This window comes from Diplotaxodon limnothrissa, linkage group LG15 (genome assembly GCF_057381915.1).
Source record: "Diplotaxodon limnothrissa isolate DT_005_m linkage group LG15, D_limnothrissa_male_GT1.1, whole genome shotgun sequence".
NCBI classification, from domain to species: Eukaryota; Metazoa; Chordata; class Actinopteri; order Cichliformes; family Cichlidae; genus Diplotaxodon; species Diplotaxodon limnothrissa.
The window spans coordinates 14,189,343-14,261,431 of NC_140610.1; the positions used below are offsets into that span (position 1 = coordinate 14,189,343).

The 72,089-nt window shown below is 39.9% G+C and overlaps 3 protein-coding genes across 4 annotated transcripts; 2 read left to right on the forward strand and 1 right to left on the reverse strand.

The window, feature by feature from the left end:
* Positions 1-10,689: 10,689 nt before the first annotated feature.
* On the forward strand, positions 10,690-14,101 carry LOC146617241 (melanocortin-2 receptor accessory protein 2A-like). Its single transcript, XM_085373181.1, has 3 exons — positions 10,690-10,807; positions 11,300-11,399; positions 13,612-14,101. Exons 1-3 carry the CDS (start codon positions 10,690-10,692, stop codon positions 14,099-14,101), a joined length of 708 nt encoding a protein of 235 aa, XP_085229307.1.
* Positions 14,102-23,793: 9,692 nt separating this feature from the next.
* On the forward strand, positions 23,794-49,604 carry LOC146617242 (uncharacterized). Of its 2 annotated transcripts, XM_085372279.1 has the most exons (24): positions 23,794-23,876; positions 24,156-25,513; positions 26,024-26,992; positions 27,071-27,594; positions 27,673-29,540; positions 29,816-29,995; positions 31,519-31,557; positions 32,359-32,477; positions 33,563-33,719; positions 33,962-34,101; positions 35,423-35,549; positions 38,130-38,165; positions 38,665-38,816; positions 39,007-39,127; positions 40,521-40,666; positions 41,916-42,042; positions 43,559-43,588; positions 43,718-43,830; positions 44,362-44,494; positions 45,398-45,537; positions 46,617-46,740; positions 46,951-47,109; positions 47,395-47,557; positions 49,255-49,604. In XM_085372279.1, the coding sequence occupies exons 1-24, from the start codon at positions 23,829-23,831 to the stop codon at positions 49,341-49,343; spliced, it is 7,062 nt and encodes a 2,353-aa protein (XP_085228405.1). In that variant the 5' UTR covers positions 23,794-23,828; the 3' UTR covers positions 49,344-49,604. The 2 variants fall into 2 exon arrangements, with proteins under 2 accessions (XP_085228405.1, XP_085228404.1); XM_085372278.1 differs by having other exon boundaries at positions 26,024-29,540.
* LOC146617243 (NAD(P)H oxidoreductase RTN4IP1, mitochondrial-like) lies at positions 49,158-58,922 on the reverse strand. The gene is made up of 9 exons (XM_085372280.1): positions 58,330-58,922; positions 58,096-58,247; positions 55,919-55,987; positions 55,328-55,452; positions 54,813-54,861; positions 54,554-54,690; positions 53,861-54,044; positions 51,993-52,088; positions 49,158-50,914 (listed from the first exon to the last, which is right to left on the reverse strand). Exons 1-9 carry the CDS (start codon positions 58,625-58,627, stop codon positions 50,720-50,722), a joined length of 1,305 nt encoding a protein of 434 aa, XP_085228406.1. The 5' UTR covers positions 58,628-58,922; the 3' UTR covers positions 49,158-50,719.
* Positions 58,923-72,089: the final 13,167 nt, after the last annotated feature.

Below are 72,089 nucleotides of genomic sequence, written 5' to 3' on the forward strand. Positions count from 1 at the left end.
CTCACACAGCGCCTAAGCTACGACCTTGGCTCCCTGTTTATCTGCTCCTGCTGAAATGGGGCAGAAAACTCCAGCACACTCTGTTCTCTTCTACTCAGACAAATTAGACAATAACCTTCTGCGAACAGTATTTCTTATAACTCAGCAATATAATGCATCATAAAACAATATCATTCATTCACAACAAGTCAGCAATTTAATGTAATGCAAATCAGTTTAACTAATGCAATAGTTATCAGCTTCTTCTAATTCAGGAGAATAATGCAAACTAAAACTACATAATAATTCACAATCTTTAATTAGGGGTATAACATGGCATAAAATAATATCATAATTTTACAATATCTACAATAGACTGAAATTATCAGAGAGGCAGAATACATGTCATAGACAGGGTACAACAGGAAATTCAAGGAGCCTAGGAGGATGAAGAGCAAGACAAAGAGTAATGATTTCTCATGTAATTCAAGCTACTATAACAGACAATGGTCTTGTTCATGGAATGACTATAAGGAACAGGACAAAGAGTGCAACCCAACATGAGCAGATTCTTTGTGTCCACCAAAATTCATAGATCAAGACAAGAGAACAGGTACAGCACCACTGTGTTTAGTCACTGTCTTTATATCAGCACTGTATAATTTATGCAGTTTTAGTTTTAGTAACCAAGGTCATCAGAGTTAATACTGTACTGCATTAATATTTTTGTAACTGCACATCTATCTTTATGGACTTGCAAGATTGCCACACAAGGGTGGAAATTCACTCAGCAGCAAAAGGCCATTATACCTGACAAGCTGTTTCAAAACAGCTCCATAAAACTGCAGGAAATATAGCAACAAGTTACTGAAGGCAGTCCAGACTTTGTAGGATTCAACACCGTCAGCCTTTCCACCAGCGACTCTGTCTCCAGCGACAACAGGGTGCACATGAAGAAAATGCACTTTGAGTGCAACTCAGAAAGGGTCAAAGAGCTGCATTTTTAGCATGTGCAAGTAAGTGCACATTCAGACAAAGTATAGATATGGCAGGCTCAAGCTCAGTGAAATCACATCAGTATGTCCGGTGTAAGTCGATATTGCACATATTATACTCTACAGCACAATGCCGTCTTTCTGTAGCACTTAGAAAATTATATCTATTTCAACATATAGAACATGTTTGATGTAGGATACCTGTTCAGTCATGGTAATTTGACACTGTGCTGCCATAAGCAAATCATATGGTTCCCCACTATTATGTGACTCAAAGGCCAAATAATACAGAGCATCTTCTTGGGTCTTGCATTGCTGTTCAGAATGGTTACAATTATGGGCAATTATTGCCAAGCACCATCCACCTCCCTTTCCTCAACCTAATATGGGAGTTTTTCTTGTATGGTAGTGGAAGAGATATGTGTGTCAAGGCTGGATATACCAGACGGTTCTGTCCCCATTGGCTGGTGTGGGGGAGTATGCAGCGTTGATGAAGTGCTGCGGCCTGACCCAGCCCAAAGACACGATAAAGCCAAATGACAGTCCAATTTACGGTGCATTGTAGGCTTTTCACTGCAAGGAACTTGCCATTTCTATTTTCCACTATGTTTTTTAATGTACATACAGTAAATTTAAAACCCACTATCATTTTTTTTTCTATAATGCAATGCAAAATGCACTTGCTGGACTGTAAACAGCAAACATTTCTCCTGCAGCTATATACCTTGAACATTCTTCTTTTCATCTACTCATCTTTTCTTTATATAGTTTGAAATGACTGCTCAGTTGTGCTTTTATTGTGACTGTCCTGTTTATGATCTGTTGCCATTGTTGCCTTTGAACAAGGTTTTAAGGCGAGTGTTTGATTTTGCGAGAAATGCCGGAGCTTTTTTATAACGCCGTTTGAAAACGTTGTTTTGTATTAGTAGTGGAAGGTTTCAAGAAAAGTGTTTTAGCAGTTCAGAAAAAAATGTAACTGTAACAGAATAAAACATATAGCAAATGTTTATGTTTTATATGTATTGTATATTTTGTAGGATTTATATATCTCACACTATAACTCATGAAAGAGACCAATTTCACTTCTTTTTTTTTCATATAACATAATTTTAAAAAGTAAACATAATACGCTGTGGGAAAATATGAGATAGTTTCAGCAATAATGAGTCATTTCTTTTCGGATAGTTTATCATTTGTAGAAGAAAATCTCTACAAAAAACACCTTTCTTTATCTTACTCTTCCTCCGCTGCCTCTTCATTTTTTTCCCCATCCATCACTGGTAACAAGCTTCAACTTGCCCTTGCGTGCAACTCTGAACTTACCTTAAATTGCATCTGTAGCAACCAGTCTGACCAATTTTGAGTTATGCTCTAGAAATGAGTCTGCACTGTAGTTCAGTTTAACTTCTGTCTCCTGTGGTTAGCATTTATCAACACAAGTGTATCACTGTGAAAAAGTATTTAAGAGATAAGAATGTGTTCAGAGCTCTGACCAAAAAAAGCTTGTTGTACTGAGTGAAATTGTTTATTGTTTATTTATTTATTTATTTATTTATTTATTTATTTATTTATTTATTTATTTTGTCAAAACTGTGATGGAGAATTGGATGATATGAGAATAGCTGTAATTTATTATTCTAGAGTCAATAAAAAGGGGCAAAGCAAGCTTACATGGTTTGTTGACTATTTAAAGTTCTTTGATCCTTTAAGCCAAATAGAGGAATCGGCCCCCACATAGAGTATACATTGTGTAATACATGTTATGTAGGGTTGGTTCCAGCTACATACCAGTCCTTGAGTAAATACACCATTCAGAGAAAACTAATAAAGAATTTACAAGGAGGAGTTTTATATGCTAAGCCATGCTGCATACAACTCTGATCAGTGTCAGTTTAATCAAAGCTATCCGGTAGCTTCACGTGTAGCTTCCTGCACCTGCAAGCCAATAATCTAATGCTAGAAAATCATTTAAGATTCTCACGCTAATGTTATGTGTATTCTGTGAGCTCTAGGCTATGTTCTGAGAATGGCTATGTAGAAGGTCGAACTGATCCACTTCCCCACTTAATTGAAGTCCAGAGTGTTCCCTTGGAAACCATCTGATGGGGTAAAATGTACTGTAAAAAGACATGATTCAGAGAAAAATATGAGGGAAAACATAAAAATAAAATCAATCACAAGCAATAAATTTGTGCATCAGAACCTCAGATGTTATAAGGAAAAAAAGTGAGATTGTTCCTGTGTGGCTGTACTTATGTGGCTTTATATTAAAGTACTAGGGATAATAGGGGATAACACAGGGGTAATAAGTGTTTGCAAATGAAATTGTCTGTTTATCTACAGTTTGCGGTGTTTTAAATGCGCTAAAAGATTTAGAATCATCTTAACCTTTTTCGTGGTCTATCTGTTTTGCTAGTGTTACCCTTTTCTCTCTTTTCTGTCATCATTATTTCAGTTACTGACCCTCAATCACAGATGGAAAAATAAAAAACAAGGATAAATCACTGGGCAAGTGTGAAGATGAAGGTGCTCTGCTTGTCTTTCTGCTCTTCGCTGTGGTAAACTCTTGCAATACAACTCTTACAATAACGATTTAGAAAGACTCACCCATCGGAGCTGATGCACTCAAAAATACCCCTCATCAGAGACAATTTGGATGACAAAGGAGAAACTGACAATTTTTGAGGATGATTTTGGAGTCCCTAACCAACCTTAATGAGAAGTGTGAGTTTGAAAACGGGTTTGTGTTTGTACAACAAGCATGCCCCTATATCTCCAGTTGGTACCCCAGCCTTAGTCAATGCCACAAGTCTTGCAGAGCTTGAAACTGAGAATCAACCCAGACAGTGTGATGCAATAAAAAAAAAGTTGTGACTAAAGATAAGAGAGAAAGAGCTGAACTCGAAGAGCCTGGATAAGAACTCACTGCTGGTGAGTGAAAGGCATGAATTCATCTTAGCAACAGTAGCAGAGTTATGCATTGCACGTAGCGGCAATGCTGATACAAAGCCATGAATATTTCACAGTATCTGTTTAGGAGTCTTCAGTGTTCCTATTTCTGTGGATGGTTAATTGTAGTCATTACTGAATAGCTCATCATTAAACCAATCAATATACAAATCTGACCTCAGGATACCAATCTGATTGGTCTCTGAATACCAGCTGTTATTATATTAATATTATATTAATAGGCTATAGTTTTGGTAAAAATCCAACCACATCAGTAAAACTGTCACTGCAATTATAGCGAGGACTGCTATAATTGCTCTGGCTTTCTCCCACAGTCCGAAGACCTACATTTAGTGGGGTTAGGTTAACTGGTGATTCTAAATTGCCCTTATGTTGAATGTGAAGGTGAATAGTTGTCTGTCTCTCTGTGTTATTAATCCTGGCAACCTATAATGGTGTTCCCTGCATCTCACTCTAATGGCAGCTGGTATAGGCTCCATACGCTCCTCAGTCAGTCAGTTAGTCAGACAGACAGACAGACGGACAGTGGTACAATGAGTGTTCACACTATCAAACTAACTGACAGGTCCTTAAACGATTGCACTGCAAGCAACCACTGGACACACTTCCTTTGATCAAAGCCCTTCAGATGTTCCATGTGAAAACACCACAGCATAATATCTTCCATTGTTGCTGAAGGAGAACAAAGCAAGCTTTGAGAAACTGTCTGAAATATGTATTATTGATCCACAGATGAATACAAGACGAAAAGAAAAGAACGGTGGACATTAAGCTTTGATGTGTCTTTTTCACTGAACACGGCTTTTAAAAACCTTGGTACTGATTTATGTTATGGTTTAAGGTTCATCACAAATGACGACCCGATTGCAAACACAATAGAGGCAGACAAGCAGCTATAGCAAAAACAAAGGTGAGTTTTAATAGAAAGCTGTTTAAAACTCTCGAGTTACCATGAAAACATTCAACTCTGCGGTTATGAAGAGTAAAGTCTAAAAAAATAACACAGTGGTGAAGAACTCGGGCAGCCAAACAGGCAGATGAAGGACTGAGGAAAGAGGTAAAAAAAAATTAGACTGAAACAGACAATCAGAGGGGTGGGAGAAATAATTGAAACAACACAACCAAAAACAGACATCAAGATTTTGTTTCTTTTTTGTATTATTTAGTATTTAGTATTTATTTATTTATTGTCATTGTCAAGAACAATGAAATTGCGTTTGGGGCTTCCATACAACCCAAAAAAAAGAAGAAAATAATAAATACCCCTTAAAACCCAAGTGTACATATTTAACCCAGTGTGACTCCAATGCAATAAGACAATCCTTAGCAATAATGTTCGTAGAAATTCAGACAAAGACCTGAGAAACATGACAAAATACAACAATGCAACCCATTCAATATTATTGTACTGTGAGATATGATATCAGATATGATAGTTATCTATTTAAGAAAGGGGGGGGGGGGGGGCAGGAGGGGGAAGAGAATAAAGATATGATGCACCAATGCAGACCAGTTCATTGCTATTAAGAAGTTGGATATGGTTATTGTCCGTGAGAGGGGGGCAGAGAGTTCAGGAGCCTCACAGCCTGTGGATACAGGCTGTTGGCCAGTCTGGATGTTCTGGCCTGTATAGACCTGTACCTTCTCCCTGAGGGCAGCAGATGGAAAAGGTGGCGCGCAGGGTGATGTTGGTCCCGCAGGATACTGTGCACCCTCCTCAGACAGCGAGTGGGGAAGATATTACTGATCTCTGGCAGACTTGTTCCAATAATTCTGCCAGCTTCTTTCACCACCCGCTGGAGTGCTTGCTGATCGGCCTTGGTGCAGCTGGGGAACCACACTAGAAATCCATACGTCAGAACGCTGCTGATGGCACAGTTGTAGAAGTTCAACATCAGAGATCTGGGAATGTGTGCGCTCCGCAGTCTCCTCAGGTAGTAGAGGCGCTGTTGGGCCTTCCGTACAACTGAGGTGATATGGTTGCCCCAGGACAGGTCCTCGGTCACAGTTACCCCCAAGAATTTAAAACTGCTCACCCTCTCCACCGCCTCACTGCCAATGAAGAGAGGCAGATGGTTGTTATGACCCCTCTTCCGGAAATCTACAATGATCTCCTTGGTCTTTTTGGTGTTTAAGACCAAGTTATTGTCGTGGCACCATGACTCTAGTTGTTGCACCTCTGTCCTATAGTTTGTCTCATCATTGTTGGATATAAGTCCGAGCACTGTAGTGTCATCTGCAAACTTAACAATGAGATTGGACGCGCAGGAGGAAATACAGTCATGGGTGAAGAGAGTGTATAGCAGAGGGCTCAGAACACACCCCTGAGGGGCACCGGTGTTGACCACAAGGGTGGAAGAGGTGTTCTTACCCACTCTGACACTCTGTCTACGGTTAGTGAGGAAGTCCACAATCCAGTTGCACAGAGAGGAGTTAAGTCCCAGTTGGTGGAGTTTGGGACGTAGTTTGTATGGCCGGATGGTATTAAAAGCCGAGCTGTAGTCTACAAAGAGGAGCCGTGCATAGGTGTTCCTGTGTTCCAAGTGCTTCAGTAATGTGTGCAGCACTGTGGCGATCGCATCCTCGGTTGACCGGTTCTCCCTGTATGCAAACTGGTGCGAGTCCAGGGATGGTGGAAAAGCAGCTCTGATGTGTTTAATGACCAGTCTCTCCAGGCATTTGGCGGGAATGGGGGTGAGTGCCACAGGTCTGAAATCGTTCAGACATGTGACATTTGACTGTTTTGGGATGGGAACGATGGTTGCTGCTTTGAAACAGGATGGTACCAGTGAACAGGACAACGAGGTGTTATATATAGAGGTGAAGACGTCCGCCAGGTCCGCAGCACAGTCTTTTAGCACCCGGCCCAGCACTCCATCCGGCCCGGCCGCCTTCCTGGTGTTAATGCTCCGGAACACACGCCTCAGCTCATGAGTGCTCAGGACCGGAGCAGGGTCGGTTGAGGGGAGAGGGGACAGGACAGGGTCGGTGTTCTCCCTGTCAAAACGGGCATAAAAGAGATTTAGATCCTCAGCCAGAGTAGAACTGTCGGCTGAGGGTGATGGTGTTCTTCTTTTGTAGTCCGTGATAGCCCTGATGCCCTCCCAGACCTGCCTTGGGTTTGTGTTGTTCTCAAACCTGGCCTCGATACGCCTCCTGTGCTGCTGCTTGGCAGTCTTGATGCCTCTTCTCAGGTTGGCCCTGGCAGCACTGTATGCCTCCTGGTCCCCGGATTTGAAAGCGTTGTTCCTTGTTCGAATAAGTTGTTGAACTCCGTGTGTCATCCAGGGTGGATTATTAGGGAACACACGGAATCGTTTCCAAGTTGTTACATTGTCCACACAGAAACAGATGTAGTCCAAGACAGTGGAGGTGTAACTGTCCAATGCGACACGATTGTCAGTGTCCTGCACCTTGAATACATCCCAGTCTGTGCAGTGGAAACAGTCCTGAAGCATCGGAATAGCATCCTGCGGCCATGTTCTCACGGTTTTGGTTGTAATCCCAGTGCTCTTGATCTTTTGTGTGTATATTGGGCGTAGCAGAAGGGAGAGATGGTCTGACAGACCCAGGTGGGGATAAGCCTGGGCTCTGTACGCATTCGCCATGTTGGTGTACACCTGGTCCAACGTTCTATCTCCTCTGGTAGCACACTTCACATTACGGTGGAAATTGTGAAGTACAGATTTCAGGTCCGCGTGGTTAAAATCCCCAGCCGCAATAAAGACACTGTCCGGGTGTGCTACCAGGCTGTTATTGATACTGCTGCTCAATTGTGCTAACGCTAGCTTAGCATTAGCATCTGGTGGAATGTAAACAGCGCAGATGTAAACGGCGCAGTTTCAGTTCAGAGCATTTCCCTCATTCAGTGTAAAACAAATCTATAAAAATGCAAATTACTCCTTAACACCTCCACCATTTGCCTGCAGACTCAGGGCCCACCCTCTGTAACTGGAGGCATCAGTCACTCTGTAGGATCTCTTGGTATGTGCTGGGGGAAAACAATGGCACGTTAATACTTGGGAAGTGTGTCTTTGTTAATCAGGACACTAAAACCCAGTGTACAGTCTGTAAATGAGCAAACTATGCACTCAGTTTTGAACCAAACAAAACTGAATGTTTCTTCTTTACTTACCTGTTTTGCACCTGTTTTGTCCCTATTACATTAAATCATTAGTAAATGAATTAAACTCTGGTCCTCTCCCATGTGTGTTTTGTCTTATCTGCTCTGCTCCCTTAAGTTTCCCCTCACTGTCTCTCATGGCAGATGGCTGCCCCTCCCTGAGCCTGGTTCTGCAAGATGTTTCTTCCCATTAAAAGGGATTTTTTTCCCTTCCCACTGTCGCCAAGTACATGCTCATAGTGTGTCCTCTGATTGTTGGGGTTTCTCTCTAATATTATAGGGTCTTAACCCTACAATATAAAGTGGTTTGAGGTGACTGTTGTTGTTATTTAGTGCTATATAAATAGAAGTGAATTTAACTTTGAAATGAATTGAAAGTGCTGGGTTGTTGGAAATGAGAAAATACTTCAAACCTTGGGCCTGCACTGGCATAAAATTTTCAACAGAGTAAAGCAGACTGAGAACACTAATGGCACCAAGGTTTTAATATATATGCATTTGTGATCATTCTGGTGATTGTAATTTTCATAATGTGAACAATTCATTTTGGTGGACCACGAGGGCACGAAAGCTTACATAAACTGGTTGAAGTGCATCTGCTTAAGAGGTACTTCATAAATTAAAGTAATGTGGGACTAATGAAGAAGGTTGCCTGATTTATTTAAAGATGAAAAGAAGGATTTACATGAGGTTGCGTTTCGGGGTTTTAATAAACATTTTTTAACTCACTAAGTAACATCCTAACATTTTGAAATTTTCTTTGGTGCAATTAGGTTCTGAATCATTAATCACGGTGGCTCTGTTCACAGTCTTTCAGCAGTTCAACAACCCTTAATTAAACTAAAATGGATGCAAGTCGGATCGTGTATCCCATCAGTAGTCCCAGTGGGTGGGAGATTAATAAACTTGGCTAACATTTTTCATAAAACTTATCTTGGACTTTATCAATAATGGGTCAAAACAGATGAGAGCCATTTCTGAGTACTAAGACATGATGTTGAAGTACAGCAAAGATACTGGCTGATCAAATTACACTGGTGCATACATATATATATATATATATATATATATATATATATATATATATATATATATATATTCCCTTCCCTTCTTGGGGAAGGGAATATTGGGAATATTGGGAAGATGGCCCCAACTGACCGAGTGCTCAGTGAATACCTCAGGCAGCAGAAACCCATGAAAGAGGAGGGAGACGAGGAACCATCATGAAAGGACAGGCCCCTGCACGGTATGTACCACCGGTACATACCGTGCATATGTATATATATATATATATATATATATATCTATATATATATATATATATATATATATATATATATATATATATATATATATATATATATATATATATATAGATATATAGATATAGATATAGATAGATATAGATGCAGCATATTTTATCTGTTCTGCCTGTTTTAAACTTTGAAATTGGCATCACAGTTTGATTTGGACTATTTCCAATGAACGCCTTTAATGATTTTCTTTTGAGAAAAATCAATCAATTCAATTCTTGAATAACTTTTAAAACACTGTACTGCAATGTGGGCATGCCAAAGTACATAATTGTGAAGCATATTGAAAATTGGCACTTTGGTATAATTACTGAGCGAAAAGACAAGAACAAATCAGGGAACTGAATAAAATTAATATCTAGCCAGCATAATTAAATTCTACATTGTAATAACAGCTTATTTTAGTTCCTCGTGTTTGTGAGCCCACACACTGACCCCTAATGAATCATTCCAGATGAGCATTAACATGTAATTACCTTTTGTCTCATTAGACAAATTTTGTCCTATTCCAAAATGTTATGATGGATCATTATAGTATTACCAGGCTATTTAGCTGCGTTGGGCTTACATTGTAAATCTACTTCGTACTTTATTCAATTCATAACACCGTAAATTATTATTCTCCTCCAAACCATCAATTATACTTTATATAATGACTCTGGTTTGTCACGTTTAGGCTAAGGGAAATGTGCACCCGTTTTGCAGTATCTATCTAAATACACAACTTTGGTTTAAAATAAATACATAAATTAATTTATCCAAACGGTCAATCCTACTGGATCGACGTACACAGAAGAATTTCAGTCGGCAGTGTTGTACGTGTCTTCAGTACATTTAGTCAACCTACTGCAAATGCCTTGGCATGGGTTCGAGGACACGAGCATCTTGCAGCGTAGTCTCTTTATCTCCGGGAGTAAGTGAGACACTAGTACAGAGACTGTTGGGTAAGGGTGATGCGCACTGAGAAGCTCCCCAAAAGGCTGTTGCTTCGCTTACTGGACTCACACGAGGATGGATAGAGTTTTTGCGTAACGGTAACGCGGTGAATTTTTGTACTCTTTTTCCAAATTTTGGTCGCTTTGTAATTACGTTATTAACGGAAATAACGTTCAAGGAGTTGTTCGGGGGATTCCCCAAATGTCCAGCCTTTGAATTTATTTTCAACAACAGTAGAAAGATCTAACATTCCTGGAGATTGCCTGTTTGCAAACGTTTTGGATACTATAGCGTCTCACTCATATGGCGTTCTGACTGGATTGATTTGATTTGTCTTCTACTGTTATATCACGAAAAAAAAAATTTGGTTGAAATGTCCGACTTCCACAACCGGAGCCAAACAAGCGCACGTCGCAGTGACTACGTGTGGCAGTATGAATATTATGAGGACGAAGAGCCCGTGTCGTTCGAGGGACTCAAAGCGCACAGATGTAAGCCAAACACATTACTAAGACGTTTCCCATTGTTTCTGATCTCCTTCTAAATTGTGCAGTGTTTATGTCTATGGCTGTGTTATGTGTAGCCTATGTGTATGCCTTCCAGCGCACTTTTAATTAAATGATTCATCACCCTTTGGTCCCCCTTACTCCTTGCATTATTGCTTTAGCTGAACGCTGTCTGTTTCTCAGCAACATTGTGTAGCAGATTTAGTTCGTGGAGCACCTGTAGTGCCGTTTTATACTCCAGTGGAAGCCTAATAGTCAAGCCAATTAATGAGACCAAATTGTAATGCCAAACAATTCGGTTACTTTAATCAAATGTTAGACGAACGAAATTTCACTCTTTACAACACAATTAAGAATTCTGTCCTCAGAGTGAGGCTTCCAGTTGAGAATAAAAGTCACACACAGAAAATGAGAAGAGCAGAGATTAATGTAGTCATTAATTGTACTAATAAGATTCTTCCTTCTCTGACCTTTCAGACTCCATCGTCATCGGCTTTTGGGTTGGACTTGCTGTGTTCGTGATTTTCATGTTCTTTGTTCTCACTCTGCTCACAAAGACAGGAGCGCCACATCAAGAGTGGGTATAATAGCAGGCTGGAGCCCATGTTTATTTCCACTTTCACATTTCCCCCTACAAGGACATTTAAAGCACCGTGGAGAGCTCAAGGAAATAAGCACTTAGCACTTCTCATCTAAGTGGCTGTTTAAGAGTGAACTGATGAGTTTCAGGGATGCTGTTCTGACAGTAGACTGTGCAAAAGTCTTGAGCTACCCCCACATTATTTATTAGTTTTCTAGAAAAACTGGAAATAGTGTAAACATTTTTGAAACATGTGCGAAATAAATACAGTTTGTAATGCAGAAACAGTGTCTGTACAATTCTAATGAGCTTGAAAGTCATTTTGTTGGTATGTCCACCTTAATTCTTCACCACAGCCTGAACTCTCTTAAGCAAGCTTTGTGGTCATTTATTTAAGCAGTCTGCAGGAATAGCTCTCTGGGCTCCTTGAAGGGCATCCCAAAGCCTTTCTTTGGATGCTTGGTGCCTTTTGCACCATTCTTTCTCAAGATGATCCTACACTGTTTTAATAACATTGAAGTCCAGCAGTCCATAAGACTTGTTGCCATTTATTTTCAGCCCAGTTCATGTGTAATTTGGAATACTTTAGCATTTCCTCCTTGTTTCCCAATGAAAGGGTGGCTTCTCGACAGCCACCCTTCCACAGAGACCATGTCAAATGAGGCTTCAATTAATAGTAAATGGATCAGGTTAGATGTATCACTCGGCCCCTGTCTCAGTTCTTTGCCAGATTTCTTTCCTATTTTTTAAGACTATGACCATCAGATAGTGTTCATCTGCTGTAAATTGTTTTTTAGGCTTCCCACTTCTTCTTTTGTCCTCCACTTGTCCAGTTTCTTCTCCATGTTTTAGGGTCACACTGCAAACCATGCTAAGACATGCCTAGTTTTCTGCTAACAGCTCATTTGGATTTACCTTATTGGTGAAAAAGCCTTTATCTTTGGCATTTTTGAAAATGTAACTAAAGAAATGGGAACACATGTTGTGTGTTTGTGACAGGCTGCTAATAACAATTTGCCTAAAGGTACAATTTAAAATAGATTCTTTGCTAAACTGTATGTCAACACTGGCACATGTCTTGATTTAGGTCCTTCTAATGCTTCAATGAATCATAGGTCAGTTTTAAGTAGCTGAACAAAAAAACAGAAATCCTCAGGTACAAGGACCGGCCTGAAAATGACTGGAAAAACAGCTAATATCCAAAGAAATTAAAAAGTGCTCTTGAGCTATAGCGCTCCAGGCTTTCTGAATCAAAGACCTTCAGAAAGCCCAGAGAGCTATAGCTCAAGAGCACTTTAGAAAAATTACAAGAAGGTCTGTCTCTTTCAAAGCAAAATATAAAGAAATGAGAGATTACTGGGCATTTTGCACATTACTGTATGTTGTAAGACATTGTAATATAATTATGTCATGTTGAATACATATATAGATGAGTGACAAATAAAAAAAGGCCAATGTAAATTAACTTAAAGCGATTGGTCACCATCAATTCATCGCTCATTGACAATGATTCCTCTAGTTTTGAGAATGCTGCTGCAGGGATGGCCCACAACGGATCATCCATCCGTGATGGTGGTGGAGTGTTTTGTTATACATTTTGTTCCAAAATCTCCAAAACGTGTTTAACTACTTTACAATGTGATGACTGGAAAAACCGTAGCATATTATTCACATCACTTTCATACTCATCCGTCACCTCTTGTGTCGTTTGGATGGGAACAGTTAGCCTTAAGAAAAATACAGAATGAATACAAACCATTATGTGAATAAGTCTAGGGTTCATGTTTTGCCTGTAATTTTTCAACTGCCTCTTTACTGATTTTATATTGTGCTTTTTACAAAAGATATTTGAACTGGCGCTGAGCTTCGTATTGTCAAAGGCACATTTTCCATTTCAAAATAATAACCAGAACTGGAAATTGGTGAGAAGTCACTTATATAATGTCAGACTGAATACAGCTCTGTGGTTAAACCAAGGCGGAGTAAGTAGTTACCCCTGCTCAACCCTGTTCCTTTTTCAGCATGGGTGATTTTAAGAATCCATTTCCAGACACAGAAGCAAAAAAGCAATGGAGAACAAAAAAATCCTTAATTTTTTCTATTGAACTAATGTTACATTCAGGACAAAAATGACCAAAAAAAGCGCCTCATATTGTTAAAGCCTTCTCCTGCTGTAATCTCACTCTCATCTTTCTTTGTTTCATAACAGTAACCCAGACTCGGCTGAAAAGCGTCATCGACCGGGAAGCTGTCTGGTAGACATTGATGGTCACCAGGATGAAAACGACAAAGCCTTCTCACGTCCGTTGCTAGCAGGATCCCGTTCATATTTTAATTTCTACATCAATGAGGAAGACAAGGGTCACGGGAAGCAAAAAGTAGAAGAAAAGAGAGCTGGAAAGCACACCGGGGCCCGAGCCGAGCAGGGAACCTTCAACCGGAACAGAGGTGTCAGCTCCTCTGGGATGGACGAGATGGAAGAAGACATTGAGGAGGCTGGGGTCCACCAACAGCTTACTGGACTAATAGAACAGAGCAAGACAGACAGAGAGTGCACCTTTCTTTCTCACTTCAACATCCCTAACTTTGTCAACTTGGATCACAGTTCAACTCTTGGAGAGGATGATCTGCTATATGAGCCCTCAGTCATACTAGAGCGTCAGTCTAAATGTCACGATGCTCACTTTGACATCCACTAAGGCTCGTCCTGCAGATAAGCATGGTTATAGTGATACCGTAACACCATTTGCTTTTTCAAAGGGTCATTTATGAACTGACAATGAGAAATATACTCATCACTAAGCTTCTGTGTATGAAGTTTTGTTGTGTTTTTTTTACAGCCAACAACCAAGAGGGCACAAAACCTAGCTGACAGATCAATATTCAGTGCAACTCAAAGTTATAAGATGATAATTCTTCCTGAAGTTGAAATTGCCTCAGGCGAGATACCGGTTATTTTGAGTATAGGCTCTGGAAATGGACGCAGCTGTGCTGTACCTGGATGAGATGACATTTTCACACAGGAACAGATAAAAATGGAAGAGTGCCAGGTTCACAAGGGAGTTTTTTTTTTGTAGTTCTGTAGAATTCATCATGTTGTTATTGCTGTGTCGTTTTCCTTGTAGAATTTTGAACACTGGGCATTATCTTTTAAAAACGAAATAAATGCCAGCTGGTCTACCAACAAATTTAAAAACTGTGAATTAATCAAGTTTTGTCCTAAGATTAAGTGTTTAGAAAAGGTGAAGTGTAATTCTGTGTAGCAAAAGGTATAATTAGTAGTACAAAATCAAATATATCAGAATAGGGACTCGCAGGAGAAAATACACTGCGCTTTTGTAGTCGGAAAATCTATTAAACTTACTGAAGGTGAATGTTAACTGTTCTAATAAAACTTAAATGTTTTTGAAATTAACTCGCGTTTGGAGTGGTGCAGTATTTTTCTGAATGTTGTGTTTGGACTGACTCTCGCCTTCATATCTTTCAGGGACTCAAATGTCTACGAGTACAAGAGATGTGACTGCTTTCACCTGCGGTGACAAAGCAAAAGAGGATTATGGCTCTGCGGTTCATCGCATTAACATTTACGTAACGAATACAGAGGATAACTACAGAGCAGTTGGCAGAAACCAGAATCGCCCTAAAAAGTAAAGTTTGATCCGGATCACAGCTGTGAAAAGAAAATCTATACCGTCATTATCCTTGTGTTTGGGGACATTTTAACAGAAGAGCTCATGCATAAAAGCCTAAATGCTGCACCCCTCCTTGTCTTTATTCATGTAGAAATATCTCCCCCAGCTAAATCAAATTAAAATTGTTTTGAACAATATCAGGTGATAATTATGCAAAGGAACATTGCTAGTTATCATTATTACTTAACGGGGACTGCATGAGTTACATACATTTGTCTGATGGAAGGATGTGCTGAGAATGCTCGAGAGTTCATCAGCATTAATGCGACACTGACTTCACTGAAGCAGCCTCTTAGGTTTTGACAAACAGCCCATTAATTCTTACCAGTGAAAATTAATGTAAAAATAAAGACCTCTGACCTCGACTGACATTTCTCATATTTCTTGAAAGGCAGGCGGTCGAGACCAGGCTCACAAAATGTGGTTTGTTTGCCCGGAGCTTGTTGCAAGTAAGGCGTGTAACATTTATCCAATATTATTTTTCTCTGGGCTAAAATCACCAGAGGGAACACTATATTATTTATTTAATTTAAGTGCATTATCACTCTATTTCATAAGAAATCATTAATTATTTTTCCAAATAATAAAACATCAGGGTAGCTTTTATGGGCAATGAATAGTGTTAGTAAGTTAGAAACGTCACGTGGCTTCAAGCAAGCTTTGACAGATTTTTTTTCATATTCCTCTTTTTTTAAAATTACTAAGTGCAAAATATCACATGTACCAAAAATATTCCTGCATCTTTTCCCCTTTCATTGCACTGACAGCAGTGCATGCCAGGTTTGTTAAGCATTAAAATCAGTAAGCCAAAGTGCTGTTCTGTAGATATTAAGAACTCTTTTAGGGAGTTTGTAGCTCAATCAGGAGGCAGTAAACTCTGTAATTAGGAGCAGCTGAGGTCAGACAGTCAAGAACTGTGTAGGTAGAAAGCATGTTCATATTGGTTATGTAATGCAAACTTCAAACTAAGTTAACCTTAACAGGACCTTTTCCTTGCTTTTCCTTAATTTATTTCATCCCTATACAATGGTGGACATTCTTATCCAGCAGAGTTGCACGTATTCTCTGTGAACCAGAAGCTCAGGCTTCACACTGGTTTTGCAACACCCTTTTTTATTCCTAGTGGCTTTTCCTACTCATGGATCCTCATCACAGAAAGCAAATATCCCTGACACTGCGATCTCAGGCACACAGTTCCGTTGGAGTGCAGGGACAGCAAATCAGAAGAAACTTGGCTCCAAGGACGTGGGAACGAGGGGGTTAATATTTCAGAGAGTGAAGAATGAACTCAATATATGCTTTATAAAAACACTATATTGTATTGTGAAAACATCTGTGGCATTTCAGAAATTATATATTCATTGTTTTCATCTCAGTAAACATTTTTGAATGGCAAGACTTCAAGCTTAAAATCACATAGATATCATTGCTGATACGAGAGAATGGCTTGGCAGTAACAGACAGAGCAGCAGTGAATCAGCGTGTTTTTTATCTTATAACTGAGGGGGTGGTCAGTCAGCTGAGCATCCACTAGGCACTCTCAAACACAAGAAGGCCAGCAAACTATCTGCCAGCAAAATCAATCAGATAGAAAAGCAATATGTTCATTTTAACTAATTGCATATATACTTAAAGAGTATGCATGTGAAACCCCTCTAGCTAATTAGTAATTTCATATGATCTGCTACAACCTAAATTATCAAACTTATGTGACTTTAGAATAATGCGTGCAGGATCCACAAGCCTCAGCAGTTAGCCTAGGGCGTGTGTGCAAACTGTATAGACTGTATATCTTTCCTGCAGTCTCTGGGGCTCACCCTGCATGGGTGCAGCTCGCATCAACAACCAGTGGATGGAGCAATGGAGTTACATCAAGTCTGAAATCTGTTATTTTTCCTAAGTACCCCCAAGGCGGTCTCTGTAGGCATGCTGGTTGAAAGTTGGCGGTTTGCAATGTCTGCCCAGCAATGAGTAGCAACGGAGGAATGGCAGGGAGGGACAGGCATGGCTGAAGAAAAGCAAACATTGCTGTGTTTTATTGACACAGAAATTTCTCTGGATTTGGTGGGTGTTGAAAAGAAGTGCCAGTCAAATGCTAATTATACATTTGCGTACACAAAAACAAGACGTGCAACATATCTCGTGTTTCAATGAGCCAATGAGTAAGGGCAAAGTTTTACAGTCTCTCTTTCACTCTCTGCAATGCAAGGAATGGTTGAGCAGCATTTAGAAAATTCTGGTTAAACCCCATAATTACTATTCCTAAGAAGACCCATCAGAATTAATCGTGTTTCTTTAGCCTACTGTGTGCTTTTAAATAAGCCTCTTATTGTTTGCCAAACATACATTAGAGTTGAGGTGTGTGTCATCTTGACCCCTGAAGTCACTCTAAACAGTTATTCTACATTTAGAGGCCACAAAAAGAAACCAACAAATTGAGACATAAGACATGGGAATGAGTGTAAGAACTGAGTCTTCCATGGTTACATTGAATCTAATACTGTCTTTTTCCTAAACGAAGACTGTCAGCTTGGCTCCAGAAGCTTGACAATTCAAATTCTTTTCCAAAGGAAATGTGGGTGGATACAAAGAATGAGTAACTCTTTCTTTTCCCTCAACAAAGCAGCTTTATGCACGTGCCTGCAGTGGAGCTGCTCACTCCAACAAAAGGAGGCTGTTTGTAGCAAGCGGCTGCTAGGTAAACATGTCTGCAACTGTATGACACAAAGGGCAGGACTGAAACAATTCTTGGCGCACACTGTAAATCTGCTCATTGCTGTTCCTCTGTCTGAAAATGCATAGAATGTCTTGTTAGACCACATAACACTTCTAGCCAAATTGCCAAGTAAAACAGAATGTGTGACTCACCAGGAAAATTCAATCATCCCACCAAGCATTTGTATTGTCACTTTATAACAAGCTCTTAAACTAATCCTCGCAATATGGGTCAATTAGAGGAGTCAGCACTACTAAAGAGACATGGAACGGTGGTTTTCTTTTTCTCTTTTTTATGTCATGGCTTCTAAAAGGTTTTCTATTTTTTCCATGTGTTATTTGTTTAATCAGCTCCAGACTGGAAAAACTGGACCTGCACTCCCTTTAGCGTGAATTTTGCTGAGTGGACTTTTTTTCATATTTTGATGCTGAATTGCATAGACAAATGTAGTTTAGTTACCCATCGTCATCCCAATCCTAGTTTGATAAGAAGAGATCACTTGTAAGAATTTGAACACGATTTATTGAGACAGAGAAATTGATGTATTTGTTGATTAGACCCACCATGGCAGAAAGAAATCCCAGCGGTGATGGGAATTAGGATAGGACCCCCTGGAGTCTAGATACTGGTGTTGGTAAAGGTGAAGACTAAGGCTCGAGTGAAGGTCTGACTAAGGTGTCCGTGAGGTGGAGATGGGGAGGAGGTGGGTTGCACATATGAGAGAGAATGACAGATGGCACAGATTTAAACTACACAAAGTGGAGGATGATTGGCCCAAAGGAGGTGAGCAAGAAAATGATTGGATGAGAATAATAATGACAGTATTGAGATCGACAGGGTGGGAAAGCAGTAGTGATGTAGAGAACAGAAAGGCAGACTAGCACCCGGGAAAGCAGGCAGATGAGTGATTCCTCATTGAATTTATGCTTAAGCTTCATATAAAGTACAATTTATATTTAAAGATTCAAAGAGTATACACATATTTCAAATAATCTTAGAATTTTGCACAAATGATAATCAGAAAATACTGATTTAAACATTTTTTAGAACATATAGAATGTTAAAACTTATGCTAATGTTTAATTAGATACAAGTTCAAACTTGCAAAAACATTGGAACAGGGGCAGCAACTGACTGGAAAGGATCCATAATTTTAAAGACACACATACACACAGAGAAACTGCAAATTTCTTCATCTACCGTAATTTCAAAATATTTAATAGGCCACAGAATTCCTGGGACTCTGCCAAAAACCTTATTTGGATGGTCATCTGCCAGTCCTCAAGCAGCACTCCCAGCACTGTTAATCACTGCATGGATTCAGGATCACTGCATTCAGAAATGTGACTTTAAACATTTAAAATGGAAAGAACAAAACAAACATAAACAAGATTCAGATATGCTGCCACATTTATTGGTTCCAAGCTTATTTGAGGGGGACTGAGGCAAAGTGGGAAACAGGTTTCTAGTCTAACAAATCAAAATTTTAAATTCTCTGTAGAACAGATGGATGTCTTCTAGGCTAAAAAGGAGAGAGACTATCCAGCTTGTTATCAGAGGAGTGAGTACAAAAAAACAGCATCTGTAGAGAGTACGGGGGTTCATTAGTACACTGCACACTGTTCACTGACTTGCACATCTGTGAAGGAGTAGCATAAAGCTGCCAGCCACACAGCATTTTCTCAGGGTAGGCCTTCATTATTTGTGCAAGGCAATGCCAAACCACATTCTGCATGTATTACAACATGCAGAATGTCGCTCCATAGTAAGAGGGTTCAGAGACTACGGTGATGTGCCCAGACCTGCTACACATCGAGAGCTTTTTTGTATATTAACAAACTGGAATTTGCAAATTCCAAAACTGTTAAGCAGGTTTCAGCTAAGCATGTGAAAGACCACAGTTTGTCTCACTGCATTCTATTACATTTAAAGTTTCAACTTTTTATTCTTTCTTTTTTCTCTAGATATTGAATTATAATGCACTGGTAAATCATTTACATTGGGCAAGTTCCCCTATTTGTTTTGTTATTGGTAAAAGGAACAAGTAACAAGGTGAGGCTAGGTGTAAATTTTTTATAGGCTGTAGAATGAGGCAGGTTTCAGTTTCTGTGGCCCATGAATAAGTCATGGGAAACAGACAACCCAAGAGGAGGAATGCATTTGCATGTATTTATTAATGCCATGCATGCCTTTTGATGTGTCGTGTGTACACAGAGCTTGGTATGTGTAGATAAAAGGGTCCGGCATGCAAGGACTAGCACTGGTTTTAAAGCTAGGGTCTACAGTAACACAAAGGTTCTGCAAAAGAAAGGGAAAGAATAAGGTAGTGCAAACCACCTAGTGGATGTGAACATGCTGGTATTTCCTAAAGCAGATAAAACCCCACAGACGGGTCTTTTAGGGGAGCCTATCTCACAGCATGCAGCCTAATACACAGCCGTTACACAACGCAGTGACATAGCTGTTGTGGCATGGTGCTCAAAGCCTCGGGGTGTTACCTAGCTGGGGCAGATTCCAGCTGCGTCCTTCCCCTTCTTACCATGGGAAAAAAATAACACTTCAAAAGTTGCAGACTCAATTGCATCTGGCGTACTGCAAAAGTTAGCCTTGAAATTCTTTTCTGTTAAGCTTGCACTGAATATTTATTAGTTAGTCCGCTGCAGAGTGGCATGTCTGAGGAGGTTAGAGTTACCTGAGAGAAGCGGCACAGCACGCTGAAAGACTTCATTTATGAGGGCTATTCCAGGGGGCTACCTTTGACCGGTTTGTTCCCCATAGAGCCACGAGAAACACTGTAATCATGGTAAGATCTCGCTCTGTCTGTGGCGGCGTGCTTGTAAAGAAATTAAGTTGCGGTTTGTGGGCTTTTCAGTAGAGACGGTTTGAAAGTTTAAGTAACACTCTAAAGCCTCTAGGCCACATTTGCTTTAATCTTATGAACTGTAGTTCTGGTAGACTTCGTTATGGTAATTAAAAGTAGTGAAAACAACGTTTAAGGTGGTTTAATGATAGCGTGGTGACGGTTGATGCTTTACTTTTCGTGTTTGTCTGACCACCATTGTAAGGGGTATACCCGTTATGATAATACTATAGTAAAAACAAAATGGGACATTAAATGTGAACGCATAAATTAATCCCATGTGCAGTGTTTAAACCAGTGATTCGCGGCCAGTCCCCCCGGGCAGGGTGGATTATGTATGAGCATTAGAAGTAGAGAAAATCGAGCTTTCTTTAAAATTCATCATGCTACAACGTGGCTTCTAGTTGCTCTGCTTCATTATTATTATTTTTAAAAAATCAAAACAATCCTGAGTTACCCAGACAGGAGTGGTTTAATGGTTAAGTTCCCCGACTGAGCAGCATGGAAAGAATGACTTGAACTTCTCGCCAAATAAAAGAAGAGAAATTTGGGAAAAAAAAGAAAAAACGACTTTCAGCAGACTCTGAAACCCACATGAGCGGTGCGTCATTTCCGCTGAAAAACTTTGTTTGGGCAAGGCCTCGTGCTGCATTCAGTTGTTAAGAAAAATGTCGGAATGTTGAACTGCACACACATCAGCTAATTAATGATTACAGAACAGCTGTCACTTCCTCAAAACAGAATCTAATTTCAGTCTGAAATGCTCATATCTGTCAAATATAACCTATTTGAAATATAACAGATCTAATTTTGGTCTAGGTGTAAGAGTTTGGAAAGGAAACACTCATCCAGATTATCAATTTACTGCTTTTGCTCTTTGAAATATGACATTTTAACCTCACTAAAATTTTGTAAATTTTGTAAAATCACAAAGCAATCTACACTCATTTATCAACAAGCCTCTCTTATATTACATAATGAGATTTCTTTCTTTCTTGTGCATTGTCACCATTTAGGTATCCTATACATACTTGCTACTTAGTGCTTATATGTTATGGTGTTTTGTAATTTTATTTCAGTGTTCTTCATGTTGAGTTCTTTCAGTGGAAATAAGCTCATTCAGTGAATGGAATGAGTGCGTATACTTATTTTTCATTCTCCTGCGGCAGTGCAGCAAACTTGTGGATGTACTGCATTGTTTCTTTAGAACAGCAACAAATAGCCCACAGTAAAATGTATACTGAGACACTGATACACTGCATCAATAGATGAGACAATTGCTCTTTTTTTTCTTCTGCTTCTTTAGATCAGTACATGTTAAACAATGAGACACGTGGCTACTGCGTATTTCCAATCCTATCCTGAACTTGGACAGCAAAGGAGTGCCTGAATAAACAAATGAGTGAATGGGTTTTTTTTTATCAGCTGATGAGTTGTTACAGTGTAACAACTGTTCCTGAAAGTGCAAAAAGTCAAGAAGAAATTAGAAAAATATAAACTTATGACCATCACAGGACAAAAAAAAGCATAAAAAAACAGAGAGTAGTCAACTAGGAAATGATTTTAAAAAAGTATTTTCAAAAACTCCAAGTATTATAAGTAATGTCATTTTATTCCTGTGCAACAATATACATAATGGAATTAAAAGCAACATTCATTGAATAACTACTTAAAATATTGCTTTTTAAGTTTTACCCTTAGAAATATTCAGCACATTTATGCCACAAGTTCCAAAATTTGTTTTGCTTAACGTTTGGGTGAAAGTATGTCGAGTTCAAGGATGAGATAAGTCAAGTTAAGAGATGGCTCTGGGATAAAAACTGTTCACTATGCTGCGATTTTTTCCTAAGCATTTACGGTGATATTACAAATATGTGAAATATGAGTCATGACATGGTCGATAACAGGCAAACAGTCAAACTTATGCGAAGGCCGTCAACAGAAGACGTGACTGCTTTATATATACACTGGGGAAATCATGTAAATAATACATAATTTTTTGTTCCAGTGATCATTATGAAATAAAAAAGATAGGCTAATTAAATCTGGCAGCACAGTGGCACAGTGGTTAGCACTATTACCTCACAGCAATAAGGTCCTGAGTTCAATTTCGCCAGCAGGTCAGGGTCTTTCTGTGTGGAGTTTGCATTCCTCCCACAGTCCAAAGACATGCAGTAAGTGGGCATAGGTTATTTGGAAACTCTGTGAATGTGAGTGCGAATGGTTGTCTGTATCTATGTGTAAGCCCTACGACAGACTGGCGACCTGTCCAGGGTATACCCTGCCTCTTGCCCTAAGACAGCTGGGATAGGCTCCAGACCCTAAAAAAGGATAAGGGGAAGTGAATGGCTAATTATATCTATCTTTAGCATTTCTTGCCCCCACAAACCGCTTCTCTTAACTTAACAAGTTGAAAAAATAACACGTTTAATTTAAAACAAACAAACTGATTTTGTTTGACTTGGAGGGAGTTACTAAGCCTATTATAACTAAAGGTATTCCAGTAAGTGTTAGTTAAAGCTTTAAACTGCTAATAGCAGCCAGTCATATAGCCAATCATTTCAACGTATATCTGATGCTATAAGTTGGCCTTAAGCCAAACTAAATACCAGCAAAATGAAACTGTGGTTGAGCTGCTGACGTGGGAAAAAAAACAGCTGTTGACAAACCGGCTTCATCGGGCCGCTCATGTTTGCATGTTGGAAGATGTGTACGAGCAGCACTTGAAAGCATCGCTTTTAGCTCTGGGCTGCGCGCGTTCTGATGGAGGGGCTGGAACTTCAAAATATCACGCACATCTCCAAAGCCACACTCTGCCGCGCTCTTATTACAGTTGTGGATGCTTTACTGCAAGCAACGGGGACTAAACGCAGCTTCTCCATCAGCTAGACAAACATCTTAGAGAAGATTTTTAAGCAGCGGTTTACATTTTGAAGTCGAGATCAAAGTTTTTCTTCCATGTGAAGTTCAGGGTAAGTCGATTTTGAAATGACGGCCAAGAGTGTCTGGTTCAAATTAGAGAGTTATGTATGGATCTGTCAAAGTGATTGATCCATGTGATGTTTTTTCTGCTCTTTCACACTGCTATTGTTTGTCCTGGTGGAATGATTTTGTTTGTGTTTTATGCTCTGTAGGAGTTTTTGTTCTAAACCAAAATCATGTTCACAGCCTACATAAAGGGTCTGAATGATATGGTATTTTCTACGGTAAGCTTACAGGTTATAAGCACCCTTGCATGTCTTTGCTATGCTGAGAGATGCATGGCTGTACTAAAAAATAAATAAATCTCAATGAACAGGAAACCCTCACTTATATTTTCTTCGGATCTCCAGCTTGCACTCCTTTGCTTTGTCCATTTAGACAGTTTGTATTACTGTCATGTTATCTAAATTCTGCGCATATTCACCGGAAATATGCATGTTTGCAAATTGCAGCTACGTTTTGAAGCTGACATTTATTTGAGTTATTTCTGTGCTTTGCTTTAGTCTGAGAGCCCCGAAGACCAGCCAAGTACTGGAGTCTTGGGTCGTATTGGCACTTGGCTCTCTCCGTGGAGGGGAAAGGCTCCGAAGACTCCTACTGAAAATGCCCCCTCAACTGGCGATCACACTCTTAAGTCAGAGGGAGAAGTGGAAAGTGAGGAGACTGTGAGACCCTGGGCTGGAGAACAGCAGCAAGAGGAGGAGAATCCCCATCTTCAGGATTTCTTCAGAGGCGTTTTCCCTTGTGACGAGGAGAACGCCACGCAGTCTGCCCACAGAGACGGCCCTGTTGTGTGCAGCACTGAGACGGGAGTAGGAGGTCCAAAAAAGGAGGAGCTTTGGGAGTGCAGTAGGCAGACAACAGGACAGGACAGGGAGGAGAGCAACAAACGTACTTCAGCAAGTGGGAATCCTGAAAGGAATGACAGCCATCTGACACATCTCTATTCATCTACTAAACAGGGAGTGGCATGGTACTCTGACCAGGCCCACACCCAGCCTCAGGCCCAGAGAAAAGCACAGGCCCAGACAGGCAAGAAGCTCCATGTGTACCTGGAGGAAACGAGTGTGATTCAGTGTGGTGAGAACAGTTGTGCTGGGCAGGAAGTTGTCCGCACCAAACTCACAAAAAGCCTTCAAGTCCTCCCTAAGGCAAAGTCATCACCAAGTTTTCATTTAGCAATTAGCTCAAGTGCAGAGAACAAAGAAACACATGCGAGGCCTGCTGCTGGGGCACAGGATTATTACGGCACACTAGTAGGAGTGCCACTAAAATCCCACAAAGACTCACAGTTAGAGCCTGAACCAGATCAAGAACAAATAGAAGAAGACATCATGGGGCGTAAAAACTCAGCCAGAAGAAGAAGGAAAAACTCTCAGAGCGATGGAGGGAAAGCTCCTGCGGAAACAATCCCTCCAACTGCACAACCTGCCTCAGAGGGATTCCCTAAGTCAGATAACTTAGTGAGTAGTCTAAAGAGCAAAAGTGAGGCACCTAAAGACTCCTCCTCCTCCGAGCAAAACCCCACCTCACAGGCCTCACCTGAAGGAGGGGAAAGAAAGACTTCCTGCCCCGCCACGGTCAAGCAGTTGGACAACCTCCAAGACTTGAACTGTGTGGCGGATGAAGGTGCAGACATGGAGGGCGATGACGATTTTTATAGAGTAGAAAGGAAGACAGAGACACCAGAGTCCAAACGCAGGAGCATTAAGGTTTCTCAGAGTGAGGTGAAGCTTTTTACAAAACATGTTCGTCTGAATCCAAAGAAAAGTCCAGCTGAAGATAACAAGGATTGGAATGCAGCATTAAAGAATACCAAAGGTGACGAAAAGGATACACCCAAAACAGAGAATGACGGCAGGTAAGTTGAATTTAGGAGTGAAAGTGTTTGATTTACATAGATAGAACACTGGCTAATCACCACATGCATCTATCAGTCTTTCAGTAACGCTCACTAAAATAAGTAAAGTAAGTGTAACTAAATAAGTAAACCTCACTTAAAATGCTATCTTTTGTTTGTTTGTTTTTGAGGGTCAAGGCTGAATATTTAACTCATCGATATCCCCTTATTAGCAGATACTTATGCTAGCTCCAGCTTTGATAAAAGAGCAGGCTACAGCTTTAGATGAAAAGCAGCATTGCTTCACTGTATCCACAGTGAAACAACGCCATGATTCATAATGCAAAGATCAGTGCTGTGCTCTAAGGACTGATTTCATAACATATAGAGGACGTGAAAAATGGATCAGGTTATTCTTATCTCTTAAGTGATTAACAAATAGAAATCTCTATGGCAGGTGTGGTGGGTCATAAATGGATTATGACTTTAAATTCAGAAGTTCTTTGATATATTTACCTCTTGTTTGCACAGAGTACACACCCCAAAGAAGGCTGATGAAGAGCGTAAGCCAACGACTGCCAGGATTGCGGATAAAATCAGCCTTTTTGAGAAGCAGCAGCAACAACCTACGGGTGGCCACAAGCAGCCCTTCAGAATCCCGAGGAGTGCTGATGTGTCTCCAAATAGACAACCCACCGAGTGGTTGAAAGTGGATTTTCTTGCGTCTGATCAGAGGTCAAGATCAGCTGAACGCTACAGCACGGAACAGCCACCTGTCATGGAAAAGCTGATGACCATCAGGGAGCGAGTGCAGAAATTAACAGACGCGTCTGTGTCGGAGGATAAACCTGTGCAGCCTCAAACACCGGCCGTGAAAGGAATGTCTCACAAATCCACCTCGTCTGTGGCAGACATTACGTCAAAGTCTCCAGAACTGGACAGTCAAGGTAAACTGGATACAAAAGAGCTGATGCAGACAAAAGCAGTGTCAAAGATAGCACTAAAACCAGAAGGACGAGATACGACTCCTTTAGGGGAGCACACGTCCATTCCCACAGTACAACAAACAGACTGGAAAACAAAGGAAACGGTGGTCTCAGAAGCAATAGATCAAGGTACGAAACCCAACAGCGCTGAAACAGATCCTCCAGCTGAAGAACTAGGCGATTCCAAAGAAGTGACCAATAACAGTAGCCCATCTCCCAAAGGCCCTAGCAGAACAGGCTCCCGCTCTAAAAGACGGAAAAATAGAGACCCAACCAGTCCCATCAGTCCAAGCATTCAAAACAAACCAGAGTGCTCTGCAAGTAAGTCAAAGGTCACCGCTACAAAGCCAGATAAGAGTGATGAAATAAATGAGACTGCCTCTTCTCCCAAAAAGCTTTCAGGAAAAGAGCCATCTCAAGTTCAAAGAAGAAAATCTGACGAACAGCCACTGAGCGATAGCCAGCAGAAGGAATTTAAAAAGGAAGTGGAGGTATCCGATAAACAGGAGAAGCAGTTAGATGCTTCATTTAAAAAGGTGAATATTCACCAGTCAGTAAACACACCAGCAGGATTACCTCAACCATCTGTCAGCAAAGATGAACCTGATACTGCTGCTTGTAGCAGCACAACAAAGGTGCCCGCTAACAAGGACTCCATTGATTTACCCCAAAAAGAGGAAGAAGCAGAGAGACAAAGTCTGACATTTAAAATGGAAAGAAAAAAGGCTTCTGTGGAAGTCACAGAACCTTTAGTTTCCCCCCAATCACCTTTGGTTGAACCAACTATTGAGAAGCCTTCTGCAGCGGAGGAGGAGTCACCTGTTAAACTTCCCAAATTAGATAAAGAATTTTCAGTGCAACTTGAGTCAGAAGATAAAGAAAAAAGGAAGAAGCCTAGTAAAAAAGAAACACAGCAACCTCAAAACAAGGACACAGAACTAATAACTCAAGCTGAACCTGCAGATGTGGTGAGATTAGAGAAGGTGGTGAGTGAGAAAACAAATCAGACTGAGGAGAAAGTTAAAGAAAAACCACAGCAGCGCCTGCCTCTAGATGAAAGTGCCGCAAAGCCCAAGGTTTCACACAGTGTGCAGGCGATCACAGGGAAAGAGGAAAGTGTTGCAAGGGATGATGAAAGAAAAAATCCTGAAAAAAATGAGGAGACACAACTGGTTAAAGACATAATAAGACCAGAAACTAAAGAACCAGAACCAGCTTTTCAGTCAGAAAAGAGCAGCGGCTCATCAGATCTCCCTGCTCAAACACAACATCTCAGTCAGTCGGTGACTGCACCTTCAGAAAAAGCTGCTGTTTGTACCATCACCCAGGCTAATGAGGCTGTGAGTGGCGCCAAGAGTGATAAAGAGCTTGGGAAGGTAGAGACGCTTATAAATGGGCCTTCTGAGTTGCAGACTCATTCTGCAGAAAGCCCCAGAACAGAAGGAGAGCCAGTGGTGATTGCACAGCCTAATTCTGCATCTGTGGAAAAAGCAGAGAATTCACGGGATGACTCATGTACACATGGAGCTAATGATTCAGAGTTCTCCAGCACAAATCCTATTACCAAAGCAGCTACGGCCAGTGAGGAAGTGAAGGCAAAAGTCTCTAATGACACTCTATTTTCACTCACTGACATGACACATGGGCAAAACAAAGAATCATATGTGGAAGAGCCTTCTTCTACTTCTGTTTGCAAATCTGCAAACACAGAGAGAGGTGGGCAGGAAGATCAGGAAAAAAGCTCAACTGTCAAATCAGTGACCTCAGAAGTCAGTACCTCTGGAGATATGACAAAACCAGCCTCCAGCCACACACTGTCTGATGAATCAAAAAATATAGAGAATGGCAGCGATATTACACCACTCAGGGATGCTGAATACATAACAAAGAGCCGCCCTGATAGCACTGCTGCAAGCCACGCAGTGAATGTGACTGAGAATTCAGCTGTGATGGGATTGCATTTGCTAGTGAATGAAGTTTCATCTCATATCAATCGTGACATTTCCACACATTTAGAAGTCAAGCCAGTTAAAAAGGAGCCTGTTGATAACAATCTGAGACGGTCTTCAAAAGCACCCACTTCCCCAGAGTCTAACAGGCTGATCCCAGGCTCAATACAGCATTCATCCATGAAGAAGTTCCAATTGCCACAGGGTCTAGGCACAGATGACTCCTCGAAACAGCAAGATGCCCCCTCTAGCTGGCTGGATGTGGACTTCCCCAAATGGAAACATAAAGTCCAGGAGCAAAAGCTGACTTCTTCTGGAAGTGAGAGCAATCTTCTGGACACTCCTGGCGAGCTAGATGATCATGATTTTGTTGAGAAAATCAAGAAACTTTGTGCCCCATTTTCCCTCCCACCACGGAAGCACAACCACCTCCGACCACCTCAGCCCCCATTTGCAATGCCAGCCATTAAGGAGGACCGCTTTGAGAAGACTTTTGACCCAGAGGAGTTTACATTTGGCTTGAGAAAAAAGCCTGAGTTTTCCATAAACACATCACTGACCCTTTTTTCCAAGAACTCAAACACAAATACAAAATCTGTCCTGAAGCCTGCCAGGGTTAGCTTTGCAGACAAGAGCATGCTGCTTAATAGCCTAGACACACACTCTCGCCTCAGGGACAAAACCCCTGTCAAGGAAGAGGAGGACGTGAAGGAACAGAAAGATGATCAAATCAAGGTGAAGTCTCGCTTGGCGGGGAGCTGCGTTCTGAGTAGTCTCACCTCCCTTTACAGAGGAAAGAGAAATGGAGTTCAAGCCGAGTCAGAGGGCACTGGCTCAGGAAACGTATCGCCTACTGCAACCTCCGAGCTGAGCCCTCCACCTTCGTCCCAGCCACCCACACCAAGCCCGTCAGCCACAGCTTCAATCAAAGACACTCTAGCCAAGCAGAGTGAAGAGGAAACCCGTGCTGCAGAGGCTGTGGTTAGTGACTCAGGTCCTCCACTTCCTTCTTTTAACGACATCAAACTGCCTGACTATTTAGAGAAGTACCTCCCAAGAGATCAAGTAAAGCCAGTACAGAGCATACAAGGACAGGATCAAGTCAAACCAGAGGTTAGTTTTTCTGCATGTAACTAAAAGGTGTGAGTGTCAGTGTAGTTGTCCTTTTAGCACAGAGACACAATGTAACTAGCAAGCTCAGCAGAGTTGAAGCATAGCAAAGCTATTTAGCTAAAGCACAGAACTCTGCTTTCCTGTCGACTGACAGGAGAGACATGGAAATGGCACTTTAGTAAATAAACCACAGTAGACGTTGCCACAGCATATTTCATAAGCAAACACATTAAAAACATTTATCCTTACTCCATCGTTTTCTTTTTACACACCAGTTAATTAAGAAAATGGCCACTCCTGTTGCTGGAGATGAAGCAGACAGCGTTGCAAAGCCAGGTCCGGTGCTTCCTGACACTGCTGCTCCATGCTTTCCTGTTGTTCCTCCAACAAAACAACCAACCCTCCCCGAACGAAAGCAGCCTCCGGCTCAGCCGCAGGGAGTACTTAGAAGTAATGTAAGTGTTCTGCATTCATTACAAACATTTTATTGAAGGATGAATAAAAGGTTTATTGTCATAAATTAAAGTTGTGGATTGCTTTGAAGCACATAAGTATCAGCTCTTACTTTCTGACAAGCCAGATACAAGAAAGCTTGCTGTGCTGGTAAGAGAGTTGGATGCTATTTCTATTTTCGGAGCTACACCACATATGGTTTTCATGGAAAAAATTACATTTTCTTTTCTTTTTTTTTGGTCATCACAAGTAGGGAAGCTTTCTTATTCTCAGTAACACTGTCTGGAATTTGCTCCAGTGGAGTCCATGTAAAAGTTAATCTGCTCAGAAGTAACCGGCCACTTTATTAGGTACACATTGTTAGTACCTGGTTAAACACCATGTTGCCTTCAGAATTGATGTAAATCTCACATTTAGGAAGGTGCTAGAAACATTCTGAGATTTCGGTCCATGTTGACATGATAGCATCACACAGTTGCTGCAGATTTGTCAACTGTACATGTACTCTACTGGATGTACACTTTGGTCATAAAGGGATAGACATGGTCAGCAGCAATACACAGCAATACATTGGTATTTAAATGAAGCTCGTTTGGTGCTGATGGGGCCAAAGTGTGTCAAGAAAATATCTCCCTCACCATTACAGCACCAGCAGCCTGAAGTGTTGATATAAGGCAGGATGGATCAGTGCTTTCATTTTGTTTACACTGAATTCAAACCCTTCCATCTGAATGTTGCAGCAGAAATTGAGACTCATCAGACCTGGTGTCGTCTTTCCATGCCACATTTATAGTCACCTAAATCATCTTTCTTCTCCATTCTAATGCTCGGTTTGAACTTTATTGGTTTGTCTTCACCATGTCTACATGTATACATGCAATTAGTTGCTGTCATGTGACTGACTATATATTTCCAGTTGAATAGGTGTATCTAACAAAGTGGCCAATGGCTGCATAAATAAAGCTGAATTGAGCTGAAGGGAATTTGTATGACGATTTCTGTTCTCTGTAAATGGTAAAAGCTTGTTTTTACAAAGCCCAAGCTGGTATATTACAGTATTTAAAGTGTTTATTAGATTCAATTGACAGTTCTCAATACTGAGTATATAAGAGAAGGCTCAGATATTTAATGATACATAGATATAACACGTTTCCGAGCATGAACCTCGAGAGGGAGTGCGACAAAACAGCGTGAAATATGTAAATTATAAATCAGTTATAATCAAAAGTCTGGACTTGATGTTTCTAGTTGCTGTTGATTTTTTGTTTTTTAGTTTAATTTTACTGCCGTTTTGTGCAATCAACATCACGAGCTTACGCTGATTGCACTCTGGTTTTGGCTGGTCTCTGGTTTTGGGTGCTTAGATATGAAATGAGAGGAATGTCTTCTCCACATGCCCACTATGTCCCTGGGAGTAAAACTGAAAGGTCATAGGCACAGCTTCTTCACAAACTAATTCATATCAATTTCTTTTGTATTGTCGAGATGTTTACTTTGATCTTAACTATGTGTTTCTGCATTCCAGATAAGAACTGTGAAGGGATTTCACAAACGCCCTGGAAAGGTACAGTAGGCACAACTTTACCATCATGAAATAGAAACAAGATGGGAGAGAGGAATCTGAACAGACAAGTCTCTGTTCTGTGAAAACATCTGCTTTTCATATGGTGTTCTCGTGGGTAAACAGAGTAAAAAAAAAAGTCTTGTGCAATTGCTCAGCTGGGTGCAATCCCAGAATTCAGTTCTGCCAACGTAGTGCAGATCCTGTGGTTTTTCATTACTGCAGAACTTCATTAGTAGTTGTTACAAGGAACGAGGAATTCCCGGGGCACTCAACATTTGTAGTTGCTTTCCTACATATTAGGTGTTCATTCATTCGGTTTACCTCCTGTGTTGCCTTTGGAGGGGCTTGAACTATGACGACTGGGATTAACCAAAACAAACAGAAGAGAATATATGTAAAGATTTAGAATTTTAAGCAGGCTTATTAACAAACAAAACATAACAAAGAGGTTTCTAGAGAAGCTGCTTTTTCCACAACTGTGGTTTACTCCTTCATTATTCATAACTATCAAGCTTCTGTTTGGCTTTAAAAACAAAAACGTTCAAATTCATGTTTTTTATTAAAATTATGGTGTCCTGGTAGTTGAAGTAATTATATACCTGTAAGTTTTTTTGCTTCTACTGTAGCATGAAAAGGAGAGAGTAAAATGGGATGTCCTTGCACTCACTGAATCCTGCTTAATGTAATAGATTTAGCAAGTAATGCATTATAATATTAAGCCATTATTTCTCTTCATGGTTGATGTGTTGATGTTTTTTACTTTTTTATTTTTTTGACACTGTCCTTCTTTTCTCTATGCAGGTGGTGCTGTTTGAAAAACCTCAGTTCAGTGGCCAGGCATATGAGATTTACAGGGATATGCCAGATGCTACATCTCTGCAGCTCTCGCCTTTCATATCTGTGAAGGTTGTTAGAGGGTGGTAAGTAACAAATATTCAGCCAAAATGTCAGATGATGGAAAGAAAATGCCCCGTATAGCTTTAATTGGTGTCATGTGGTTTTGAGATGCCAAAATCTCTTGTTGAGGCTCTACACCAAGCTAATTTAATGAAGCATGAGCACTGAGAGAGTCTTACTTGATAATCGAACTTATTTATTATTTATTTAGAACCCTGCATGCTTTACATTCATATTTTCTTTGCTATCAGTCCCTTTTTTACCCTTACCATTCCTGCTTTTCTTGACGTGGTCCAGGCACCTGTGGATTACTGGAAGTGTGTAATACCATTTGCAGGAATGTGCCAAACACCAGCCATGTGCTTGTGTGTGTGCAGGTGCATCCTCTGGCTTGCACTTCTTAGCTTTGTAGTTCTTTATACTTCTTTGCAGTGGTCAGATACTGTTTTTGATATTCAAGGTAGATGTTTGGAATGATGCTGTCTAAAAAAAAAGAATGACATTTAAATGCACTTTCTGAAAATGCTGACACTTACATACGTTGAAAAAAAAAATCAAATTTTTTGTGCTGGGGAAGAAAAGCACAGCTTGATTCTGGTGCTAAAATGATAAAGGAAAAATTCAAATTAGAAATGTGTTCAGATCTGACCTTCAGCGGCTACATCAAGATACACTAAATTAGCATTTTATCATATTCAACAAATAGCAAGACTTAAAAAGTACAGCGCCCTCTGTTCCAGCAGCAAGGACTACTGTAACAAGCTCTTGCCTTGTCCTTTTAAAAACACAGATTTCATCTCATTCACAGCGTGGCTGCCAGACTTTCTGCAAAGATGTGTTGTTCTTCCACTTTGCAATGAAATCGGGGAAGAAGCAATGTGTTAATTAGTGAGCTAAAGAGGAGCTGTTAGAGCCAGCTGTGCTAACCAACTGCCAGGTGTATTCTTAAAATAGCAGGAGAACGATATTGATTCACTCATGTAGCTTTCAACGAGCAACCAAATAGGTGTATTTCCAAAATTGTCGAATTAGTGATGTAATCCACAGTTGTTAACCTTGATCATTAGCTATCTGATTGTGATTATGATGATTATGTTTTCATAACTAGCTGGATGCTGTATGAGAAGCCTGACTTTCAGGGCCGCACCATCGCCTTGGAGGAGGCGAACATGGAATTGGCAAACGATTGGGCAGAACCTCAAGTGGGGACAGAACCGCACAACAGCCCGCCAATGGTGATCGGCTCTATTCGACTTGCTGTCAGGGTGCGTACACTAACTCCGCCTTGCATGGTCTTCAGTACCGACATTATCTTCACCTCACATTGGATCTGAAATGTAGCTAACAGACTGCATTGTTTTATTGATATTCAATCCAGACTCCAGAGCAGAAAAGAATAAAAGTCAGCTAGTTAAGATCTTCCTTGGATTTATTGGGAGGAATTATTGAAGATCTTGTGTGGACCACTGCTGATAATGGCTTTTCTTCCTCCCCACCCCCTCTGTAGGATTACAGCATCCCCCATATTGATCTGTTTACTGAACCCGAAGGCCACGGCAGAGTAACACCATACCACGACGACACAATAGAAACTGGCTCATTCGGCATCCCACTGAGTACAGCTTCCATTCAAGTGCACTCTGGGGTGTAAGTATTGTTGTTTTATGCATGTAGTCCATAAAGATACAAGAAATGCACCTTTTAGAAAATGAGACAATCTCAGTCCTTCTCAGTGATGTTGTTTTTTTTCCTTTTGATGAGCTCTTACCTGCTGCGCTCAAATCAGAGCTGTCTCTTTAATAAGATCTTCTCTGTGTTTTGCTCTGAGAAATAACTGTGATAATAATCATTACTACATTCATTTGCCCGCCGAGGAATGTCTGTCCTGCTGTTGCATGTTAGAAATGAGGGAGAGCGGGAGTTGGGACACATGGGAAGCAGAGGAGTAGAGGAGGAGCAATTGACAGAAAGTGAGAAACAGACAAAAGTGTGGAGAGAATTCGGCAAATGGCACAAGAATGTTTTTCTTGGTTATAGGTGTAGCTATTCAGTACATTTTGTGCCCTACAGCAGAAGGGAATGAATGCTGTTAGTTAGAGCTTTTCCTGTAAAGCGAGTATTGTTGACTTACCTACAATACTTAATGCACAGGATTTTTTTCAGCATTTGTCAGCAGCAAAAACAAAACTAATTGCTGTCAGATGCCAGCTCATCTCGACACATAATTGCAAATTCTGCCACTGTAGCTTCTCCTGTCTGTCTGTGACAAGTGAAGGCAGCTGCTCAGCAGATGTAGCGTTGTGTTTTGCGTGCAGTAATCCCGGTTGACTTCACTGAACAGATAGACTCTGTGGATTTAGCAAGTTAAGGTTGACATAAATTCTTGGTAATCACTTTTTTTTTAGTCCTGACTGAATGAGCTGGGTGTATTTTTCCTGACAGAGACTCACATCTGGTTGTTGGTATGAGGCATTGTGCTGTGCCACACCATGGTTTAAAATACCAAAGTTGGGGGCATTGTTCTCACAAAGGCTGCCCGGGCTATAAATATGAATAGTGAAGAAAAGTGATTTGAATTGAAGCATGCCATTCCCCAGATATTTTGCTCTTAAACAAATAGCCTTTGTTCCTAGCTCTAGTTCTTTGGCTCATAGCAGAGGTAGATATAGAATTAAACCCAAATAAAGCGCCGCCTTGAACTGACAATGCTTAATGTACTGAGGAAAAAGCACAAGTCACTTCTGCCGATACCACAGCTGAAAAAGCTGCTGCTTATTTATGTGTTGAGGAAAAAGAGGGAACAGAAAGTTTGTTATTTTTATGACAATGATTTTTTTACAGCTCTTTTATGGAAGTATTTAAGGTCCTCACTTACATTAGTTTTAAAACAACCAACAGTTTTGTTGTTATGCATAATATGAATAAAGGTTTTTGATGATGAAATAACACGAATTCCTCCTTTCTTCAGGTGGCTGCTTTTCAGTGATCCAGGGTTTGAGGGCATGGTGTCTGTCCTGGAAACAGGAGTGTACCCTTTTCCTGAGACCTGGGGTTTCCCGTCACCCTTCGTGGGATCTCTCAGACCACTTAAAATGGTTTGTATTACTGTAATGTATAACATCTAATGCATTTTAAAATGACAAATGATCTCTTTTGATCATTCCCTCAATGTGTCCCAGGCATAAAATAACTACTGGATACACAACCAAAAGCTTTGGAACAGTCATTTGTGATCCCTAAAGGATGAAGCATACAGATTTTGTTTTTTTTAGTAAAATCTCTGCATCCATGAGGCCAATTGCTATAAAATTTGTTACACGTATTTAAGGATCCTAGAGTCTATAATGTTAGCAGTGCTGCTGATCTCCAGAGTTTGTTATGGTGTCCTTCCTGCAGATAAAATTTACATCAAAGCTTTTGTAAATGGACTTAAAATGTGATATAGACTGGCTCTGTGGTGCACTCATTAACACATTTGACCCTTGACAATTCTGGGAGGAGACACAAAGGCAATCTTAAGGAGGTCACGTGCTGGTCCCAGTGCAGATAAATGGGATTGTGTCAGGAAGGACAGCTCACATAAAACCTGTCTCAAATCAAAATACATATCCTTCTACTGTGGAAAGTACCTGCTGAGAACATGGCATAGACATTTATAGTTCCTAGAGGATGAGTCATGAGTGTAGCATATGTTTTTGCAGATACGCTACAGTCAGGATGTTAAGTTTTGCCCATGTAAGAATAGTGAAGCTAATTAATTATCTAGAGAATTGACAGCGAGCTACTGTGTGTGACGTGTCCTGCCTCCTGCAAGTTCTATTATGCAGCACCCTCACCTGCACAACACCAAACAGCATTTCCAATAGTGGCAAAGCTTCTAAAGAAGACTCTCTCTTTCTATTTCTGTTCTGTTCGGGGTTTTTTCTAAGACTATGTGAGACAGGGTGACTGCCAGCAATGTTCTGACTTGATTCTCCTGACACTGTTCCTCTGGTAATTCACTGAGAATTCACTGAGATTTATGCTTTATGGGAGATACAGACACATATTGGACTGATGTGCCATTTGTTACAAACATCCCACCCCTCAGATAAATTAATGAGCCCGATTTTTCACCAAGTGCAATCATAAGGTCAAATTCTTAAGTAGTTCAGAAGTTTTACTTTAAATTAAATGTAACTGAAATTATGCAAAATTGCTGACATCCCCTTAAGCCACAGCTTCATGTTGTGTTCAGTAATAATTTCCAAAAGCTGGCATTCCGATTTCTGCCTTTTCCGCATTGTGAAGGGTCACTCTATGTCCAAAGGCAGTGTTTACTGTTATTACCCACAGAGACAATAGCTCAGCTCAACCTTCCATCTTGGGACCCCTTCTGTTTAACATCTACATGCTCCCACTGGCACAGATTATAAACAACAACAAAATAAACTATCACAGCTATGCAGATGACACACAAATATATATCACAATGTCACCAGGAGACCGAGGCCCTGTACAGGCTCTTGGTAAATGCATTGAGGAAATCAATGACTGGTTGTGCCACAATTTTCTCCAGCTAAACAAAAACAAAACTGAGGTAATAGTCTTTGGCGCCAAAGAAAAACGATTACAGGTCACCAGAGAACTTCAATCTATACATCTAAAAACCACAAACCAGGCGAGAAATTTGGGTGTAGTGATGGATGCAGACCTAAACTTAGAAAAACACATTAAGACAATAACAAAGTCAGCTTACTATCACCTCAAGAATATATCAAGGATAAAAGATCTGATGTCTCAACAGGACCTGGAAAAACTAGTCCATGCATTCATCTTTAGTAGGCTTGATTACTGTAACAGCATCTTTACAGGTCTACCTAAAAAATCAGTCAGACAACTACAGCTCATTCAGAACTCTGCTGCTCGAGTCCTCACTAAGACCAAAAAAGTGGACCACATCAGTCCAGCTCTGAGGTCCTTACACTGGCTGCCTGTCCGTCAGAGGATAGACTTTAAAGTTCTGATGCTGGCCTATAAAGCTCTGAATGGTTTAGGACCAAAATACATCAATGACCTCCTGACCCAGTATGAACCATCCAGATCCCTCAGGTCATCTGGATCCGGTCTTTTATCAGTTCCCAGAGTCAGAACCAGACACGGAGAAGCTGCATTCAGCTTTTATGCTCCTTATATCTGGAACAAACTCCCAGAAAGCCTCAGATCAGCTGAAACACTCAGTTTATTTGAATCCAGGTTGAAGACTCACCTGTTCTCAGCTGCATTTGAATAAAGCACCAAATCCACACTTTAAGCTTAAATTTCAAAACTTACATTTAACTACTGATTTTATCTACTGTTCTGATTTTATCTGTTTTGATTTTATATACTGTTGTTTGTTTGTTTGTTAATTAGTTAGTTAGTTTATTTGCTTGTTTTATTCAATTTTAAATCATGCTTTTTATTTGTTCTTGTTTCTAATGTCTCTGTAAAGCACTTTGAATCACCTTGTTGTTGAATTGTGCTATACAAATAAACTTGCCTTGCCTTGCCTTGCCTTACCAGGCCAAGGGAATTATGAACATTTTTGAGAAAATTAGTTGAACTATGAATGTGTGTAATTGCTGGCAGGTGTTCTATTGTGTGCATATAATTAGAGAAGAGCATTGTTAATGATGATGACTTCTCTGTTCCAGGGTGGTTTCAAAGTGGAGAATTCCAGTGAAGTCAAGGTATGCGCAGTTCTGTTTTGTTTGATCTCAAAAAGAAGAAAAAGAAAGGAAAAAGCTATTTAATGTTAAATTCTGGAAATTATAAAATAATCTAACCGCAAACTGTAATATCTGTGTTGAGTATATAGGAAAAGCATGTTTATGAAAGGCCTTCAGGCATTGCCCAAGTACCCAAATGTTTTTGACTTGTAGGCTTATTTCATTTAAGACCACAAAAAGTAACGGAAGTTCCAGTACACTAACCACAGTTTATTTTAAGAGCGAGAATTTCCACAGCTAACAATGTGAGAATCAGATAAACAGATTATTTTTAGGGTGAACGCGTCATTCTGTCATTCAGCAATTTGACAACGTAAAAACCACTGAGATGCACACAGTTTTAATACTGTGCCATTCAAATAGGACTTTTAATATGTAGTTTGTAGTTCCTTGGAAATACAATGAAGTGAAATAAAATATAACCTGTGTGTTCATGTAAGCTGTCTGTTCTTTGATGCAGGCTGTTCTATATGAGAAGCCCGGCTTTGAAGGCTCCTGTATGGAAGTTGACGGTGAAATTTTCAGCTTTTGCGAGAGTGAAGGAGATGTTCCTGCAGACCTGGACACAATGAAACTGAAGTCCGTGGGCTCTTTGAAGATCATTGGAGGATTGTGAGTCTTCTTCTGCATGTCCCTTTGCTTGTACAGGATGGAGTTAAATGGCACTCTTACTCTGGAGCAAAGTTTATTCTAGACTAAGATAGTGATTTTGATGTAATATGATTATAATATAATAATTTGATCAGGAGCTACCAGTTTAGCTCTAATCAGGGACTTTGCTGCATTTTGGTTCTTGCATCAGCTGGGTGGGCTACAGTGAGTCTGGGTTCGAGGGTCAGCAGCACATCCTGGAGGAAGGAGAGTACCTGGAGTGCAGTGACTGGGGCGGCTCAGAACTTCTGTCATTGCGACCGATACTGTCTGTGAGTACTGCAAACACTAAAAAACTAGCAAGGAGTTTAGCATATACCAGTGTGTGATTAATAGCAACCGCCAACTGATGCTTGAATTTTGCATAACCACTCTGAGTTGATGAAGGTTACAATTCAGATTGCAGCTGATTGTCGAAAAATAAAAATAGCACGCTTTTGTAGGCTTTAAGACCATTCAAGGTGCTTCACACTATAACCTGCATTCACCCATTCTGACAAAGCTTAGCTCTGTCATGCACACATCAGTGGATTCGTCGGGGTCGATTCAGGGCTCAGTACCTTGTTCTTCTTCTTTAGACTGCAAGCTAATGTAAAAATATAATATAATAAAAACTATTGAGACCAAAAACTTCCACATAAACACTGACTATGAAGAGTCTGGAGCATTAGCAAGCAGGGAGACATATTTATTAAATGGTAGACAAAATGCCAATTTTCCAAGTCTTTGTTGGGGAATTGTTTTAAACAGAAAGAAAGCAAAAACAACTTTTTGTTTTAAGAAGCTGTTGCAAAGAAATACATTCCACTGTATCCCCAGTGGGCATGGCTGACTTTTGGATGTACAAAAAAAACGTATAAAGTCTGCAGAAAATTGTTATATACAAATTGTTAATAGCAACTCGAAGGCATAAACAGTTTTTGGAAGCCCCAGATTCTATAAACAAATCAACATCTTGCATATAATATATTAATCTTACCCCAAAGCAGTTTTTGCTCAAGGGCGCTTTCATTATGGTGCTTTTTGTCTAGAAACAGCTTTTCAGTCAGGACCACTTTAATCGAAGGATAATTGTGTTTTCTGTCTTCAGTAATGTATTTTTTTGGTCTTTCTCTGTTCTGAGACCTCCCCTCCCCTCCCTGTATATAAGTGGGAAGATAGAGGCAGTGAGACCTCCCATAAAGAACAGAGCAGACATCAGTCATAACAGATAAGATACTATTTAAATCAGATAGAAGCATGAAAAAGGAGTGGTAGAGGCGGGTTGCAAAGCAGCTGTGCAATTGTGCATGCACGTTAAATAGAGAACCCTATATGAGATTTACTATTTGGATGTATATCAGGATATCACCTGAGACGTCAGCTGATGTAAGATGGTATGCTGATATGCCAGGATTGCAGCTGAGCTACATTTCGTGTCGTGCCTAAGCTGATACTGTCTTCATTTTTTGGACAGGGTGTGCAAGTACATCAGAAACCTATAAGCTGTTGTGTAATCATATTCTTTGCAATTGGTGTGACTGGAAAAATGTATAACAGTTTAAAAATAACTCCCTAGAGTAAATTGACTTTATTCCTAACATACATATTTATTGTTTTGATCTTCAACCCAAGATTTTGTGTTTGTCTGCAGCTTTTCCTAAAATGATTTTATTCTTGTCACAGGATTTCATGTCTCCACACCTCAAGATGTTCAGCGACAGAGATTTTGGCGAGCTGGGGATGAACATTGACCTCTCAGTGCCTGTTATTAACATGGATGAGACGGGCTATGGCATGAAGACGCAGTCTATTGATGTCGGCGGTGGTGTGTAAGTAGCATGCTTATTATGGTTTATTGTTTTGTGATCGTTATGGGTAAATAAAAGCTTGGGGTATTTTAGAAAAAACGTATTTTCGGCTGTTAGAAATGGGTTAAACACTTTCCTTTGCAAGTCATCTTCAATCTGCAAGACTTGTGGTGAAATGCTTGGGTATGGTTCTAACAAATATTGCTTGATTACCTACCTTGATGGAGAACGACTTAGACTACTCTACATGTTTTTAGATGCTTTTCTTCCCGCCAGCTTGATGATTAGTTGAGGCTACAGTTCCTGTGAAGTCTTGTGTGGTTTATTACCCTTCGTTGCTTCTCAGGAGCGTGGCTGCATGACTGCCACACCTTTGCTGACAGGTCGAGACAGATTACCTCGTTCACTAATGGTTAGTCTGCCGTGCATATGTTCCTGACCTTAGGACTGTCTCAGACTTTTTGCAGTGGGAAACAACTCTGTGACTTCTTGGAGAGTGTGGAGGAGGCAGACTCAGATCTTTAAACTTAGTTAACAAGGAATTCTGTTTATATTTGGAAATTCTTTATTCCCTTGAGGTATTTTTTATCACCATCTTTTTTTTTTTTTAACCACATGCTGTAGGAATGAGCAGTGGCAGTGTTCCATCACTGCTTGCCTTTCAACCTCTCTTTATGGTATGATCAGCTAGAAAAAAAATGCAGAAGTAAACAAACAGGAAGCAAACGAGAATAATGAAGCGCAGGGCATGCTTTCCTGATTGCTTCTACCCAAGGGAGAGGAAGAAAATGGTTAATAATGTGGAGTGGAACATAACGTCCTTCTTTATGAGAAAAGACTCTCATGACATTGAAAGGTTATTCTTGCTGCGCTGCTAGTCTGTTATTAGACTGCGCGGCCTCGCCCATGTTCTTCTGCTGTTTGATTGGCTCATTTGCGTTCCGTTTGTTTTGCTGGGAGACAACTGTCAGTTTTTCAGTCTTGCACGTTAGGACACACACAGTTCTGCAAATGCAACACCCACTCCCACAGCCACTCGTGACATGCCACATTTTTCAACAGAGTAGCTGCTGAGATGCTATCATGCAGGACGGTATTGGATTTTGACCGCAAGTTGTTGCTGAACGAGCACAACTGTGCCTGAATTCTTGTGGGTTTCAGCCATGGCCCATCAAACACTCTGTTTCTTTACCAATTAAAATGAAATGAAAATGAAAAAAGAATGTCATGTCAAAAGTAAAGGGTGCTCCTCTTTTGTTTTTGTTCTCAGCTGGGTTGTGTTTGAAGAGCCAGGCTTTTGTGGCGAGCCTTATGTCCTGGAAAAAGGCCTGTATGGAAGCCCAGAGGACTGGGGGGCACTGCAGCACAGAGTTGGCTCAACAATGCCTGTCATGCTGGTAAGAGTGGTGACTCACAGGGTGGAAACATTGTCTGGTTATTAGACAGATGGTCTGGCGACTGTGATATTTTACATTTAATCAATGCAGCAGCCAGTGTGTTTGCTTGACCTGCACAATTAGCTCCATCAGCTTTGCACGATGAATAGTTGCACAACTGCTGGTGAATTTTCACTTCCTCTTGAGGTACTAGTGTGACTCACCATGTGGTTTCGCTGCTTGTAACCAGCAACTTTTACAATCAAAATTTAAGGTGGAATCCTTAAAATAGGAAAATGAATGTCAGGGATAACACGCGACAGATACCAGGCTTTACAGTGGATTAGCTCTGGGAGCATGAAGCAGAGCAGAAATGTGAATAAAATTACTTATCCAGCATGAGAGAGGAAAATTCTTGTCATTAGATTGAAAGCAAAAATATCTTAGATCACAAAAGTGACTCATCGTGAAGTTGCTTTGGTTACAAACTGGATGATGACAAAGAGGCATATACAAGACAAGACTCGGTAAAATGCTGTAATGATCGGTCCCAATTAGAGTAGGCGAGTCATTAAAAATTAATTATTTGGCTTTAAAGTTAAGATGGTCTGTCTCAGATATTTGTGTAAACAATTTCTGTGGAGTTTAAATGTAAAAAGGATGGAGTCTTTGATGTGAGTATCAATCCTTCAAAGGCTTTTGAGATGACAGAGGTTAGATCAACTGACTAGTGGTTGTACAAACGAGTTACAGTAAATTTTTCTGGGAATAGGCCCGATGGTGGTTTTAAGGGAGGTTCAAAATGTGTGTCAATACCTCTGACAGGACAGCCCTGCACATCATTGGACCCAGCTTTTTTTTTTAATGCAGAAGAGTTGAAGAGTGTCTGCTGCACCTTGTGAATGCCTTTCAGTCTGCTATCGGTTTGTGACCGGCTGGAGTTTGATTTGATTATTATTTGTCAAACTGTGCAAAGAATCGGTCGAGTTTCTCTGTTAGATGGATTTGTTGGCTGCTGCGTGCTGCCTGTTATGAGAGCAGGACAAGCAAGCCAGGCTGCTGGAGGCAATGTGAGCAAGAGCCAGGCTGGCTGATGAGGATGCACACGGAAACAAAGAGTTGCTTCAAAGGGTCACATAACATGAGTAACAAACTAAATCAGAAGTGGGAGTAGTGTTGGACTCACATAAGGGAATGAACGATCCAAAGCGAGCCACAGAATGCTACAGGAGCTTGATTAGTGGATGAGGTGAGTTGATTAAAGGGGCAGGAATGGAGTGCAATGCCCAGGCAGACACACACACAGACTACACAGAGATTAAAGAAAAACAAAAAACACAGACAATGAGACATGAGGAAAGGTAAAACCAGGAAAACGGAGTGGAGGGAGGGCATATCACACACACACACACACACAAGTTAAAGCAATACCACCCACAATGTTGCATCTCTCCTTTCCTATCAGCGCCACTCTCTTTTGTGGTTCAGTGTGAATCAGTCTCAATAATCTTTTTTTTTTTTTTCATTTTCATTTCAGGATGATTTTGAGAACACATCCAAATTTAAGGTAGGCATTTAAAAAGGAAGAAAGAAAGCACATCTAATCTTGAAGCGTTATTGCAATTATTATGTGACGAGGAGGTGAGGAGCTCAGAGTGGATGACTCAGTCTTGTTTTCTTGCTGTGTGTGCCTCAGGTGCAGCTTTTCTCTGATCCAGGTTTTAAGGGCTCTGTCCTCACTCTGGAGGACAATGTGACCTCCCTGCAGGATGGTTTCTCTGTGGCCTCCTGCAAGGTTCTAGCTGGCAGGTGAGTAATACTGTACATTGTGAAGAAACTGTCACACTGCGGGGCTGTAAGGTGAATCTCTGGCACTAAAAACACTTTGCAACAGCCTTTCAATAGCAGATTTTAGAGATAGATGTGCCAAGGTGATCTGCTACAATTGTAACTGCATATTGGTCACATTAAAAAGCAATTTCTGTGATTTAGAGTCTGCTTCAGGCTGTCACTGTTACACTTTCTAAACAGAAAAAAATGCCATATGGCAGTAGCTAGTGATACACTGCCTGCATTACATATTATAAAATGCATCATTAATATTAATATACTATTTTGCTTTGGCCCATTAATAAGTAAGAATTCAGTAGCTCAGTAAAAAGCTCTTGTTCACCTTCAAGCTTGAATAGTATTAAAATTGAAAACCTTTTTAGTGCAGGTAGGTTTACACAATGATCATCTATCGTATTCAGTGCAGAACACGGGCACATTTTTTGTGCTTTTGTTCTTCTTGTGTGTGTGTCAGTATATTTGTGTAATTGCATTTATGTATTCTTGCAGCTGGATGGCTTTTGAGGGCCAAGACTTCACTTGCAGGATGTATGTGTTAGAAGTGGGAAACTACCCAGATCTGAGATCAATGGGCTGTGTCAGTACAAGCTCCTCCATCCTGTCACTACAGACTATTGGCTTTGTAAGTCTATAATTTAATTCTTCTAACAAATTAACACTCACTCCCCTTTTACAGATTGCCAGCCTAAAACTGAAACATGTTATTTTTGGTCATTAAACCCTGGGAGTAGACATTAAGTTTTCTAGAATTAAATATATTTTTGAACTGAAACACTCTTTAAGGAGGAGATTAAGCATTAAATTAGCTCTCATCAGTATTTAGGTCTTGCAAAGCTACAAAAACTAATTTGTAATTGACAGCTGAAGGCATCACAGACAAATATCCATTGCTATTGTAGTTTTTCAAGCTAGTTGAGAGTCTGTCTGAAGGGTGCATGAATAGTGCCTGTAATCTGCACAGTTGCACTAAAGTTGGACACCACTTGGACATCCTTTTGGAGTTTTGGCTTCACCCTTTAATGATAAATGACTCGGACCTGAGCAGATGTGGGAAGTACACATGTCTGTCATGTGGCATATGGTTTGTTTGTTTTTTTTATCCCAAATGCTGTTCAATTCTTTGATTTTTTCCAAATTTATAAAACTAATACTTTTTTGACATCTTGTCAAAAAACAATGGATGAATCATCCCAAAACTGTTAAGTGTTAAAATAAAAAAAAATATAACTGTCAATAATGGTGATTTTGTATCAGAAGGTAAAAATTCACACATTTCTGCTTATTTCTTTCCTTATCATCTACGTCATCACCATCCAGTATTAAATGCGTTGACCCATGACATTAGTGTCCATTTAGAAGGCAGTCTGTCTTTTACAGTAAACAGGGAGTGAAAATGCCAGGGAGCACAAAGGTGTGAGTGTGGCCTGTTTCCAGGGTAACTTCAAAATAACCTTAATGTCAACCTGTATGACCTGGAGCTTTCAGCGCTTGTTAATGCACTTGTCCTTTCTCTCACTCTTGGCAGGAATTCTCACTTCCATCCATCACTCTTTTTGAGCGATGTGGTCTGCGTGGGAAGAGGGTGGTCCTAAAGGACGGATCAGTCAACCTCCAGCTGGCCGGAGGATGTGGCAGAGTCCAGTCTGTGCTGGTGGAAGGAGGCGTGTGAGTGCTTTTCAGACCTGTTTGGTTATCCAGCCGTTACTAAGGATACCCTGTGGTTTGTGTTTAACAGGTTCATTCTGCTCTACTCCCAAATGTTTCTTTAACGCTAAGCGACACGTGACACTAAATAAAATTCTTTACTTTTCACTCACACAACAGTGGCCTGTTGTTACTCAGCAGTGCCACCTCTTAATCCCTTTTGGTTTCATTTCAAATTCAGTTGCTATTATCTCTTTAGTCAACATGTCAAAACATTTCCAGAACTTTCTGGTGCCATTTCCATAGTTATTTGTGCAACCTGTACTTATTTGATGTCTGTTGGTATAACTAAGATGATTTTTTAAAGATTCCTCTGTAGTTAAAGAATTCGTTTGGGCGTACCATATAGACTATAACATGGCATTTTGCAGATTCAGAAATATTGAATGCAGTGCAGGGTCAGCACATCTAATATTGCAGAATGGCAGTACTGACAGATGGATCGATGGTGGAAACCTGCTGCTGATGTGCAAGATTTAGACTGTAGGTGTGAGCCAACACTGAGGAAATAAAGGGCTCGCAGTAAGGCAGAGCTGCCTCTGGACTGGCACATTCTTGCTGCAGAAGAGATGAGCCATAAAGCAACGAGTGAAAAGCAACATCTAACCTCAAAGCAAAATTGGACTGTTATAAAACTCAGCAGGGTTATTATCTTTTGCTAGGCATTGAATGGAAGCCAGGATTCAGAATTCAGCTATTTCTTAAGATAAAACAATGACCTACCAGCATCGAAGGCTTGGTTTCTAGTTTGTGCTATTAAAAGAAAAGAAAAAGAAAACAGGTATAGAAAAATCATGTTTGTTTATGTCTGCCTGTCTCTGTGCTCTCTTGAGCATCCTGTAATATCCTATCACACGAGGAAGGAGGATATTGAAATATATTAAAACAAGGACTGGCATTTTCAAGCCAAATTTTCACTCATGGTGACTGACTGTCAGTCCCCAGACAGCGATAAAAGCTGATAAGGAAGTGTTGTTTTCATTTCTGCTGTTGAATATCTGAGACTTGATTATGTTTTTGTCTCGTCTTAAAAAAATCAGGTGGGTGCTATACGAGGGAATCAACTATCGGGGTGCTCAGATTTTGCTAAAGCCTGGAGAGGTGCTCGACTGGCGGAAACACAGCAACTGGCAGAAAATTGGATCGCTCCGCCCTCTTTTACAGGTATACAATGAAGCTATGCAAAGTATTAGATTACTGCACCACAATGGTGGTAATGCTCATAGCTGCACTTTTAGATACCACACATGTGCATTGATTGATTGACTGTTAGTTGTGATAGTTAAGAGCATGGTCGAGTTGATTTGAAATTCCCTTGCTGTGAATCCTGTTTTGAGAAGAAGCGCCAACTATTTGTATGTGTTTTCCGAGCAGAAGCAAGTGCACTTCCGTTTAAGGAACAGACAGACGGGGCTAATGATGTCAGTGACCGGGGATTTAGATGATGTCAAACTGCTACGGATACAAGAAACAGAAGAAGCGGATGGTTTGGAGCAGATTTGGTTCTACCAGAATGGACGCCTACACTGCAAGGTAACAGTACCTTCATTACGCAACGAAACGATAAAGAAAGGTCAGGGAAAGCTTGATGAATAGCAGCCCTTAGACCAAGATCAAGATCTTAGATCCTAAGGTCAAATCTCAGATGAGAATCAAAACAATGTTAAAGAGTTAAAGAAAAGTGACCACAGGTCAAACAGAGGTGTTTTCTGCACTATATCTGATCATATATTATATGATCTATGAATCTTTCACCATTCTACCTGTTAGCAGCTGGTAATTTGAATATCTCTAACTGACTCCTCTCTCTGTTTCCAGCTCTTGGAGGAGTGCTGCCTAAGTCCCAGTGGTAGTGTGACAATTGCAGGAAGCCGTGTGGGTCTCACTCCAGACCCAGATGACCAAATCCACCTCTGGAGCATCACTCCTGAGGGCTTCATTCGCTATGTTCTCAACCCTGATCTAGTCCTGGAAGTCAAAGGTAAGCCTCACCAGTGTTACAACACCAACAGTAAAATTGTTCCGATAGATGATTTGTATATAAAGACTTGTTTGTACTACAAGCACCATCTGTGACAAGCTTCCCACAGAGAATTCAAATGTCAAAGTTACATAATACTTAAGTTTCAGTTTGATTTCTATGCATTAAATATTCAGGTTTCATGGCTAGTCTTATGAAAGTTGTCAAATCCAACAAGCTGCCTGTATATGGACTACGGAGCAAATGCTACAATTATTATTAAATGGCAAATGAACTTACATTGTGCCTTCCTACTTAATTTGAGCACTTAAAGCTCTTAAACTGAGTATTCTATGTTCCCATACACATTTAAGAGATAGTAAAGATGCAACTTCTGTGCATAAGGCAATAAAAAGGATCTTGAAACCTGTGGTTAGATATTCCCAGTATAAAACTGGGGATTTATGTCTAGTCACTTTGTTTGCATCATTGTCAATTAGTGACCCCTTGTGGACTGAATTTTTCCCTGCAATAGGCGTACTGAACACTATTGTAGGAGTTATCATTATTGTATGTGAAATTAAATATATGTTACACACACACAATGGCGGTGTGGTTGGAACAGAGCGCTGGTTTAGTTTCACAGAGAAAGTCTGAATATTTGTCCTTTTATCTTTTCTTTGCAAAAGCCACACACTGATTTGATTTGAAAGTTGTTTAATTTACTTTTGAACAACAACATAAAAACAAATCAATATTTCAAACTGGAGAGACTGAGGCAATCAGCCCATCTCAGTCTGCAACAAAGCTCCATGAAATGTTTTACATCTTAGTCTAATTCGTGCTCCTGTAAACAGACATTTTTTTAACATAAAGGAAGCAGGAAGCTTAGAAAACAACAATTGTGCTCTCAGTCAGAAAGCCATCTATATAAATACGTGCTAGTTCAAATACGTGAAAATGCAAATCGATCGTGGAGACAGTTTTCACGCTAAACTCTCTATAGGCTAGTTTGGAGTGGAAACAATGGTTACATCGCACGAGTTGTACATTCGATCAGGAGAAAAGCAGCAGAAACAAAAGTCCTGCTGGATTTCAGAACAAAATACTGTCGTCGAAGGCAAAAACACAGTTGACTGTAAATCGTTGGATGGACTAAATGAAATAATTCAGAACTAGAGTTCACTTCTTATCAGGCTACATTTCGAGGTTTTGCTCAATATGACACACAGTAAAAACAAAGTTAACAATCTAATTACCAAGCATACATTTGCAGCTGCAAAGGTGGCACTTCCAGCTGACATTGGACACAATGTGAGCAACAGTTTATACCACTCTATATAATTTATGCAAGCTTTTGGTGAATTAATAGAGCATATGGTGATATTACGTCTACAATATAAAATTTCCTTTAAACTGTGACTGAATATAGATCTACCTAACAACATAGAATCGTTGTTTGTAACAAGTTAACAGAGGACTTAATTGGAGGCACTCGTGGAGCCACAAATTTCAGACTTTGTAGAGAGAAAAAAAAAAAAGAAAAAAAAGAGAAAAAAAAAAAAAAAAAAAATTAAATATATGCAAAACATTTTTAATTCTACTTTTAATCCATCTTAAATAAACAATATTATGCAACACAATCTCTTTCCAGGCACCAGAATGATGCTAAAATATGTATACAAAATCCACTTAATAAAAACATCTGTTTCTTTCAGGTGGTCATCTTTATGACAAAAACCAAGTGATTCTGAACACACCTGATGCAAGTAAACTACAACAAAGGTGGGATGTGGAGATTATATGAAAACAAAGTCTGCTGAACTGGATCCCTGACACACTAATGCAGTGACACACAGTGCTCACAAACGAGGTACGCCGCTGGAGGTTCTCAACATTTTGCTGCAGGGGAACCATGAGAAGGCAGATGAAGAGGTCAACTTGGAGAGAAATTAAGGATTTTGGTGGAATGTATTGCTACGTAACAAACGTACAAACAGTTCATTCAGGAATTGAAATATTTAACATGTTATTCTTACATCGTTTGTCAGTTTGGGGTCAATTTGAAAAGTCCTGCTTTTGAAAGAAAAAAATATTTAAATGATTGCAAATGTTTTAAGATGCAATTAAGGATTCCTTTCTGCTGAAAGAAAAGGAAAGTTTGACTTGTTTAGTGTACGGTGATTTTTGGCTATCTTGAGACAAAAACTGGCCTTTTAGCCTGACTGTACATTAGCCTACACATATGCAGATATTCCATAAAAAATCCTTTGTTTGATTTATGATTCCACGTTCCATTGTTATTTACAAGGTATCTGATCAAGTAAATGTTTTACCAGAACAAAACAAATTAATATTGCTGTACATTCAAAAACAAGACATTTTCTAGGTGACCCCAAACTTTTTGAGCTGTATCTCCATTGAACAAATCTGTTTTTGCCTTATTTTTATTAACTTAAAACAGTGTTAAAACTTTTTTTGGGATTTTTTTTAATGAAATGTGCTGTTATTTAGTACATATTGCTTTTTTCCAGCTGCATGCAACACAAGGAAACAAATATCATGTATTTTATTTTTGTTTAATCAAAACTATTCAACATAGAACTTTTTTCTTTTCAATATAATAAAACTATTTTTGTCAATGAACTTCTCAAACAGTGCACAGTTGAGTGGAATGGACATGCAAAAAACAAAACATTTCAGATGTTTGTTGTTCCCCGAAAGTTACACTGATATATTCCTTTCAGATTATGTAGCTTTACAGGATGTCCACATAATTTCACATACAAGGTAGTGATGGGTAACTAAACCAAAAAAAGAAAAAACAAATAGTTTCTTCCACATTTGTAACAGAAAAGCTTTTTTATACAATGTTGTACCAGCCAGCTAATTACCAAAAGTCTGGTAACCATAACCAGCTGCATGGTTGACATGAGGAGCATTTAGCTGGTAACATTAGTAATTTCAACATGATGAACACAGCACGACTTGAGAACTTTGAAAACTTTGAGTACATCGCAGAAGGCTCGTTAACAAGAGATACAACTTCTGGTATCTTCTAATTACAAGCGCAGGTCACGACTGCAGTCTGCTACAAAACAGACTACCTCTCACTCTGCTGATGGTGAAGGGGAGGTGAGAAGGATCATAACAGAAACTCTCTAGGCACCTGCTTTCCTCTACTTAGCTTTGCTTGGCTGTTTCTTGCACTGACTCTACAGTCTCCGTGCTGCTGTCCTGCACCAGCTCTTCAGTCTGTCTATCGTCCTCTTCAGCCACCCTGACTACCGTCTTCCCTCTGGCATGGCCCTTCTCGAGCTTCTGAAAAGCCTGAGGCACCTGAGTAAATGAGAACTGGGCCTCCACAACAGGCAGGATCTGTGACAGAGCAGCAGAAATGGGAAATAATTAAAAGATCAGATTTACACATTTAGGCAGGAGTTCAATTGATTATGAAAATTAGTTTTGGCTTTTGTTTTAATGGCGCTTAAAAAAAAAAACCCCATCAGAATAAGTATTGACAGTCTGTCATGAATGTGGCAGCTTGTGCAAATCCGACTCGTGAGGTAAGCACCATGCATTAAGAGCAGCAAACCAGACAAAATGAGTAACTGTCCAAACTTAACAGCACTGGAACCATTTCCACTTTCACATCTTAGTGAAGAGGCTTTTTTGCAAGTCACAAAGCACTGCAAATTACAGTGATCCCATAATCAAACCCATTATCAAAAAAGTTTAGTCTAGCAAATAACCACAAACTCCTAATGCTACAACATCGCTGCTTTCATAGTTGCAAGAGTGAAAACGTGAGGGAGGGGTTTAGAATGTGATGAGGCTGGACAATCCTGTGCTAGTCCCAGAACACAAGCAGCCAGGCTTGTTATTGTGGTCACCATCTTTTGTCTTTAACAATGAATGGGGAGGGCAGTCGCGTCACTGGAAACCATCCACACTTCTGACTGCAAATAGGACAGAGAGAGCAGAGAGATCGTGCGTGTATGTTTTGTGAGGAGGGGTGGTGGGGCACCGGAGGTCATAGATTCCCGCCACTGGCCTGAGTTTGCTGCTTGCTGTAAGCCCCAGCACAAAAGGACAGAGGTCCCACACGCTTTTGCGAATGGCTGCTCAGCACTGTTTAAAAATCCATTCACCGTCTGATGGCGCCTGACTCAATCGCCCAGCAGCCAACCGTGCACAACACCAACCAACCAGCCAACCAGAATAGCAGGAATGTGATTCTGACTCCCTCACAAAGCCACATGGGAGCCTCGGATACAAACTCATAGGGAATCCATGGTATGTTCCGTATTCAGTGAGTTGCATGATCTCCATCTCTGCATAAATTCAACTCTCTGCCTGTGACGGATTTGCAAATTAGACATCACCCTAATTCTGTCAGTACAAATGGTCCTAAAAGGCAGGTGTGCATGATATGAATAATAAAGCCATATAGTACCTTCCCTGCATCTACCAGCTTGCTGACTTCATCCAGGGCAGGTCCATCTGGTGCATAAAATCCCCACCTATAGAAGACTCCGCTTGATAATAAATTCTAAGAAGAAAGCAAACGGGAGGCAGTAATTAGAAGTCAGGCTTGTCTGCATCTCATACACATGAGTAACCACACAGAGTTATCGGTTAGGAAAAAAGAGAAGGAAAATGTAGAAAAATGTACTTTAAAAAATTAAGACCTGGATCAGAACACCAAAAAAGACAACTAAGCTGACTAAAACACACATGGCAGTTACCCTGACTTACAGTAATTAGCACCATAAGGATTTAGGAGGAAGAAACCGCATTTTGTATGAAAGGACTAATTAGCACTAATTTCCTGATAAGTTTTCAATAAACTACTGAAGGTTACTAAAAATGTTAAAGCACCTAATTTAAACATTTATGTTTAGATTAATGATTTGGTTTTGTGAATTTTCAGACGCACTGTCATGAATAACTGATGATGAGATGAGCAGAAACAGGAATATTGGATTATATTAGCAGTGTTATTGTTCACATCTAGTAATACAATTATCATTTATTAAATTGTTGTTCTTAAAAAATAATACATAACTTGAAAGCTAGTATTTAGTTTTACACACACGGACACAAACTGGACCTCTGACCATCACATATCGCATGAATCTGAGCTACGTTTCTTTGAGTGATGCAGGATTCTGAGCACAAATACTTTGGTTGATGGCATACTAGTTTATTAGGGCATCTAAATTAAACAGAGAAACCACTAATGGTTTGTTTCACTAAGATTTTTCCTGCTATATGTGAAAAAGACCAGGACTGCCAGCTATGAAAAAAGGTCTGTAAAAGGTGCTCCAAATGTCTAAATAAAATTAGTGGTGTAATAATTCATTTAAAACAACAAAACCAAACATAACCTTGCTTTATACTTGATAATATTGTGTTATTATGTAAAACTGCTCTGGTAAAACCACCCTGATTTGCTTGTTAAAAACCAGACAGTTCATGATTGTTCAGTGCAGCTCTAGTTTGACACTAGAGGGCTCAGTTGCACAGATAAAAATGGCAGGCTGTCCAGCGTTGGGCACCGAGGGTGTGACTGATGCAGCGGAGCCTCGCCAAAGTGACCAGCTGGCTGCTCCCATGGACAAAAGGCCTCGGAGGCTTGGCAAGAAACACACAAACAGTGGTATTTGCCGGGAGGGGGGGGAAATGGTTGGCCACAATCTGAACAAACACCAAATACTGCTGGTTCAGCAGCAAACACATGCACGCACGCACACACACACTGTCTCATCCATTCTAACGCTGCCAGCTGTGCTGTCACCAGTGCCTACCCTGCCCAGGACAAGTTCACTCAGTCCCTAGAGCACCCTGTCCACCCTGTCCTCGTCTGTTCGGTCATGATCTTCATGACATGAACACCAGCTATTAGGGAAACGCAACACCACAAACCTAACACGCATGCAGGGACTCAAAGTGTTAATGCTATTCCATCTTCACCTGCACACAGCACATACAAACAGAAGAAAAAATACAGGCAGTGCAAAAATTTACTGTGACGCTCAGTCAAGTCATCACTTGACTTTTCCCCCCTCCCTGTGTCACCTCAGCTCCAATCCATATAATCAACTGAATGGAAAAGAAATATCCATGTCTTCTTTCCATGCCACTGAGGATCAAGTATGACATTTCAATTTGGAAGCACTGGCAGGCCACACCCAGAATAATGCCTTAGTGAGAAAAACAAACCTCAGTCCGTGTTACAAAAATAAACAACCTCAGTGGAAGCTTTTTTTTTGTGTACATCCACTTTTGTTTGAATCAAAAGTCAGTTTTACTGGTGTTTACCTGAATGGCCTTGCTCTGCAGAGAGAAACCAGCATTCAATGTACCATCCAATAGGCCCATAGAGTCGGTGTTGAGAAGTAAAGGTGTTACCAGTGTGACGTATTTTGCACCAGACCAGGGCTTTAGCAGGCCCATCGCCCACTCCTCTGTGTCCCCACCCACGCCGTCAAAAACAACGTCAAACCTTGAGGTGGAAAAAAGAGGCAGACAATCTTGTAAACATCTTGCTGGAAATGTGGTAAAAAAACAAAACAAAATTTACTTTTTCAAAACAAATTATCCTATGTCAGTACACTATGCACTGTGCTGGTTTAGCCCCTTGCTGGAATTCTAAGAAACCAAACCAAGCACTATCAATTTTGTTTTAGGGGCAGGAAAATAAATGAACCATCATCCACTCAGACCTTAAACCGTGGTTTCCATGGAAACTAGAAAGTGAGTCAGCGAACAGGTGTGCCAAGCTGATAGGAATATGTTTACCACATTTGGGTGTTTAAAGGGCGAAACACACCAAATTTAGCAAATCTAGATGAGTCCTTTTTAATTAACACGTTCACTGGATTGGCACAGACTCTAATGATACTTCAGTAGACACCAGCATTGGGACCAGTGAGCAACATTTTGCTCCAGCGTTTCTTTAAACACAGTACAATCTAACCACACAAGTTTCAATGTATACACTGCAGCTCTTACTTCTCCATCATTTCTAGTTGTTCAACCACATCTCCTGCTGTGTAGTCCAGCACTTCATCAGCTCCCAGCCCTCTAACAAGACCCACAGCGTTCTGAGAGCAGGTGACCGTTACGTGGGCGCCCCAAGCCTTCAACAGCTGGTGAAACATAAAGGATAAAAAACAGGGAGTATGCACACAGCAAGAGATCTTACTTTGTCAGGGTTTAAAAGGCATAAATATAGATACAGGCATAGCCAAACGAAGACACTCTGTCTTACCTGAATAGCAAATGTTCCAACACCTCCTGATCCTCCAGTGATTAAAACTCTAGGAGGAGAAACCCCAGCAACAAGAGGGTCATTCAATTACTGTGTGACTCATTTATGCAAAGCTACGAAAAGAAGTGGAAGCCTCAGGGGGTACAAAGGGATTTGCAGGATTGGAAGCTATTACGTTAGCGGAAAAGAGGAAGTTCTATTAAAATTCGGGTTAGGTTAAATGTTTTGACGTTTGCAGGTTAAATGCGTTATTTTAAAACTCTTGTTGCCAATTAAAATGAAATGAAAGTGTTGAAACGGGTTTCGTTACATTCTGAGTCGACATGACTGGACTGATTTCTCAACAAGGAAAGAGCATATTCAATTCTCCAAGTCACAAACGAAAGACATTATTAAATCTTTTATAGCATTCAGGGGCTTAACACTTTTTTAATGTTTTTTTTTTAATAAGTATACATGGCAACAGGGTGAAATGAGCTCAACATAAAATTATTTTGGATCAGGCTGATTCTTGCCTTTTATTTGAAGAACTGTCTCTGCAAAGACCACCTCCATTGACAAGTGCAGACAGAGAAGTGTTGGCTACATAAGGAATGGATGCCGCCTCTATGTGGCTCAGTACTTTTGGCTTATGGGAAACCTGCAAAAATCAGCCACACAGAGAGTGTTAACAATGTTAGAATTGCATTCACTTGTAAACAATATTTTACATTTATAAACTTTGAGGCTGTGTCTAATCAGCACAGCTACTGTGAGGGCAGACAGCCAGAGTCGGAGAATAAATGAAGTTCAATGCAGCAAGAAAACACAGGGCAATTTGTATGTCCCTTTAATTGGTGCCACCGCAGCTACAGCTAACAAACAAACTTAATCCTAATTACATTTTACAGTGAAGGATTACTAAACAGGGTTCGCTTCTTCCGAACTTTTGTTTAATGTATTTTACAGTTTAAATAAGGGTTCTCAATGAACTTTTTCCATTAGTTTAAAAACAAACTGACAATAAAATTACTTTAATCTCAGTCTTTGTGTAGACACTAGTTAAATTATTCACAGTTAATTCTGAAAATGCACCGCCATCCAACTGCTGCACAGACTCTGCTCACCTCGTACTCTGTTAGAGTCACATATTCAGCCAGGCTGCCTTGTTTCCAAGGGGGAACAGCAGCCCACACCTGAAGACAAATATGACATTTAACATGCAGAACACAACTTAAATTAACCACCTACTCTCACTCTCTGAATCTGGTTAATCAGCTATTAGGGTCTCACACAACTGCTCCTGTCCTTTCTCATCATTAGACGTTTCCAAAGATATTTTTATACTGGTGAAATACAATTACTAGAATAGTGCATGTGGAAAATTTTACTGCTGTATTGTTCAGTGATTTAATTACATTCACTTTAAGCCAGATTTGCATAATTGCATTTCTCTCTGCAGGAAGACAGTAATGTAGATATGTGGGAGACAGCAGGGTCTCAAATTATTATGAGTCACACTGACTGGGAGACCAAGCAGAAAGCACTTGATCTTTTCAACAAGAAAATGTCTCTGAATGACTTAACTATGGAGGTGCATGTAAGTGGGCTAAGCAATATAACCATATTTAACTTTAGAAAAATTGTGTAACATCAGCAAATTTGCCTTCGCATTTTTAATATGGTATTTATCACTTCACATAAAATCAAGGGTGCCCAGTCTTTATGACTTTGACCCTCAGTCCATATGTCTATGAATATCGTGACTATATTATTATGCAAATAATATATTATAAATGTACAAGAACAAACAAAGCATTTTGCTTGCTTTGTGCACTTTCTTTTACAGTCATCTACTCAATTTCAAATGGCATTTGAATCTGACAAAATATTAAAAAGATCATCCTGTCTAGTTATTTTTCAGGTTGTCAGTTGATCACTAATAGACACTTATTGGCTACTTTGCATGGTACACCAGATCAATTGCTTGTTAAAGCATATAGCTAATCAGGCAGACATATGGTCCATGGGAGCAGCATATCAGTGCATTTATGCATGTAGACATGGTCAAGACAACCTGATGAAGTTCCCCATCAGAACGAGGAGGAAAGGATAATTTAATGGACTTTGGATATGACCTGGTTGTTGATGCCAGATGAACTGGTCTAAGCATTTCAGACACAAATTATCTATTGGGATTTTCCCCACTCAACCATCTCTTGGGTATACAAAGAATTGACTGAAAAAGAGACATTTTTCAGTGAGCATCAGTTCTCTGGTCAAAACGTCCCTATTGATGTCAAAGAATGGCCAGACTGGTTAAAACTGATAGGAAGGCAAAAGTAACTCAAATCACCACTTGTTACAACCAAGGAATCCAGAGGAGCATCTCTGAATGTGCAATATAATGAACCTTGATGCAAGTCAGCTACAGCAGCAGTGGAAGACCACACCAGTTGCCATTAGATTAGAAAAAGGTTGCCTGGTCAGACAAGTCTAGATTTCTACTGTGGCATTCAGATTGTAGGGTCAGAATTTGGTGAAAAGAAGATAAATGCATGTATGCATCATGCCTTGTATCAAATGTTCAGGCTGGTGGTGGTGGTATAATGGTGTGGGGGATATTTTCTTGGCACACTTGGACCCCTTAGTACCAACCGAGCATCATTTAAATGTCACAGCCTGTCTGAGTATTGTTGCTGACCATGCTGATCCCTCCCAGCAGGATAACACCATGTCAGAAAGCTCACATCAAACTGGTTTCTTGAAAAGGACAAGTGTTCTTAAATGCCCTACAATCCAATAGTGAACTTTTGGGACGTGGTGGAACGGGAGATTCACATCATGAATGTGCAGTTGACAAATCTGCAACAACTGTCCAAGTCAATATGGACCAAAATCTTCAAGAAATGTTTCCATCACCTTTTTGAATTTATGCCACAAAGAATGAAGGTAGTGAAGGTAGAATGAAGCAACAAAATAGCAACTAATAAAGTATCTGATATTACGAAGTCACTTTTTAAGTGCACATGTACAACTTAATGCATTCCAAATGAATAGAAGAGGCACTAGAGTACAATATGAGAATATGGTAAATTTTCACTAACAATCTGAGAAAGCTTGTAGCTGCTGCTGATGTTGTAATAGAATGTGTTTAGATGTGTTTCTAATATTCCTTAAGAGGATGTCAATAAAGAGCACTAAACACTAACTTTAACATCAATGCAATGAATGCAGCTATAATATTATTGTCACTAATTTCCAGTACATCTTTTAAAAGACGATTGTGCAATGCAGAACCTACCTCATCTCCCAGGGCAAAATGGGTAACCCCAGATCCACAGTCCACTACTACACCAGACAAATCACGACCAAGAATGAGAGGAAACTCAGTGTCATTGTCCATCACAGATAATGGATCTCTTCTTAACTTCAGCAGTTTAGCCCCATAGCCACCTGAAATTGAGAATTTTCTTGGCTTATTGATGTAAGTTATTCGTTTCTTTGTTAATTATTAATTTGAGTTAGCAGCACTTACCCCTCATAGCTACATCAAGGGGGTTGAGACTAACTGCATGGACCTTAATCATCACCTCAGTGGCAGAACTAATCGTGGGAACGGTGGTCTCTTCTGTGTACTTCAGAACACCATTACTGCCATACTGATCAATGATCCATGCTGACATGCAGCCCTGCAGCCTTGGAGGTGAACTGCTCATATTTCTTGTGAGACACACTCTGCACCCTGTCCTGGCTAATGTTTTAATGGATCCTGCTGCTGTCGCATTGAATAAACACAGAAGCCTGGTTGATGTCATAGCTCTGGCAGAAGCCATTCTAGTCGCCTTCCAGCTCACTGCTACTACAAGGTCAGGTTTCGATACAACATGACATTTAGGAGACTTCTCACCAAGCTACGTAGCTACACAGCTAGCATTAGCATGTCGAAGTTATCGCCGATCAAAACAAATGTGTAAAAGTGCAAAACGAATCAAATAATCAAGCGATAGCACATTCGTGCACTATTTTTATGTAACAGAAGTCTCAAAGAGCAACAGCTGTTACAATAATGAACAGATAACACACATCTCAGCAGCTGGGTACATAACAACATTACCAAATAAGCTAACCTCTGAACTCACAACGGCAGCCAATCAGTTTCCAGAACATCATGGCCACGTGACTGTCGCGCATTGCATGCCGGAAACTCGTGGCAAAACAATCCAAGTACTGCATCAAATGCAAGCATTTGCAGCACCGCAAAACGTTCTTTCTCCGGTTCCAATACCTTCTTGCTTTTTCTTTGCCCCCCCAAAAAGGTATGAAAGCACTGAATAGACGCTGACGTAATTTTTAACTTATTCAGTTAAATGTTTTCATAAACGTTTTCTTACTAATATAAAACAAGCATTTTATTAATTAATTAATTAATTAATTGAATACTAATTAATTAATTAATTAGTATTCATTAAAGTTTGAACTGCAGCTTGATATTAGTACCATTTGTTTATCTCTTCATCATAGTTCCTAGAAAAAACAGCAGTAAACTAAAGGCTACTGGGCTTTTCAGTGTACTAGACTCCTATTATGTAATTTAACAATTCGTCTTTTTATGATGTATCGGGCACATTTAATTGTCTTTTGATTGTTTCTAAGCTACCTCTTGGCATGTTTTGGGTAGATTGATAGATTACCAGTTATCTATGTACGAAAAACACCCTTGTGCACAATGCACAATAATTATGTAATACTTATTTTGCTAATTTGAACAGGTAAACGGGGAAACTAATAAAATGCTCAAGACATAAACCACAAAGATCAGAGCCACCAATATATAAGTGGGTTACACTTTTGTCTAAAAAGCAAAAGGAAGAGGCACAAATTCCTCTTAGTTTGCATCTGTGAGTTTGGCGTAAACATTCCACCATGCGGAGCTACCTACTGTGGACACCTCTGGTAAATAAAGGAACAACTGAATGTGGCTTTATTAGTCAAAAGATCAGAACTTGAACTAAAAACGTTCCAGCACCTGTGACAGAACTAAACACTGAACCAGAGTATAGTCACTTTGCAAGAAATTATTTAAATATCAAATTAACTGCTACAGCACTGTTGCTGTTGTTTAGAAAAGTAGGCTGTAAGGTCCTTACCAGTTATATCCCTTTCTCTGTAATAAGAGTTGTCAACAAAGAATGAAGTCACAGTTTTGTGCTTTGCTTAATTGTGTGCAACAGTTGATGCTACACTGTGCATTATGATAATAATAATAAACTCAGAAAAAAGACTACAAACACCCTTACTTGTTTTCTCAAGCTTGGATTACATTTCTTCCTGATGAGTCTCATTAATAGCTCATTAATAACAGGCAGGAGGTTAGTGCAAACCACAGCGAGATGGGAGAGTGGGAATTACCTATTATTTTAAGCAGTTATGGATGTATTGACTACAATAGTCTAATGATGACATGGCCTGGTTGTTAAATCATATTAAATATATATATATATACTGGCTACGGATACCGACTACGGAACGGAGCAGTTGTCAGCCACCTCCTGTACATGGATGACATCAAGCTGTATGCCAAGAGTGAACGAGACATCGATTCACTGATCCACACTACCAGGCTATACAGCAATGACATTGGAATGTCGTTCGGACTGGAGAAGTGTAGTCGGATGGTAACAAAGAGAGGGAAGGTAGTCAGAACTGAGGGGATTGAACTACCAGAAGGCAACATTGCAGACATAGAGGACAGTTACAAGTACTTGGGGATCCCGCAGGCGAATGGGAACCATGAAGAGGCCGCTAGAAAAGCTGCAACCACCAAGTACCTGCAGAGGGTCAGGCAAGTCCTGAGGAGTCAGCTGAATGGTAAGAACAAGATCCGGGCCATCAACACGTACGCCCTGCCCGTGATCAGGTACCCTGCTGGGGTAATAGGCTGGCCAAAGGAGGAGATAGAAGCCACTGACATAAAGACAAGAAAGCTCCTTACCATGCATGGAGGGTTTCACCCCAAGTCCAGCACCCTGAGGCTGTACGCTAAGCGGAAGGAAGGGGGCCGGGGACTGGTGAGTGTCAGCACCACAGTCCAGGATGAGACAGCGAACATCCAAGAATACATTGGGAAGATGGCCCCAACTGACCGAGTGCTCAGTGAATACCTCAGGCAGCAGAAACCCAAGAAAGAGGAGGGAGACGAGGAACCATCATGGAAGGACAGGCCCCTGCACGGTATGTACCACCGGCAGATAGAGGAGGTGGCTGATATCCAGAAATCCTACCAGTGGCTGGACAAAGCTGGACTGAAAGACAGCACAGAGGCACTAATCATGGCAGCACAAGAACAAGCTCTGAGCACAAGATCCATAGAGGCTGGGGTCTATCACACCAGGCAAGACCCCAGGTGCAGGCTGTGTAAAGATGCCCCAGAGACAATCCAGCACATAACAGCAGGGTGCAAGATGCTAGCAGGCAAGGCATACATGGAACGCCATAACCAAGTGGCCGGCATAGTGTACAGGAACATCTGTGCCGAGTATAACCTGGAAGTCCCGAGGTCAAAATGGGAGATGCCCCCAAGGGTGGTGGAGAATGACCGAGCTAAGATCCTGTGGGACTTCCAGATACAGACGGACAAAATGGTGGTGGCTAACCAACCGGACATAGTGGTGGTAGACAAACAGAAGAAGACGGCCGTAGTGATTGATGTAGCGGTTCCGAATGACAGCAATATCAGGAAGAAGGAACACGAGAAGCTGGAGAAATACCAAGGGCTCAGAGAAGAGCTCGAGAGGATGTGGAGGGTGAAGGTAACGGTGGTCCCCGTGGTAATCGGAGCACTAGGTGCGGTGACTCCCAAGCTAGGCGAGTGGCTCCAGCAGATCCCGGGAACAACATCGGAGATCTCTGTCCAGAAGAGCGCAGTCCTGGGAACAGCTAAGATACTGCGCAGGACCCTCAAGCTCCCAGGCCTCTGGTAGAGGACCCGAGCTTGAAGGATAAACCGCCCGCAGGGGCGTGCTGGGTGTTTTTTTTGTTTTTATATATATATATATATATATATATATATATATATATATATATATATATATATATACACACACACACACATTATTAAGTATTATCAACCAGTTTTGATGGCACTTACAGCATTTATTGTCCTATACACAGCAGAAATGGCAGCAAAAATGGGAAGAAAGAGCTAAAATGCATTAGCTACAAAACCAAAAACCCATCAAATAGCAATAATAGCCTCTTATCATAAAAATGCAAGTGTACATGAAAAAATTATAACCTAATATACTTGAGAGGCCCACTCGACACTGAAGTGATTGTTGAGTGCTCCATCAGCTGGAGCCAAATGGGTGGAATACATGCCAGTGTAGAGGCCTAATGGAGAGCACACGCATCGATGTTGGAAACATAAAGCAAATGGGTAGAAGAGATTATCTGTTTATTCTTCAACGGCACACATGGGGGTATACTCTGGTTTGTTATGATGTTCAACAATCAGTTAGATTGATTACTTTCTTGTTCTGTAATTGCCTCTTTGGAGACCAACTATTATTTTTTCCGTTACATATTCTGATAGCACACTGGTTAGGTTTAGGGTTAGGGTCTAACAGGGTTACAGCAAATAGGCTGCCTTGCTTTTTACCATCAAGCTTCACTGTTTCTGCATCTGGGTTTCAAACTAAGTCCCCTCATAAGGCACTGAAAAATAAAACAACAAAGTAGCTTTGTCAACTCGTGCTGTCTTCGTAACAGGCTGATGAAATGAATAGATAAAACAGATCACACTGCTCATGCAAGTGACACAAGCTGCAAAAATAATCAATGTTCCAGAAAGCGATGGGAGAGAGGTGAGAAAAGAAAGAACGAGGGCCTGTGGCTGTGCGATCATGATTCAGCATGAAACCAGGCAACAAACAGCACTGTCATTATGATCACAGCTCCCAGGGGAAAGAGGACACAGTGGAAATTGGGTGCTTTGTCTATGTTGGCTCATTATAGAGGGTCTGTCTAATGAATTATACTTTTGGCTGCTGCTCAAAAAAAAACTTCAAATCTGTGTTAGCGCAAGTAGAGGGTGCAATCTTTCATCTTCACAGAAACAATCACTGCTTAATTTTTGTTTCTTATGGGATGAACTACCTAAGACAAGTGTTTGCTCAGGCTTTGAGAAGGATCTGCTTTAAATTTGCATTTTCAGGAGGGTCATTCTTTCACAGAACCTCTGAGTGTAGCTTTTCTAGGCCTCCTTTCTATATTGGGACATGTGGCCTAAATCACATGGTTGCTCTAAAAATTATTGCTTTGCTCTAATTTAATATAGTGATAGTTTAATTTTTAAACTAACAACACATCAACCCTATCTTTAGGTCATCTGTCTACCCGAGAAGTAGCTGTATAAGGTATGTATCTGTTTTTCTCTTTTTAAACTGCATCCCAGAGTCAGATAAATTAGCCTGCAGACAGACTTCCCGATGCTTGGCAAAACACAACTAAACAGTGAGCCCGTGGTTAGTTTGGGCATTAACGGCCCCTCGTTACTTGGATAGCGATCACACAAGCCTTATTCATTACCTGACAAACCAGCTCCGTCTGAGACACAACAGAGAAGGAAAAGAGGCCTGTGCACTTGCTGAGGTCTGAGATTATTTATAGAATGAACGACTGGATTCTCTCCTTGGTATCTGCTGCTTTTTTTTCTCAATAGGCCAGACATTAACGTTGTTGTAGAGGAAGCTAAATGTTATGCATACATTAAGCTTCTTTATCGTCCGTCCTAAATCTAGATCTAAGATCATCTTAATTGTACCAAATTAAATGAATTTTTATTTTCTGCCAGGTATAGAGTAACTTTTGTTGCAATGTTTACAGAAGTATTTGTGCTGTGTTTGATGAGCTTGACCACATGTTCACTCAAGGGATCTCCCTTTTTTATGACCACTCTAGAGGCCAAATTATGTGCAAGTTGACTGGGTTTTCCAGTTCATGTATCCATCTGAGTCACATCAGTGATGTGATGTATTCACCAAGGGGCCTGGACAACACACAGGGCAAACACACCTAAAGCCTGAAAGCTTGTTATCCTGTTTTAGGAATCCTGTACTCACATGAGTCTCACTGAAAGAAATGGAGTTAAGTGTAATCAGGAGACATGCTTTGAAAAAAAAAACAAAAAAACAGAATGAAAATCTCATGCAAGGCTCCAAAATCAACCCTCTAATGCTAAGTGTATCAAATTCATTACATGAGGTTTTGAGACCATTTAAACCTAACCCATGCAAATGTTTTTGTTTAAGCTAAACTGGCTGTGAGCAATAAATTGCACAAAAATGCAGAATGTTGCAAGAATTATACAAATTGTTGTTTATATATGCAAATGATATTTGCCTTCTTTATTTTAATTGGTTATAAGGTTCAATAAACACACATAAATTCTAGTTTCAAGAAATCGGAATTTTCTGACAATTATTTCATGGTTCCAGCGTTTCAGCCTTTATGTTTTTACTACTATTAATTAACAAAAAATGACAATGAGGGCTCTAATGTCTATCTCACAGTAATCATGACACAGAGGATATGAGATGCATATCAACATATGCATATTCAAGTGCTGTTCACTGATATAGAACCCCCAAAGTACTTTTATTCTGACCTTGGATGATAACTCCGTATCAAAGTGAAGAGATGGTATTAACAAGCTCCTGTTAGCTGTAACAACCAAAGATGAAGGCTGTCTCCCTCTTGACAGAGTTATGTGTCGGGGGCTAATCATATCTGTATATAACTACATAACTACATCTGCCAACTTGACAGCTTTTTGTTTCCTTTTTTGAAACATCTAGCATTCTCTGTGCCTGCAAAGTAACAGTGTAACTGTTAAAGGCACAAAGGTTTTAGAGGTTTGTATCAACTGCAGTATTTGGTGTCAGTTTGACAGTTTGCTTGTAGACATATTTTGTTTATGAATAATTTACAGAGGAGAGTGGATGCTCTAAAATCATAGCTCACAGCCTATTTTTCCCCAGGCAGATAGCATGTGGAGTGTTATTGATTTACAATTACTGCTATTGTTGTTTCCTATATAACTAACAGTATTTAAATGCAATAGTTTATCCTCGAGCAATTAACATTGAAAGATTGATTCCAGAGAGCCAAAGAAGATTGGTTGATATGCATCAGAGCATAAACATTTACTAATATATATTTTCTGTTGTTGCTTTTTAGGCTCTTACACATGAACCAAATCAGTGGCATAGGAAACGTAATGTGCTCTGTTGTCCATCTTATAGATAACATCTTATCTTCAGTCTTCCTCTATGCTCCAAGGACAGTGTTGAGAAAGTAATACAATGTTTATTCTGTTTATCCGGTGCATTAGGAAGAACTATGCCATATGTTGATGTCAGAGTAAATTGCTGTTAATTTAAATCACCAGTGGATACAGCAAAACAACAAAGCAAATACACTTTTAGATACCTGCATGTGGACACGCACACACAGTGTTAGACATCCAGCTTAAACCCACATGATGTCCTGCCCATTTCACTAAAGCTAAACCTAAATTTCATTCTGATTATTAGATCTAAAACCACATTTAACCAGTTTACTTCATTTCAGAACTAATGGCCATCCAACCAACTTAATTCAGACTGTGCACAGTCTGAAATGGAGAGGTCATAAAAGTGAGCAGAGCACACACACTTTTTTTTGTACTTTTATTTATATTTTCATAATTAATAACCACTAGAACATAAACAACCACTTATACAACATTCTACTGTAAGCTGTGTGATCTGTTATATTTCTGCTTTTGTTCTCTCTAAGGATACAAAAAGAAGCCCATCCAATAAATTTAGTAAATGCCAATGGCTTCTTCTTGGCAGAGACTTTCTTATTACATCCATGTCATCTCTACACCCTCAGCCTCTATTTAAGGACATTACCCAGACTCTAAAGGTAAACACAAGTCTTTCTCCATTCACAAGCACGAACAGCATTTCTTTGGTTTATAACTAACTGGAAGGCTCCCTTCTCAGAATACTCAATAGCATAACCAAGTTTACTTATGTGACTGGAAAAAACATTCACACATAACACACACAATATAAAAATATGAAGCCACACTTAATGAATTCATATAGTTTAACACATACACCTGAATCGGGGTGGAGAGGGTAAAAGATGGGGCGATCGTGGCTCAAGAGTTGGCAGCTCCGACAGTCTCGGTCGTTGTGTCCTTGGGCAAAACACTTCACCTGTTGCCTACTGGTGGTGGTCAGAGGGCCCGGTGGCGCCAGTGTCCGGCAGCCTCGCCTCTGTCAGTGCGCCCCAGGGCAGCTGTGGCTACAATGTAGCTTGGCATCACCAGTGTATGAATGGGTAGATGACTGAATGTAGTGTAAAGCACTTTGGGGTCCATAGGGACTAAGTAAAGTGCAACAAAATACAGGCCATTTTACCAAAGATGCTAACTAAGAGCACCCCGAAGAAATTATATCTTGGTTATTTAAAACTTACAACAATGAAAATGTAAAAACAACATTTTGCTAAGTTACATGTTATCTTGAGAAAACTAACATCACAGTTACCAGTTAATGGTGCTAAGCAAAGCTAACATAAAAGTGGCTTCATTTTTATATTCATATTTATTTATATCTTGTCATCGCTCTCTGAGAAATTAAAAGCAGGAGTAAGATGTTTCTAAAAAGACTTTTTCGAAAGAGATCCTATGTTTGTTTGTTTTTTTGTTTGTTTATTCTTTATTTTTTGTTCTAATTTGCAGTAAATATGTAAGTCAATGAAAAAAAAAATACACAATGTTATTTTTTGGTATGAATTTGTAGATAGAATGTCTATGATGTCTATGCATTACAAATATGTCTATTGTGTATTAATATATGCTAATAAACACATCTTCTCCAGTATTAATAACAGTCAAAACTGTAGTAATATAAAATGTAACAATTTAATTTTAATAATATGTACTCGCTAAAAATGTACGATTTTCAAAAACTTGCTATTTAGACAAAAGACTGAAATATACATGTCACACCTGGCCATAAGTAAAAAGCACACTGCTAATATAATTACATAATTTATTTATCTTTGATTTACGCTCATGTTTTTTTTCCACACCATATGTTACACAAAATCACGAGACTCATCATTTTTGTCATCACTGTATTGAATTGTTGTTCTCCACTGTACATGTCACACTTAATACAATGTTCCAGGTTTTAAAACGGCTCTGAAATTATTATATTATATTATCTAAATTTGCGTTTTGCAACCCTGAATTCTGTAACAGATTTGTTAGATCCATACATCACTGGTGACCAATCAGTTCAGTGTATTATAGCTGGATATTTTGATGTTAGTATCAATAACTATTCTTCACATGATGGTAATTTTCAATCCAAGCATCAATCCGGCAGGTCTCACTAAACTTCCCACTAAACTACTGAACTGTCGTTATGTTACAGCTCCAGACCCAAACATCAGCACTTGCTGCTTCAGGCTTCTAACACTTTTCTATCTTATATTACTAAACAGCTTTCTTTCTCACTTTTCTACTTGTGTTTCATTTCAACAAAAGTTATTTTTTTAGTTTATGTCACATCTGTAGACCTTTGTGATGGCCATTCAGTATATTGAAGTGCTTCTATAATCCCAGTTCTAAACAAATTAATCTTTAGAATAGATGGACATTATTTTTTTTGTTTCCTAAGTTAATTTCAGCCCTATTAGGTGTTTGTTATTTTTCTTGCAGGTAGTGTGAGCTATTAGGAAATAACCTCAGTTTACAAATTGTTTATGTTTTTATGTTTTCTTGTAGGGATTAAGCGTAATCTGGACAGTTCTATTAGAATGGAACACTGCACTTACACAAATAAAACTAAACTTTTGGCTCAGCCCACAGTGTCTCGCACCTAATTGGGAAGCCATCTGAAAATGAACCACATTCATTATACAAATGTCAGTGCCTGCTGGTGGAGTGTAGGAAGAAGAGAGAGCTGGGAGGAGGTGTGGAGGGGCTGCGAATCAAGCTGACAGTCTGCTAATGAGATATCATCAAGAAAAAAGGTTCCTCGGTCCACTTAAGAGGCACAGTTTTACATAGCAGTTGGGTGTATAATACAACACACAAGAAATTAGTGTGTTATCGTGCAGATTTTTGGAATTATAAAACATTTCCATCCCCACATGTTCCCTCACCATGCGTTCCTGTCAAAGATGTTCAGCTTCCTGCCTTTGTTAAAAGAAGTCCACACGAGCACTTGAACAAAATGCTCTTTTGCCACTAAAATCACAAATGTTTAAGGTTTACATGCTGTGGATGAGATATAGTTGTGTTAGCAGAAGGTGAGGGCATTTCTAATGTTTATTTAAGTTTTGAAAAAAAAGAATACATCTATCAGGAAAAATATTTTACTCATTATAGAAACAACAAATTGTGGTATGGCAGGATTGGTTCTTGGCAGATGACTTTCTTAGTCCTGCAAGTCACAGTTAATTAAGCTTTGGAGTGCTGTGGGTAGATTTTGTGACATTTGGTTCTCTCCACTTATTTTTTTTTTAAATTTTTTTCTTTTCTAGACTATGCTTAGCTAACCAACGTGATATTTAATATGCAAGCCTGTGATGTCATATGAAATGAACAAGGCAAAACAACACAATGAAAAAGCATTATTAAAAGCCTTAACCCCTCCACCCCCTTTTGTATTAGTTTGCTGCTAAAAGTAGGAAATTTAAAAAAAAAAACAAAAAAACCAAGACCTTATTTATCTAAGAAATAAGATCCTGGAAAATTAACGCCATCACTTTCGCCAACAGCAGCATGGTCAGCAGATCTACTGTCAAAATTTCCAGTTGGCCTCACAAATTGTGGCTGTGGAATTGATTTCCTTTGCTTCCTGTGCCAGGGAGGTGACTCACTCCAAATATGACACAGTGTAGACACACAACAATGAAGCTAAACAGAGATCAATACAAAAAAAAAGATGGACAGTATTTGGAACTATTTCTGTCTGTGTGAAACACACTAATCTAAATTTGTGACTGGATCTAAGGATTATCACAAATAGCATGATATTTGTCATGGAATCCTGTGAGCTATTTTGGCAAAAAATAATAACTGATGGTTTTGGTGGCGTTGAAAATTCTGGAAATTTTCATTAAATTTAATTACACGAAAGCTATTACCACTCCTTCAAAATATCCTGTTTGTCAAAGTCTTCTCCAAATCACCAACATCATAATTCTCACTGCCTGAAAAAAAATGAGTGCAGACACAACATATGTGGTTTGTGAACTATGCGCAACTGAAAACAAATAGCCAAATAATTGAAACATGCTTTGATTTTCAGTTTCTATGAAACAGATTCCTTTAGGGTATGCTTGCCATGAAAACCAAAATTATAATGGTGCATTATATTTGTGCTCTGCTTTCAGTTTGTCAGATGTCTCAGACAAGTGAGTGCAGTCTGAATAAAAAGCACGCTGCCTCAAAGAGCAGATGGTACTGAGACACAGTCTCTCTCTCTCATTCTCTCTGTGAGCCATCAGTGTATTTAGCAGTCATTGTATACATGATTAGTTCATGTACATCACAGCTTTCTGGCTGGGGCTTCTTGTGTATCTTTCTTCGACACACGCAGTGGGTGGAAGCTATTCTCAGCAAACAGGTGCCATCATGTGGCATCAGGTGTCCTTCCAAGAGGTTACACGGGGAGGAGAGGGTGGTTTGTCCTAGATATGCAGTTAGTTAGATCAGAGGCGCTCTCGGAGGGCACTCTGAGTTTGGTAGCCAGCAGGGACACCACCACTGTCCCTGACAGCCGGGACAGTGGTGGTGTAAATCTGGGATAACCTGATTTGCTCATGGAATCAGGTTAGTTATGTGGGCTCTCACTCCTATGTTATGTTAAACAGGTCATTCATGGCTCACACATGAATAGGATTTTTGTTGCTTTTGCATTCAGGCTTAGTAAATAAAAGCCGTGTCTGTCTAATCACTCGGTGTGACCACCATTGATAAAGCAAGGAGAAATCAACTACAAATTAACACGGGCACATTTACCGTACTGGACTGGTGTCAAAAATCTTTCCATTGTTTGGTTTCTATAGCAACCAAAGCCACTGGACATGAATCACTGAAACTGGAGACAGGAACAGGGGATCACTTTATCTACCTAATTGATGAGCTACATGTGATTACTGAAAATAAGAGAAACCAAGCAGCTTGAAAAGATCTGACTCCCATCTATGCTAACTGATTCACTTCTGCTGTGTTTCACAGCAAGGCAACGCTTCATTGTGTCTAAGAAGAAAAAGCTTCCTTGTAAAAGAAAAACGAGTACAGCTGACCATCTGGCAGGAAGGACCTTTCAGCTGATGCACAGCTTTTTGTCTGCTTTTTCATTTTACCTTCCTCTATTTTAACCTAATAGGGGCATAATGTTACTAAATTGTTCATGTGGCTCTTTGAAATTAGTTTACAATTGATTATATTTAGATAGATCAACAATGTTTTGTACATTTTAGATGCTATTTTTAATTGAGGTGCTGAATAAAGAAAATGATATTTGTGCTCTCCCTACTAGGAAAAACATGAGACTATCCAAGATCCACCATAGATGCATAAGTGCATACACACTTATGCCAACACACAGAAGCAGTGTCTAAAAAACGTAGTAAATCCTTGCTGCTTCCAAGTAGCAGCCAGGTGCTGCTAATCAAATGCATTTGATTAACTGATCATCAGCAAGTGTGAGCTCCTCTGTAAAAGTAGACGTTTTGGCAGTTTGCTTGTCTGGAGCGTTCAGCTGCATGTTAGCTCAATGCCAAGCAGGAAAGATGTCAGCACTGATCTGAGAGATGCAGTCAATCTGAGATGGGTTATAAGATTATTTCCACCAAATTTGAAGTAGTGAGTAAAATTATTCATAAGTGGAAAACATTCAAGAGCAAATTTACCCCAAAGTCAGTTTGTATACTGCTCATAGAAACTGTAAAGCACCCAAGACCACAAAACCTCTGGAGTTTGTGGAGATGTTTGGCCATAATCCACATTACCACATTTGGAGAAAAGAAAGAGGTGTATGTTTGGACAAGTAATGAAAACATGTGCACGTTTTGCATAGTATTGTTGCTCTTTACCACATTTTTAGACCTGGTAAGAACTAGATATTTTTTTTGGTACATCCTGAAATGCAAAACCTTATAACTGACTGAGGGTGTACTTTCTTTTGGCCCTGACTGTATCTGTCATTGTATTCTTAGTCTTACTTGAAATTGGAATACATTTGAATGCTCAAACAAATAGATCACAGTGCAGCAAGAAAATGTCACAGGGTACGTTTCGTCAAATTAATAGCCGTTTGTAGCCCAGTCTAATGATATGAATATGATTGATTCAATTGACAAATGATAACCAGGAAAAATTAGAAAGCAGTTTTTCTCGTTTTCTTTAATTGTCAAGGACAGGAAATTAGGGTGTATAAATGTCTGTGGTATCATGAGTGTAAATAGTGTTTGTTGGTCTAGTCACACAAGAGAGATGTACCCAGAGACAAGAATGACAACAGCTTGTTCTGGTCATGAATGTCAAATTGTGACAGGAACAGATAAATTTGCATAAACAGGGTACAAATGAGAAAGGATGAAAATAATCTGATCACTGCATAATATAAAATCCAGAGAGCATTTAGATTGCAAGCATTTAACTTTAATGTAACAGATGGGTGTGAAGTTATTTCTAATATGCCCAGCAAATATAAGTTTTCCTAAAATACACAAGCTTTGCTTTCATTCATCATCACTGATATCACTAGCACTCATAATCATCCTATTTTAAATACACTGTTAATGTGAGAGTGAGAATGAGAGGTAATATTAACAATGATAACAGACCTTGACTTCATAGCTTAAGAAATGGAAAATTTACAAATCAGAAATTTACATTTGCAAAAAATGTAAATTTGTGTAAATCGTCTTTTCCCAGAAATAAGCATCTGAAACCTCAGAGGTGCTTGTTGTGTGTTTGGTTGGACTCTTTGTTCTTGATAAATTTGGTTCTCTGGCTTTGGGATTTAATCTGATTTGTATAAGTGGGTGTGGGATGTGGAGTGTCTTCCACATCTTTTATTTCTTTGTACTGGGTGTAGGATTTAAGATGGAACCATTCTTCAACAGATTTAAGTTATTTGACATTCCTAAACCATCTACACACATGAAATAAGACTAGCATTATTACTATATTATTATTATTATTATTGCTTCATT

Bases quoted from the DNA above. Each gene is read 5' to 3' on its own strand.
- LOC146617241 (XM_085373181.1), top strand. From the start codon at position 10,690: ATGTCCGACTTCCACAACCGGAGCCAAACAAGCGCACGTCGCAGTGAC. The intron at 10,808-11,299 runs GTAAGCCAAACA...CTGACCTTTCAG, and splicing joins GGGACTCAAAGCGCACAGAT to ACTCCATCGTCATCGGCTTT. The intron at 11,400-13,611 runs GTGGGTATAATA...GTTTCATAACAG, and splicing joins ACAGGAGCGCCACATCAAGA to TAACCCAGACTCGGCTGAAA.
- LOC146617242 (XM_085372278.1), top strand. From the start codon at position 23,829: ATGTTCACAGCCTACATAAAGGGTCTGAATGATATGGTATTTTCTACG. The intron at 29,541-29,815 runs GTTAGTTTTTCT...TTTACACACCAG, and splicing joins AGGATCAAGTCAAACCAGAG to TTAATTAAGAAAATGGCCAC. The intron at 45,538-46,616 runs GTGAGTGCTTTT...TAAAAAAATCAG, and splicing joins GTGCTGGTGGAAGGAGGCGT to GTGGGTGCTATACGAGGGAA.
- LOC146617243 (XM_085372280.1), bottom strand. From the start codon at position 58,627: ATGGCTTCTGCCAGAGCTATGACATCAACCAGGCTTCTGTGTTTATTC. The intron at 55,453-55,918 runs GTGAGCAGAGTC...TGATTTTTGCAG, and splicing joins TGACTCTAACAGAGTACGAG to GTTTCCCATAAGCCAAAAGT. The intron at 52,089-53,860 runs GTAAACACCAGT...CTTTCTTCTTAG, and splicing joins TGCAGAGCAAGGCCATTCAG to AATTTATTATCAAGCGGAGT.